Source organism: Rissa tridactyla, unplaced genomic scaffold (genome assembly GCF_028500815.1).
Source record: "Rissa tridactyla isolate bRisTri1 unplaced genomic scaffold, bRisTri1.patW.cur.20221130 scaffold_29, whole genome shotgun sequence".
NCBI classification, from domain to species: domain Eukaryota; kingdom Metazoa; phylum Chordata; class Aves; order Charadriiformes; family Laridae; genus Rissa; species Rissa tridactyla.
The window spans coordinates 992,034-1,062,341 of NW_026529507.1; the positions used below are offsets into that span (position 1 = coordinate 992,034).

General features: G+C 52.9%; 3 protein-coding genes across 3 annotated transcripts; 2 read left to right on the forward strand and 1 right to left on the reverse strand.

Annotated features, from left to right (window-relative positions):
- Positions 1 to 3,344: 3,344 nt before the first annotated feature.
- Positions 3,345 to 7,881, forward strand: LOC128903240 (olfactory receptor 14J1-like; the record flags this gene model as incomplete). The annotated part of the gene is made up of 2 exons (XM_054187252.1): positions 3,345 to 3,806; positions 7,855 to 7,881. Coding segments are annotated over 2 exons (489 nt in total), but the record flags the coding sequence as incomplete, so codon positions are not given.
- Positions 7,882 to 25,936: 18,055 nt separating this feature from the next.
- LOC128903383 (olfactory receptor 14J1-like) lies at positions 25,937 to 26,422 on the forward strand (the record flags this gene model as incomplete). The annotated part of the gene is made up of 1 exon (XM_054187400.1): positions 25,937 to 26,422. A coding segment is annotated over one exon (486 nt), but the record flags the coding sequence as incomplete, so codon positions are not given.
- An 11,013-nt stretch (positions 26,423 to 37,435) lies between these two features.
- Positions 37,436 to 51,340, reverse strand: LOC128903241 (olfactory receptor 14J1-like; the record flags this gene model as incomplete). The annotated part of the gene is made up of 2 exons (XM_054187254.1): positions 37,436 to 37,444; positions 50,846 to 51,340. Coding segments are annotated over 2 exons (504 nt in total), but the record flags the coding sequence as incomplete, so codon positions are not given.
- Positions 51,341 to 70,308: the final 18,968 nt, after the last annotated feature.

The following is a 70,308-nucleotide window of genomic DNA, read 5'->3' on the forward strand; positions in this document are numbered from 1 at the left end:
TACACGGCCGATGGAGAAGATGGATGATGTCAATGGCAATGAGTACATCTGGTCCCCTGACTACCTCAGAAGGCTGCCCTGGACTGAAAGAGTAGGGAAAAGTTCAGTTGTCCGAAATGTGGGCACGTGCTGGTGGCCAAAGGAATTCCTCATGAATCTCAAAGATGACGGCACCAGATACTGCCCTGTCTCCATGAACTGCTCCGTTAGATCTTGCAGTTACCGGCACGTATCTTGGACCACGTCTGAGACCTGAAATGTCAGTAGGTGTTTGAGTCTGAAGAGCTCACTGCTGGCCTCCATCTCCAGGAATGACGCTGGGAGCTGAGACCAGCAGCTCCCATGCAGCAGGTGCCTATTTTGTGCCCACCTGAAGAGAGGCAAGAGGAATCCCCCCTCCTGTGGGATTGTGGCAGCCCTAAGTGAGAGCTGAGTCCACTTCACACCCAGGACTACAAACCAAGGAGGAGATGCCTCAGTTGACGAAGCCGACTGCCTTCACTCAGCCAGGGCAAAGGAGATCTGGCACTGTCCAGGTTTCCTGTCTCATACCAGAAGGAACAAGACCTTTCTCGTGCGCAGCTCTCTCTGACAGGAGAAATTACCCGGCTGGAAAGAAGCGTCTCTCCAGAGGTGCAAGAGAGACCACACAGTATTACTTCAGTCTCTTTCCCAGCAGGTTCCCCTGGAGGCACAGGGACACCTCCAGGGAGCCCCGAGGAGGCAGAGAAAGTGACGTCTCGGGCTGGTCCTCTGCGTCTGGGCTGGGCTGGGCTCCTGGGATGGAGGGAGCTCGTGGCAAGCGGGCAGCGCTGCAGAGAGACAGCTCTGCCCAGGAGCAGCTCCTCTGCAAAGGGCAGCAGGGCTGAGGGCACTGCCTGCAGGTAACGAGGGGAGACGTGTGAGGCCAGCGGATCTTAAAGGCAGCCTGGGGTGGGAGAGTGCTGAGAGCTCACTGGGAGAAATCCTCACAGCCTTTGCACAGTCTCTGGCTGCAGGGCATTGAATCTGCAGCTGCTGGAGGGATCTCCAGAAGCTGGAACAACCCCCAGCCTACGGGATCTGCAAGTACAACTCTCACAGTTTCTCTAGTTTCGAGGAGAAGGACAACGTGTGGAGCAGGGCTTCCCTGCTGCACCGTCAGAGGGACAGGGCATGCTGTGTCTCTGCTGCAGTATAATGCAGAGAGGCTCCCTGGAGCAGTCTCCTAAAGCTGGCATAGCCCATGGCTAATGTGATCTGTCAGGAAGGCTCTCAAGGCTCCGTCGGTGTTGAGAAGGATGTGCTCGAGAGCAGGGCACCCCTACCACATCACCAAAGGCACAGGGCATGTCGGCTGCCTTATCCCAGGGACGGCTGCCGGGCTGTGAAGGTGGGTGTGCGTGCAGGGGTGCTCAGGGCTGTCCTTCAGAGCAGGGTCCCCGTGTCCCAGGGAACTGTGTGCTGGGCCAGGGACTCTGCTGCCTGCCAGGGTCAGCTCTCAGCCTGCCCGGGGAGCTCCCCATGGCGCTGCGGGGAGAAGCTGTGGGTGGAAGGAGTGACCCCAGTCGTGTCATGGCAGGGTCCTTCTGCAGTCGTGAGGGTGCTGCATGGGTCGTGTTTCCTCCCAGCTCCAGATCACCCCCAGGACATTTGCAGAGGATCCTTTTGGAGAAGGACTTCAAGGCAGCATTTACCTGAAAGAAATGGAGCCCATGTTTTGAATTTTCCACCTTTAGTGGGATGCATGGGGAGTGGGAGAAAGGAATTTCCTTTTCCATTTAGGATGGCACCTCCCCACCACCACACATACATTCCCTGGAGACACTCCCTCGTCTCCTCTCCCACATCCTGGAGGAGAAATGTTCAAGTGTCTCCCTGTCCTGACTCTTTTTGAAGAAGAATTTTCACCTGTTCCCCTCTCACCCCTGCTGTCCTTGTTCCTTCCCTTCTTCCACTGTGATGGGGGCTGAGGATTCAGGTGCAGCTCAGACACTGACGCTGCACGTCCTGTCATGCCTGTGTATCCAGGGAGGAAAAGCATCCAAATGCCTTTAATATTTTGGGCTCTGGGGACTGCAGTGTGTGGGGCCGAGAGTAAGCCACCCCATCTTTAGGCTAGTTGGCTCTTTCCCAGGAGTGCCCTGCTTGGCTGCACGCTGCCCTCCAGAGGGGCTCAGCTCTCCCGTGGCATCCCTGTGTCGTCTAGCAGCCCCACGGAGTAGACATGTCAGTGCCAAGGCCACGTAAATCCAGCTGGAGGGCTGAATGTAGGCAGCTGCAGTGAGCCCCCTGTGTCCCTGGGTGGGAGGGGAGAGCTGAGATCCTCCTCGGGTCCAGTGAGCTCAGGTGAGGGGCTGGGAGAACTGCGCTTGTAAATGGGACTCCTCTGCTCTCAGCAGTGTCCAGGTTCTTCTCAGGGGAATGTCTGCTTGGGATCATCCTCCAGCTCAAAGAGGCAGCAGCACAGGGCAGCTGAGAGCAATTCCGATGGACAAACTCGCTGTCCTCGCTCTGCACTGAGGGACAGTCCCCTTGGCTCGCAGGACCCACAAGGTTTCACTTGCAGCACAGCAGAAATGCCAGGGATTTCTGCCTTAAAAACACTCCTCAGGTGTGGTGGGGAAACTACAACAGAACAACACCAACAACAAGGTGCCCTGAGCTCTGCCCTGCAGTCGGGTGACAATGCTGAAAAGCCCTTTGATGCCAGGAGTGGATTTAATCTGAGATCACCCCGTGTTCCTTTTTACCCATGGCTGTAGGGCAGGACTGAATCCTGCAGAGATCTCAGCTCTCTGGTGGACTATCAGCCAGCACCAACCAGAGTGTACAAAAAGGACCTGCAAAAGGTCTTCCTGAAAGGCGAGAGCCAGTTTGGTGGGTTTCTAAGACCAATTGAATACTTTAGTTTGAGAGAAATCTTCCCTAACTTCTCACTGCTTTTCTTTCCATTCACAGGTCTCCAAGCCCAGGGGAAGAAAATGTCGAATGGCAGCTCCATCACCCAGTTCCTCCTCCTGGCATTCGCAGACACACGGGAGCTGCAGCTCTTCCACTTCTGGACCTTCCTGGGCATCTACCTGGCTGCCCTCCTGGCCAACGGCCTCATCATCACCACCATCGCCTGTGACCACCGCCTCCACACCCCCATGTACTTCTTCCTCCTCAACCTCTCTGTTCTTGACGTGGGCTCCATCTCCACCACTCTTCCCAAAGCCATGGCCAATTCCCTCTGGGACACCAGGGACATCTCCTATGCAGGATGTGCTGCACAACTCTTGTTCTTCGTCTTCTTTCTTGCAGCAGAGTATTGTCTTCTCACCATTATGGCCTATGACCGCTACGTTGCCATCTGCAAACCCCTGCACTACGGGACCCTCCTGGGCAGCAGAGCTTGTGTCCACATGGCAGCAGCTGCCTGGGGCAGTGGGTTTCTCAATGCTCTCCTGCACACGGCCAATACATTTTCCCTACCCCTCTGCCAGGGCAATGCCCTGGGCCAGTTCTTCTGTGAAATCCCCCAGATCCTCAAGCTCTCCTGCTCACACTCCTACCTCAGGGAAGTTGGGCTTCTTGTGGTCAGTGCCTGTTTAGGCTTTGGTTGTTTTGTGTTCATCGTGCTGTCCTACGTGCAGATCTTCAGGGCCGTTCTGAGGATCCCCTCTGAGCAGGGACGGCACAAAGCCTTTTCCACCTGCCTCCCTCACCTGGCCGTCGTCTCCCTGCTTGTCAGCACTGCCATGTTTGCCTACCTGAAGCCCCCCTCCATCTCCTCCCCAGTTCTCGACCTGGTGGTGGCTGTGCTGTACTCAGTGTTGCCTCCAGCACTGAACCCCCTCATCTACAGCATGAGGAACCAGGAGCTCAAGGAGGCCATTAGGTATCTGATTTCATGGATTTTTTTCAAGAGGGAGAAATGTTCCACCTCTCTCCACAAATGACTCCCGCACTATTTGATTCCATCTGCTTTTTTGTGTGTTTTGTTATTGGCTTTGTGTTTTTAATGATTACATTTCTCATCATTGCTGTTGATATTGTCATTTATGGTTTTTATGCTCCTACACAAAGGTTTCACTTGTGTCACTACACCTGAGACATTTACGTCTTAGTTTCACCTGGTTCCCTTCTAAAAATATATTTCACAGTGGCTCAGAGCTGGCCTCTTTCACAGAGTCTCCGTTAACAAAGCAAGATCTCCCTGGTGCAGTGCTTTAATGCTGGGGTCTTTCTCCAAACATGCCTGAGGAAATTCACCCCTGAAGTTCTTCTTCCTCCTCCATGTGTCCAGGAATAAAAAGCTGACTGTCCGTTTGTAACATTTTAGAGATATTGGACTGGATTTAGGAGTCACCAGTCGGTGTCTGGTGAGAGGTAAGATCGTGGGTTTAACTGAGGGACGTACCCCAGCCCTTCACACAGATGACATAAAGGCCACCCATCCTGTGGGAGGGGAATCTGGAGCTGTCTGGAGAGGCTGGTGTTTCTGCAGGGACAGCATGTTCCTGGGGTTGTGCTGGGATGGCAGAGGTCAGAAGGATGGGGTCTGGGGCCTCAAGCAGAGGCCATGTGCAGACCTCCTCTGGGCACTCTCCCGTTCCTCCCCACCTGTCTACAGCAGGAATTCCCACAGAGGGACAGACACGTCCAGGTGTGGCCACACCACGGCTCACTGAAAGGGCATGAAAAGTCAAGCTGTCTGGGTAGCCCTCTCCTCCTAATCCATCCCTGTGTGCAGCTGGCCTCGTTCATGGTCAGCATGCGCCACTGGCTCATGTGGTGTCCCTCATAATGCGTGGGCCCTTCTCCTCAGGGTCACTGCTCATCCTGTCACATCCCACCTGGCACTGTAATACGGTGTTTTTCTTCCCCCTGATGCAGGACTGGCCACTTCTCTTTGTAAAACTTAAGCAGTTTCTTCTGGCTGAGTCCCAGAATTTCCCAAGGTCCCCCTGGACTGAAGATCCATTTTGTTCATTCTTCATGTTTGCGTGCAGGCAGCTCACCATGGTTGTGGTGATGCATCAGCACAAGATAACAGCACGAGGAGTTGCAGGGCACTACAGGGAATTAAAGGCATTCCTAATTTTGTACTGTCCAGCAGAGGAATTGTCACAACAGCTATGTTAGAAACATCTTTGTGCCCCGTAGAGAGGGCACAAAGCAAGCAAATGTAGGGCCTGTGGGGAAAGAGAAGCTGGGCTGTTTGTAGAGGAATCTACGACAATGGTTAAAGAAAAGAACTTGGGAAGGGGAAAGAGGAAAAAGGAAAACCGAAAGTTCAACTCCAGCACAGAACCACAGAACCCTGGAGGCTGGAAGGCAGCCAGCTTCCACCTTCTCTGTGCTTCCTCTTCAGGCTTGATGTTACTCAGAGCTCTTTTCTCATGCATGCCAGCCTCCTGCCACCTTGGCATGACTTCCTGCATGTTGGCATGGACCATTCTGGATGACGAAGAGGTGATCCTTGACCACCAAAAAGCTCTCTGCAGGACCCACCTGGCCACAGACATCCTCTGATCCAAGGGTATCAAAATTTACCTCCCTAACTCTTATGCCCATCAGTCTTTATCGTATGAAAATGAATTGACTTTCTTAAGATATATATCTAGCTAGCTCCCATTGTGTACTGATTTATCATGCTTGGGTAAGTGAGTTAAAGGAGGTCAGCTCATCACAAGGAGCAGAAGAACAGCCCTGCCCTCAAAATAAGGACTTCTCAGAATCATTCAGCTGTCCATGAAGGATAAAAGATACCCCTGGAGAACCGAGATAATGCCAGTATCCTCGTCCCTCTTACACACCTTTGAAACTCTCCCAGTGTCCAGCATCACAGACAAGTAATTAGCAATAGACCAACTCCGGGGACGTCTGGATCAATAGAAAAGCTGCCAGAAGGCTGATGGCTGATGGAGCTGCAGAGATATAGCTACTTTGTGCAGTTTTACTGTGATTAGGAATTGGTACTCCGTGTCTGTGTTAGTTAGTCATTAGTCAAATAATAAGGTACCTGAATGCTTGAATGGCATAAGAACCCTGTGTTTAACCGCATTTGAGGTACCCCAATTGAGCTCGGACACCTCATGCGCATGACTAAATATTTATGCGTGCACCTCTGTACTTTGTGTCCTAGCCTCTCTGCTCGGTCAGCACGGGCCACTTGCAAATTTTCATAACACAAGTGACTGATTGCCACTGCAGTGGGGCAAGGTCTCTCCCTTCTCCATGCAGTAGATGTGAGGCAGTTTAGAACACAAGACACATCACACCAGGGTCTCCACTCATGTGTTGCACTCTCAAAGTGCTGTTTTTTCTCTTGCCCAACATTTACTCGCCCTCTTCATAATACAGTCAAGGAACAGGCCAAAAAATCTCGTGGGGGACCTGTCAGCAGCACCTTGTCATTCATGGAGATCACCTTCACCTTTGTCAAAGGCCCTTGAGGGCTGCAGAGACACCACTGACAAAAACCCTCTTTCTTGCCAGGGCCGCCCTTCCCAGCCCTGTTTCTCTCTGTTCTTGCAGACAGCAGGCTTTGCTCACCATCAACATCCAATTTCAGCTTTAAGCTTCCAGGTGCCGTCCACTTGACCGTGTCTCTGCCGTGAAGCAAAGCCTTTGCACACAGAAGGTCTTCAATGCTTGGTACCAGGTTTCCTTTAAGAGACGTCCGAGCTTGGCCTGGAGCTACACCTGAGGTGCCACAGCCCAGATGTGCACCAAAACTCTCAGCCAGGGGAAGAGACAAGTTGAGAGAGAGCCTGTGCTTTTTGACTTTGACAGAGGAACTGCCAAGGCGTGGTGGGACAAGGCACACAGCTTGGGGTGCTGCAATGGATGGCTACAGGCTTTTCAGGAGAGACAGGCTGGAAGGATCAGGAGTGGGGTTTCCTGAAAGTGAAGCCGTTAACTGGATGTATGGCGCAACTCCTTGGGGCAGGTGAAGAGTTTGGTGAGCCTTTGTGGGGGAGGGTGAGAGGAGAGGCCAGTAGAAGTGTCCTGTCATGGTGGGAGATAAGGAACCCACAGTCAGGATGAGGAAGAGGGTATAGTCTTTCTGAAGGATCCCAGGGAAGCGTCTGGCTGTACGAGCCTGGGTCTCGCTGGGGACTGCCATGATACTGGCAGCTTCTGAAAGAGGAGCACAGCAGCACGTACAGTCCAGGTGGTTTCTGGAGTGTCTTAGGACAACGTCTTAGCACAGCTGCCAGATGGGCCAACAAAAATAATGCCAACCTTGATGTGATACCTGCAATGCAGGAAGAGCTGGTCAGAGACGTGAAGATTGGCTGTCGTGACCCTGAAGTAGTGGGGTCCCAGCACTCCAGGGCAGTGAGGAAGCAGAACAGAAGACTGCAGACGCTGGACCTCAGAGGTCCTTTTGCCTTTGGCCTACGCTGAGGAGTTTTCGTGGGGATCCAATGGTCAGGAGCATTGAAGGTGGCGCAAAGCTCTGTACAGCTGGTCTTCAAGGACAGCATCCTCCAAGGAGAACATTGGCCTGTATCAAAACTCAGTTTGAAACCTGAAAGTAAATTCAGGGGAATCATGACGAGATTTCCAACTTCAGGAATTCTTACAGAAGAAAACAAAGATATTAGTTGGACACTGCTGTATTGAGTTAGAGTAGGGAGAGAGAGTTCTGAGATACTCTATGTCTTTTTTGCCTCAGACTTCCCCAGCAAGGTCTCTCAGGGCTTTGTGCCTCAAGGCAAGACTCTGGACAAGAACAGCCAATGGCGGATAGGAATGAAATCAGGATCTACTGGAGCAAACTCAACCACTACCAGTACATGGGAATGGACGGGGTACATCCAGAGGTGCTGGAAAGTAAGAGAATGTCACAGTGAGGCCACTCTCCCTCATCTTGGAAAGGTACTGGAGACTGGCGGGACTCCCTGACATCTGGCAAAAAGTAAATGCTGCATGCATCTTTCAAAAGGGTCCAGAGAAGGAGGTGGGGAGCTAAAGGCTGCTTAGCTTCCCTTTAGATGAGGAACATGTCCCAAAGCATGTTCTCTCGCACTGCATTTCTGGGTGCCTGAAGGAGACGGTGCCTGGATGAACTCAGGGAACATGTACACCGGTTACGGTTTGGCACTTGGAGGGCCATGGTGTTATGCCATTGTACGCCCCATAAAGATTTGGCCATCTCAAAAAAGGGACGATAGGAGGGAAGTGCTAGCAGGTGGGACCATTGCTTGACTGCAAAGAGATAAAGGCAGGATCTATCCAACGTATCCAACCTTCATTGATCCCAGCCTCTTTTAGATAGGAGATATAGATGTGAAATATATTAAAATAAACTTGTCCTCGGAACACAGTCTGGGATCTGTGCTTGACAGGAAAATGTGTTTTCTATTGGTCTAAGGCCATCCAGAATGGAAAGTGAACTTCAGGGCAGGGAATGGGGACTTGACATACAGCTGAGGAATGTCTTCTCTGTATTGAACTCTGCCTGCCTTTGATTTCCTTTGTTGGCCATTAGGAAACACCATTCTGTGTCAGCTCGTTTTCAAGGTAAAGCAGGTGGGAACCGGTGCCAAGGAGTGGAAACACGCAGCTACGGACTGGAGTGGAGAAAGCTCAGGTTTGAACAGGCTGCTGTCAGTCCTGGTTGCCAGGTGAGAGACATGGTGAGATTGAGACAAAGCCTGTCCATGGAGTGTTAGCAATAAAGGGTCTTGCCTTAAAGGGTCTTGAGGCTCCATTAGCAGAAATTCAGGACCAATATGAACTGGAGATTGCTGGCATCATTTCATGTGTAAGAAGAAAAAATAAAGAACAAAATAAGAAGGAAGCAATCCTTTCTTATGGTTGTTTAGTATTGAAATGTATTCATCTGAGAACTCTCTAATTAAGCACAGAAGAACTGAGGAATCCAGGAAGACTATGCACAGAGACTTGGCTGGTTATGGCATTTTGTATGGAAATGAGTCCTCTCCGGCCAAGATCCTGTAGACCCTCAAACACTGGGCAAGCCTCTAGAGAAGTAAAACTCAGCAGCAAACCCCAAGATGGTGAGGGTGTTACCAGGCCCCACTGATGCCCATCACTGGAGACACCATGGAGGGAACGACCGGACAAGATTCCTGTCCCTGGGCACCGGTGAAGCAGAAAGTCAGAAGCACTGGTTATAGGTGGAAAATCAAATGTGGAGGTGGCTCTGAAAACCTTTGATGCATTTCATCAATGGAGATAGCTACGCCCTGTCCCCTGTCCCTTGGGGATTTGCCAGAGCCTGTGAGATTCCAACAGTTCACCCACCTTCTTCCAAAGCCCTGATAATGTTCCCCTCGCACAGAAGATGCCTTAGCCCCCCGACTTGCTTGAACCTTCTGGTGGAAGTTCCAATATGAACTGGTGCCAAAGGCAGCCAAGTGGTGTGCTACATCTGACATTGCCAATGCATTCTTCTTTTTCAATCCCTTTGGCAGCAGGGTGCAGGCCACAGTTTGCTTTCACGTGGTGTCCAATGCACCTGGAATGCCCCCAAGTGACAGGACAAGAGGTACTTGAACATAAGAAGTTCCATCCAAACATGAGGAGGAACTTCTTGACTTTGAGGGTGGCAGAGCACTGGAACAGGCTGTCTGTGGTGGGGATCTCCTGGACTTGAGACCAGGGATCACGAAGTTTCACTAACCTCCTTTTCCTCCTGCTGTGTTCAGCCTCCAGCCCAGGGGCTCATGGGGAAACAGAGACCCCTCTCTGCCCCCCAGCAGCTGCTGAGCCCTGTAGAGGGGCTGTGGGGTGAGCTCCCCAAGTGTTGCTTCACCCTGTGGTGGGCTCTGCCATGGGGACAGCCCAGAATGGGCTGCTCTGCTGGTCTGGGTTCAGCTGGGTGAGGGCGAGGGAGGTGAGGAGAGCTGGCCTGGACTGCAAAGTGACCAGGAGAGAAAAAAACCAAAGAGCATTAGCTGGGCGGTGTGACTATGCAGGGTGAGGACACGCTCCCGTGGGTGTGCAGTGCAGAGCCAGGTGTCCATGAAGGGAGCGGAGACACATAGGTGCAGGAGAAAGGAGGCTGCTGTGTGCCCTTGGTGGCATGAACAGACCAGGAAGGTGTCCAGGACATTCATCACCCCAGCATGTCCCATAGGCCATTGCCAGCACCTGCCACTCGCCCCAGGTAATGGGTGAGGTTTGCTGGTCTCAGCGCCTTTGTCGGGGGAACACCCCACCGTGCCCAGTCTCTCTACTTGCCCAGACCTTGGTTGACCCCACAGCAGGACTGTCTGCGACCCTCCGTGTGGGACTAGATGATCTGAAAGGTCCCTTCCAAGCTAGGCAATTCTATGATTCTATGATTCTCCCTCAAGTGTGCCCCGGGGCCCGGCTCAATGCTGCTGGATGAGCCAGAAGGGCACATTGCCCCAGCACCTGGACACACAGACGCCTGCTGCAGGCAGGGCCCCGGCCGCGCATTGGCACGGTGCCAGAAACCAACCCAGAAAACTGGCAAGTCCTCCTTTTTGTCTCTGTGCCAGGGAGCCAGGAGCTCCCCTCTCCTCCCCTGCGCTGCCACGTTGAAGGGCTGCAGCGCCCACTGTAGAGCAGCTGGCCACAAGGGGGAAGGACAGGGGGACTCTGTCAAAGAGGAGAGCTTTTCTACCCCTTTCCACTTCCTTTACCTTTTCCCCCAGCTTTGTCCTGCAGAAGACAGGCTTGGAGCCAGACAGCACGGGGACCTTGACCCCGAGCGGGAGGTCCAGCAACGCTGTAGGTCCTTCTGCCAGTGGCTGTCTCCTGCTCCCGAGCTAGAAAGAGACACACACTCAGGGGCGCTCAGGCACTATCTCCATAAGCCTCCTGCACGGCACTTGCTAGAAAGGCTCTCGCAAGACTCCCACCAGGGGCAGCGCCAAGAGCAAGCCCCGTCAAAAGCTGCTCTCTGCTTCCTCGCCCCCGGCCCCACAACTCCCATCCTCTCCTCAACCCACATCCGCCTCCTGTCGCAGCAACCCCTGCCACCTGCTTAGCCGTGAGCCATGCTGGGCAGAGAGGCACGACTCCCCGCAACTCTGCCCAGCACCACCACCTTTCCATCCCTCCCAGCTCCCCACACACGCCCCGAGGCCCCAGAGCAGCCCCACGTGTCCCCGGCTCCCGGGCTGAGCCCTCTCCATCGGCCCGTTGCTCACCTCTCCCCTCCTCCCCACTGTGCTCAGCAGTGTGTCCACCTTTGGGACGCCAGCAGTGAGACGGTGCTCCATGGCTCCTTGCAAGAGCTCTCCTGGAGCTGTGACCCTGCGCTGCCACCTCTCGCTCCAGAGGCACCCAGCTGCGGCCACCACAGCCAGTCTCCCAGCAAGCGGCTCTAGAGAGCAGACGCACATTGTTGCATCGTCACGTTGTCACGACACCGCACTGCACATCGTCATGTTGCCACGCCGCTGCCCGGCTGCTGCCCAGCCACCCCGGGGCCCACCTGGAGGCCCATCTGGACACGCGTGTGGGCCACTCGCTCTCGCTTTGGACAGTCAAGATGTGGCTGTGAATCTAAAAACGACTGCCTGGATGCTAAAAATGCTGTTTGAGAGCTTGACAATGAGTCTTTGAATCTTAAAAAGGGCTTTGGAACTTGTAAATGAGGGTTTGTACCCTAAAAATAAAGCTTTGGGATCAAACCCATGATAATTTGGTGCCTAAAAGAGGGGTTTAGACCATAAAAATTAGGGTTTTGACATTCAAGATGCACCTTGGACCCTAAAACTGACTGGCTTAATCTTAAAAATGCCTCTTTGGAGCCTGAAAAAGGGCTTAGGAAACTAAAAGTGCGTTTTTGTACTCTTGAAAGGAGACATTACACACCACAACTGAGCCTTGGGGTCCTCCCCAGCCCCCAGTGGGGTCGACAGTGTCCCCTGGTCTCACTGTGACACGGAGGTGGACAAAACTGATGCTGCCATGGAACCAGCCCAGCAGGCGGCCGCTGTCCCCACAGCCCTGGGCATAGGGCACCTGTGGGGACAGGGAGGGGGACAAGAGACCTGGAGGGACAGAGACAGGGCTGGGGACAGTGGTGTGGCCAGGACACCTGTGGGGACAGCGATGTGGACATGGCACCTACAGGGATGACACTGGGGTCAGGGATAGGGTCAGCTGCAGGTTGTACACCTGCCCCTCCTCTGCGCTCCCACACGGGGAAGTCAGGGGGCTGAATCTGGCACGTGTGTCCCCCTCCCCGCAGTGTCCCCACACCCCAAGGTGCTCTCCCCATCTCCTCAGTGTCCTCCCCAAACCTGTGAGCAGCAGAAGGGTCCACGTCACCTCCGTGCTGGTGACGACCGCCTGTCTGACGCGGATGGAGGAGGGGAAGCTAATGCAGAAGATGTGCTGGACGTCGGCTGGGTCGAACACCTCCAGGGTGTCGCTCTGCTTCTGCTCCGTCAGCATGCAGGCGTGGGGGGGCTCCCCACGGGGATCCACTGTCACTGTGGGGAGGAGGGGACGGTCACCCAGCATGGCGGTGGCAGGGGGGGAAGGGGGAGTGAGGGGTCGGCATACATCCCTGACACCGTGGGAGAGGGCCTGGCAGGAGCAGGCGTGACGGCCAGAGTCACGGAGCAAGAGGTGGGTCCTGCTGTAACCCAGGAGGAAGAGGTGCTGCTGGGCAAGCGCCAGCTTGTGGTAGCCATGAGAAGGGGGAGACAGGATGGAGGCCATCAGTGCTCGCTGCCAGCCGCGGCCCAGGCTCTGCAGGTACGGCCCCTTGGTGTCTGGAGGGGGGGGACGCCGGCACGTTGTTACTGGCTGTGGGACAAAGGGCCACCACCCCCACGCCCCCGTGGCAACGGCCGACTCCCAGTTGAGGATGGCGGCCCTCTTGCAGGGCCAGGCACTGGCTGGGGAGAGGGGTGCGGAGGGGAGGCAGCGGCACGTCGGGTCCAGGCTCAGCAGGTCGGGCAGCGTCAGGAAGGAGATGATGTGCAGTAGCTGTGGGGAGAGGGGGGCGGAGAGCATCAACCCTGGGCACCCCCGGCTTTGAGGGGGAGGCCCCAGCACCGCCATCTCCCCCTGCTCAACGCACCGTCTCGGGGACGTGTCCCCCCCTCCTCACAAGCCTTCAGGCTACTGAGGTGTCGCTTAGGCTGGCGGGAGGGGAGTGGGTGAGGTGATGGCGGGCGGCCCCACAGCCAGCATCCCCCTCCCCCATCCCGGCCCAGCCCACCGCCCTCCTCCTGGGTGCTCAGGCTGCACAGCAGCAGCACCCGCCCTTCCCCTGAGGTGATGCTGCCTCCGATTGGTCCCCTCGGCTGTCACTCTGCCCTGGGTTGGGGCCTGCCCTGCCTGGAGGCGGCTCCTGATTGGCTCCCAGGTGGTCAGGCTGCCCAGGCGCAGGTCACCTGAGGTGGTGCACTCTCTGATTGGCTGTCTGGGCTGTCACTCTGCCCAGGATCTTTTCTTTCATTGGCTCTACTTCTGCCTTGCTCCTCCCATCAACTGATGGGTCAGACGCTTATCAATCATCTGTGTGCTGCTCGAACTCCAGCTGTGATTGGTGGAGCCCACATGCCCCGCCCCCACATGGTGCCAAGGGTTGTTTTTGACTCCTGCCACCTTCCCTGCACGCCTTGAAGATTGATTGTTTGGTTACACATCAATCTTGTGCCTTGCTCCCGCCTCCTCAAAGGCGATTGGCTCTTTGGGGCAGATAGGCGGGACACAGAGGGGAGGGCGGACGTAGCCAGGCGACAAGCTCTGCCTTCTGGTTTTGGACCCTCAGGTTGGAACTGTGGGCCCTGAAGAAATGTTCTGTGTCGGAAAAGATGGTTTTGAGTCCCAAAACTGAGGATTTCAGCCTTAAACATGGGGCGTTGGAAATGAAATGGAAGCTTTGAACCCTGAAATCAGGTTTTGTGCCCTCAAATGACGTTTTTCTACAAAACCTGAGGCTTTACACCCTAAAAATGGGGCTTGGGAGGCTCAAAATGAGGTTTTCGGCCTTCCAAATTGTGGACTGAATCTGAAAAAGGGAGCTTTCCTCCCTGAAAATGAGGTATTGGAAGCTAAAAATGAGGATTTGGTCCTGGAAATGAAATTTGGATTCTGAAAATGAGGCTTTGGCCCTCCAAAATCAGACTTTGAGCCTTAAAAATGGTGCTCTGGGCCCTTCATATGAGTCATTGGACCTAAAAGTGGGGCTTGGAAAGTATAAATGAGGTCTTGGACCCTAAAAGGGAGGGTTTGGACCCAAAAAAGGAACCTTTCAGGCCTAGAAGGAAGGTGTTGGACTCTAAAAATGAGGCTTTTGAGCCTAAAAAGTGTGGCTTTGATCTTTAAGGGAGGGTTGTGGCCCATAAAGATGAGGGTTTAGACACTTACAGTGCAACTTGGACCCTAAAAACGACTGGCTGGATCGTCAAGACCATGCTTTGGAGCCTGAAAATGAGGCTTTGGACACTTAAGATGCAGCTTTGGACTCTGAAAAGGAGCTTTTGCAAACTGAAACGGAGCCTTTGGACCATGAAAATGGTGCTTTAGAGCCTACCATGAGGCTTTGGAATCCCAAACGAAGACTTTGGAAAACAAAAATGAGGCTTTGGACACTGTAAGTGTAGCTTTGGAGCCTAAACCCTCTCCCCTGCTCCTTTTGCTCTGGCAGGGCTCCAGCCAGGCTGGAGGGGACGAGAGGATAAAAGGAGTTCCCCGGGCATAGAGAAAGGCAGCGGGAGGGCTCTGGGTGGCACCCAAGGGCTCACGGCCATGGTGGGTACCCAGAGGCACGCCAAGGGCTCGGGGTGGGCATCGAGAGGCAGCCAGAGGGCTCTGGGCTGCAGCAAAGGGCACATCTAGAGCCCAGGGCCGCACCAAGGGGCAAGCAGAGGGCCTTAGGAAGCACGCAAAGAGAAATGGAGGTCCTTGGGAGGCAGCCAAAGGCCATTTGGTGGCCCCTCAGCTGCCCCGAAAGGCCCACACACTGGTCCCGGGGGGACAGGGGAAGGAAACAGGCCTTGAGAAGACAAGAGGAGGGGTCCCGTGGCAAAGACAACAAGCTGAAGCCCATCCATTGGCAGGACACCAAAAGGCCCAGCGAGGGCCCTGGGTGGGAACCCAAAGGCCCATCAGGGCTCTTGAGGGGACCAGAGGATAAAGGCACAGAAGAAGGCGCAGCCTTCAGCAGCACCTGCAGATGGGACTCGCCTACGGCATGAGTAGAGCTTTGCAGGGCTGGACCAGCCCCTCAGAGAGCCCAGCCGCAAAGCTTCCTACACAAGGCTAAAACCTTGGCTGCTTTTCTCTTCCCTACTTCACATTCCCTGTAAAACTGGGTCTTAGCCTGACCAGGGCTGTAGGAGGGAGGAAGACGAGGGAAAACGTTGCAGGGAAAATGCCCAGACACGGTGTGGCCTGGCGTGACTCCTGTAGGTACAAGCAAGCCCTTGGGAGCGTCCTGGTTTGAGGTAAAGCAGAACCAATTTTGTGTTCAGTAATTTTACTCTGCAGCTAAGCCTCTTCTAACCAACTGAACTCTCTGACATTAACAGCGTATTGTCCAGACGCTGTTCGCTCCCAGAGTGATAAGACCTGGTTGTTTCTAATTTATGCCAAGGAACGGTGTGCAGAGAGGCTCCTGCTCATCCTTATTGCTGTCACAGCCAAGCTCAGCTCACTGTGTTATTTGCCCCGTTGGAGGGGGGGAAGCGGAGAAGCGTAGAGGGGCGGCACCTGCGGGGAGGAGGGGACAGGACGGGGGATCCCAAACTGACCCACGGGGTATTCCATCCCACCTGCCCCACGCTCAGTATAAAAGCTGAGGGATCACATGGGGCAGTCTCTTCTTTCGACGGCCGACGTCCCAGGAGGACTCTGTCAGTTCACCTGACTTTAATCCTGAACCGTGCATTCCCAAACCCAGATCGGGAATCCAGCTCCCGTCCATCACTGAGTCCAGTCTGGGACTTTCCCAGTGCCTGCCGGTGACGTGATCGTCATCCTGGGAGTCTGATACAGTTTTGTGCATATCGTAGAGATTTCAATAGTTTCTTTTTATTTTATTATTCATATTTTATTAAAGTAGTTAGTTGCTTCTGTGACTCCAGAGGTGTAATGCCGGGACTGCTGAAGGCCTTCTGTTGGCCAGCGAGCATCTCGCTCAGCGCCTCAGGGGAGGGCTGGGAGGAGAGTCTGTGAGATCTGCTCTTTGATTTCTCCTGCTTCCTCTGCAGGTGGGACTGTTGGAGGGAGGCTGAGAGGTGGCAAGACCTTCCTTGGTTGAAGCTTCTCTCATTTCTGCTCTGACATCCTTTCTTCCTCTGACTTCTTCTTCAAGGTTTCCACAACTTCAGGGTCAATGGTTTTGGCATACCCGACCGATTCTGCACGCAGCTGCTGAATTCTGGAGATGGCTTTTTGCATGCTCTCCTTGGCAGTCTCACGACTCACTCAGGAGATATCAACAGCCTTTTGCAGTGGCTGCAAGATGAGCAGCTTTGCCCAAGAAGAAGAAGTGTCCAAAGGATCTGCCCCTCTGGCACTGGCAACCGACCTTCCGCTGACCTCATCGGGAGCCCTCCTTAAGACGTGGACGGACTGGTCCAGCGCCTTCACCTGCTCCAGCACTTCCTTGACCATGGTCTCGGCCTTCTCTTTAACCTCCTGGTCTTCGTCCAGCGTAGCCTGCAGCAGCGTAGGCTGGATGCTTTTAGGCACTTCTTCTTCGGCCTTCTTCTTCGGCACACTTTGGAGACTAGAATGTTGCAGGTTGTTGCAGGGGACGGAAGGCCGGCAGCATTTAATGGGCCCCCTGCTAATGAGAACTGGGCTAATCAAAGACTGCCTTGAAGAGAAAACCAACCCACGAATGGCCAAGCACCGGCACTGTCAGGTTCAGGGACGCTGCATCTTTGGATGCAGAAGTCTTTGGATGAAAACCAGAGGTTTTCAACCAGACGCGAAACCAGCACCATGAACCATGTGGCCATTTAGTGCAGCTCACAGGTTCGTGCTAAATGTGCGAGTCCACGCACAGAAGTGGCCACTGAGAGTGCCCAGGCACACTTTTGTGTCAGAAGGGGCTAGTGCCTCCTGTCCGAGATACACGGGAAGGAAAGCGCCCACTTCTTGGTCTCTGACAGCCACCTTCAAACGACAACAGGACACACACCAGCCAGGCACCACTTCCTCAGCAACCAAGCACGGCTCACAAGCCCCGAGGAGCTGCATCTGTGTGTGTGGCAGCACCCTCTCCCAAGGCCCGGGTACCAAGGCACTAGCGCACAGCGGAGGCGGCCCCCAGACCGACCCCCACCTCTGTACACCCTCCTTTCAGGGAGTTGCAGAGAGCGAGAAGGTCTCCCCTCAGCCTCCTTGTCTCCAGGCTAAACAGCCCCAGCTCCCTCAGCTGCTCCTCATCAGACTTGTTCTCCAGACTCCTCACCAGCTTCATTGCTCTTCTCTGGACCTGCTCCAGCCCCTCAGTGTCTTTTTTGTGGTGAGGGGCGCAAAACTGGACACAGCACTCGAGGTGGGGCCTCACCAGTGCCCAGTACAGGGGGACGGTCACTTCTCTAGTCCTGCTGGCCACACTGTTCCTGATACAGGTCAGAACGCTGTTAGTCCAACCTGGCCTTGCGTCCCGGGATTCTGGGTTTGTTGGGTTGGAGTTTGGGGTGGATTTTGGGTTTTTTGATTTGGCTTTTGGATTGGATGTTGAGTTTCCTGGACTGGATTCTTTTTGTTGGATCTTTCCTGTTGGATTTTTGGGGTTGTTTTTTTCATTTATTTAAGTTGTTTTTTGGGGTTCACGTTTTGGGGTTGGATTTTGGGTTTAATTATGGGTTGGTTGGTTGGAATTTTGGGGTTTGATTTTTACCCCTGTGCAGGCGTGTCAGGCAGCCATTGTGACATGACAGTGACAGGGACAGCGCTGAGTGTCTGGCGGTGGTGGCATGGCAACCGCTGATGTGCTGCCCGCAGTGGTGGGGCTGCCATCGGCAGGGACATGTTCAAGCAGGTCAGGTTCCTCCAATGCCATCCAAGCTGGCCTTGAGCCCTGGGATTTTGGGTGGGTTGGGTTGGATGTTGGGGTGGATTTTGTTTTGTTGGGTTGGATTTTGGATTGGATTTTGGATTTTTTTGGGTTGGATGTTTGGGGTTGGATTTTTTGGGTTGGATTTTGGGTTTTTGGGTTGGACTTTTGGGGTTGGACTTTTTGGATTGGATTTTTGCTGTTAGTTGGGTTGAATTTTGGTTTGGGTTTTTTGGGGATTGGGTTGTTTGGAGTTGGGTTTTGGACTTTTTTGGGTTTGATTTTTTGGGTTGGATTTTGGGGTTGGGTTTTTTGGGTTTGATTTTCACCCCTGCACGGGCGTGTCAGGCAGCCATTGTGACATGAGGGCGGCAGGGCCAGCGCTGAGTGTCTGGCGGTGGTGGCATGGCAACCGCTGATGTGCTGCCCGCAGTGGTGGGGCTGCCATCGGCAGGGACATGTTCAAGCAGGTCAGGTTCCTCCAACGCCATCCAAGCTGGCCTTGAGCCCTGGGATTTTGGGTCGGTTGGGTTTGAACTTGGAGTGGGTTTTTTTTTAATGGTTGGATTTTGGCTTGGATTTTGGAATTTTTGGGCTTTACCGTTTTTGGCTTGGATTTTTTGGGCTTGGATTTTTTGGGGTGGATTTTATGTTTTTTGAGTGATATTTTGGGTTGCATTTTGGGTTTTTCAGGTTGGATTTTTGGGGTTTGGTTTTTCAGGTTGGATTTTTCGGGTTGGATTTTTCGGGTTGTTTGGGTTGAATTTTGGGTTGGGTTTTTTTTTTGTTTGGGTTTTTTGGGGTTGGGTTTTTGGGGGTTCGGTTTATGTTTTTTTGATTAGATTTTGGGTTTTGGGGACTCGATTTTTGGGGTTGGGCTTTTTGAACCCTGGGATTTTTAGTTGTTTGGAGTGGATTTTGGGGTGGTTTTGGTTGGGTTTTTTTGGGTTGGGGGTGTTTGGGTTGGGTTTTTCTTTTTGGGCTAGATTTGTTGGGGTTGGATTTTTGGACTGGGCTGTCCCCAGGGCCCTCCATCCCCCATGCGTTTAAACTTGGCTGTCTGATACCAACCAAATCCCTTTGATTTGGCTGAAAATAAAAGTATTCCAGTGCTTGACAAACCTTTCAGTGAAGAAATGTTTTTCCTACTATCCAATCTAAATCTTCCCTGGCACAACTCCTGGCCATTTCCTCTTGTCATGTAACTCATTACTTGGGAGAAGACACCAACAGCCACCTCGCCACTTCCAAGCCTGTAGTGCTGCATTGGGTTTTCGTGACCCAAGTGTAGGACCCGGCACTTGGCTGTGTTGAACCTCAGGCCACTGGCCTCTGCCCATCGATCCAGCCTGTCCAGATCCCTCTGCAAAGCCTTTCTACCCTCAAGCAGGTCGACACTGCCAACCAACTTGGTGTCGTCTGCAACCTTATTGAGGGTGCACTCGATCCCCTCATCCAGATCATTGATAAAGACATTAAAAGGAACTGGCCCCAGTTGTAGGCCCTGGGGAAAACCACTTGTGACCAGCTGCCACCTGCATTAAACTTTGTTCACCACCACTTTGGCCACTCTTTGGCTCAGCCATCCAGCCAGGTTTTCACCTGGCATAGAGTACTCCCGTCCAAGCCACGGGCAGCCAGTTTCTCAGGGAGAATGCTTTGGGAAATGCTGTCAAAGGCGTTTCTAAAGTCCAGGTAAAGAACATCCACAGCCTTTCCCTCATCCACTAAGTGGGTCACCTTCTCATAGAAGGAGATCAGGTTTGTCAAGCAGGACCTGACTTTCATGAACCCATGCTGACTGGGCCTGATCACCTGGTTGTCCTCATGTGCCACATGATGGCACTCAGGATGATCTGTTCCATGATCTTCCCCACACCGAGGTCAGACTGACAGGGCGGTAGTTCCCAGGATCCTCCTTCTGGCCGTTTATGTTGATGGGTGTCACCTTTACTAACCTCCACCTAACTGGCACCTCCCCGCTTTGCCAGGACTGCTGAAAAATGATGGAAAGCGGCTTGGTGAGCATCTCCGACAGCTCCCTCAGTACCTGTGGGTGGAACCCATCTGGCCCCATAGATTTGTGTATGTCTAAGTGCTGTAGCAGGTCCCTCACTATTCCCTTTGGATTATGGGGGCTTCATGCTGCTCCCCATCCCTGTCTTCCCGCTCAGGGGCTGAGTACCCAGAGAACTGCTGGTCTTACTACTAAAGACGGAGGCAAAGAAGGTATTAAGTACCTCAGCCTTTTCCTCATCCATTTTCACTATGTTTTCCGCCATATCCAATAAAGGATGGGGATTCTCCTTAGCTCTCTTTGTGTTTCTAATGTAATCATAGAAACATGTTTTAGTGTCTGTTATGACATTAGCCAGACAAAGACCTAGTTGGGCATTGGCCTTTCTAATTTTTTCCCTGCATAACCTCACAACATCCTTGTAGTTCTCCTGAGTTGCCTCCCCCTTCTTCAAAATGTCATAATCTCCTTTTTTCCCCTGAGTTTGAGACAAAGCTCTCTGTTTGACCAGGCCAGTCTTCTTCCCCAGCTTGGTTTTAGGCACATGGGGATGGCCTGATCCTGCGCCTTTAAAAGTTCCTTCTTGAAAAACGTCCTGCCTTCCTGGACTTCTTTTGCCCTTCAGGACTGCCTCCCAGGGGACTCTGTCAACCAGGCCTCTCAAAAGGGCAAACTAAGATAACCAGGTCCGAAGCCCAGAGAGTTATTGCCATTAGGCACCTCCTGATGGTGGAGGGAGGGGAAGCCCAAAAGAAGGAACTCCGTGACACTGGTATGGTTCAATAGTTTGCATCCAAGCTGCAGTGTTCAAGGGCAGATGGTCAGTGGAGGAAACAATGCTTCAGGAGGTTAAAAGAAGATGAGACAGAGCGAAAGAGTGTAGAAGGACGAGAAAAGAGGTTCATGGGGACATTCGGGCACAGGCTGGAAGGAAAACAGAATGGAGAGGAGAATCATCTGAGAGCAAGAAGACATCCTTTGATGTACAAAGAACAAAGTTATTAAGGGAGTTAGAGTAGGACTTCACTAGAAACAGTAGGTAAGTTATTGCACATGCGCTCTTTACCCAAGAGTCTCTTTACAGTAAATGGAGACCACAATTGGTGTTTCTCAAGCTAGTCTTTTTCCTCTAGTTCTTCCTCTAGTCTTATTTAAATACATCATTTAGGATACGCTAAAAGGAATTCTATTGGAAGAGAAAACACCTCAGAAAGTGGAGAAAGTGGCATGGAGAGAGTGACAAATGAGGAGACGTGGGAAGTAAAGGTAAGCAAGACAGGGAGGAGGGAAAGGTCGTCAGTCACTGACCACTTTCTCGCTGAAAACCAGTTTTGGTAAATCATTCTGGCTGTGAGGGGGAAAAACGAAAGAAGATTTAAAAAGCAACACAAAAGAGGGGAAGGACCAAAAGGGAAAAGCTATGGGCTTGCTTCTTTCAGGAGCCTCACCTTTACCTTCCCGTCCCTGACGGTTACAGCCCTGACCAGCTCTTCCCTGTTTGTAAGGAGGAAGTCCCACAGGGCACTTCACCTCATGGCATCACAGTCACCCTTGTAAGGAAGACATCCCCAATGAGCTCCAAACCCCTCCTGGGTGGTTTGCACCTCACTCTCTTGCCCCTTCAGCAAATGCTGGGATAGTTTAGGTCGGCCATGAGGACCAGGGCCTGCAAACATGAGGTTTCTTCCAGGTGTCTGAAGAAGGCCTCATCTGCTTCCTCTTCCTGGTCAGGGGATCCATAGCAGACATCCACCCACCACAGCGGTGCCCATGTCCTGCCCTCTCGTGCTGGCCCTTCAGCTCTCAGTTGACTCATCACCTCCCCCCAGGCAGAGCCCCACGTGTTCCTGCTGCTCTCTCCCAGAAAGGGCAACTTCCCCTCTGGGTCCAGACCTATGGCTTGACCAGTACCAGACCCAGAGTTTCTCTAGGAAGGAGTATTTGTAGTGCCCTGCAACACCTCATGCTGTTCTCTTGTGAGAGACACCCCAGTCAAGATGAGCCAGCTGCGTGCAAACATTAAAAGCTGAGTAAATGGTGCTTCAGTCCACCGGGACCTTGAGAAACTCTGGGATTCGGACAGTGGAAGTCACTTGAAGTTTTACAGGGAGAAGTGGTCAGTCCTGCCTTGGTGGGTGCTGGGGGGGAAGGGGGAGAATAAGCCCATACATCAGCACAGGCTGGGACCTGACGGGCTGAGCAGAGACTCTGAGGAGAAGGGCCTGGGCACTACGAGGGATGCCCTACGAGCCCGTAGAGTAGGGACACTAAGAACAAGGCCAGCTGCATATGGGGCTGCATTAGGAGGAGCGTGGGCCACCCAGAGAACCTGAGTTCTCATCCCCCTCAACTCAGCACCGGTGTGGCCCCACACATGTGGCTGTGTCCCAGTGTGTCGCTCCCCATTTCTGAGAAGTAGTGATGAACTGGAGAGTGCTGAGTGGAGGTCTGCCAAGGTGGGGTTCGGGACCTCGTGCACGTGACCTGTGTGGGGTCTTAGTTCAAAGGCCCATTTAATGCACACATCCTGGAGTTCCCACCATCTAAAAAGACATAGGATTGCCCCTGGGATACTCTCCGTACAGTGCTAGACCACATGAACAGCGTTTCAAAACATACATTATGAAGTCGGAGTGCCTTTCTTACTGGGATCATAACAGACCAACACTTCCTAGTGAAAAATCACTCTCTCAGCACCCCTGGATGCAAACCTCTGGACCCGTGGACTGGTAAGGGTGTAGTTTGCTCCAGTAACCCTTGACTTGATCCCCACCCACTGCTGGTTGCTCTCCTCCAGAGTCCTGCCTCAAAGCACCAAGGCCTGGGAGACCTCGCTGCTGGTAACTGAGGCAAAGAGGACATTGAATATCTCAGGTCTAGTCCTACTCCTACTGAATTCGACAGCGGTCCTACATTATTCCCTTTTCTTCGTTTAACTGTTCCTGAATTACCTAAAGCTCATCTCGGTGCCCTGGAATTCCTATTTGAGTTTCAGTTGAGTTTTGATATGCACCACTGCTGGATCTGGAGGATGCTGCCATTTCACTTGGCCAAAGGGCTTTCCCACCAGGCTCATTCAGGATCCCTGAGACGATGCCCTGTCTCTATGAACGGCTCCAGCAGAGCTTGCGGTTATCTAATAATAAGACCAAAACAGGTGATATTTCGATGTAACTTTGAGAGGAGAATTAAAAGTTCTGGAAAGAAGTGTCTCTGCCCAGCTGAGGGAGGGAACATCAGTGGTGACTTCATCCTGTTTCCCAGCAGGTTCCCCTGGAGCCCCAGGGACACCTGGAGGGAGCCCCGAGGGGGCAGAGAAAGGGCTGCCTTGGGCTGGTCCTCTGCTGCTGAGCTGGGCTGGGCTCCTGGCATGGAGGGAGCTGATGGCAAGCGGGCAGCGCTGCAGAGAGACAGCTCTGCCCAGGAGCAGCTCCTCTGCCAAGCGCAGCAGGGCTGAGGGCACTGCCTGCAGGCAGCGAGGGCAGAGGAGGGAGGCAGAGAGTGTAAAGGCAGTCTGGGGTGGGAGGAGAGAGGAGAGCTCGCTTGGAGAAAGATCTTCACAGCCCTGAACAGGGTAAGTCTCTGGCTGCAGGGCAATGCAGCTGCGGTTCCTGGAATGATCTCCCAAAGCTGGCACATCCCACAGCCTCTGGGATCTATCAGGAGGTCTCTCACAGTTTCTCCAGCGTAGAGGAAAAGGACTTGCTTTGGAGCAGGGCTTCCCTGTGGCTCTGTCAAAGGGACAGGGCACATCAGCTGCCTTCACCCGGGGATGGCTGCAGTGTGAAGGTGGGTGTGCAGCCAGGGGTGCCCAGGGCTGTCCTTCAGAGCAGGGTCCCTTCACCCAAGGGTGCTTTGTGCCGTGGCAGGGACTTATCTCCTGTCAGGATCAGCTCTCCGTTTACCTGAGGAGCTCCCAACAGCAGTGCGGGGAGAAGCTGTGGGGGGAAGAGGCAACTCCTGGCAGGAGAGTGTCCTGCTGTCAAGGGGGTGCTGCGTGGGGCAGGGCTGCTCTCAGCTGCAGTTCACCCCCAGGACATTTCCCAGGGGATTGTTTGAGGGAAAGCTCAAGGCAGGAATTACGTTACAGATAAGGAGCTTTCCTGCGTTTGTGTTTTTATTTTCCTAGTGAGAGGGTGGGGAGGTAGAACAAGGGATACATGTATAGGGAGCTCTCAAGTGGGAAGAAGTCAGTGAGACTCCTGAGCTGTAGCTTTGAGTGGTCAGTAGGTCTGCCAGGAACCTCCTGGAGTGCCTTCAGCCACTCCTCTGCCCATGGGCAGCACCAGCATCAGCTCTGCTGGACCCATCGGGGTTGTTCTGACCTGCCCTTTTCCACCTGCAAACAGGAACGTGAACCCGGCCAGTGCCCGGCAAACAGGCAGGTTTCTGTGGGGCCAAGGGGAGCGCACAGGGGTTGGGATGGGGTCTGTGAGAGCTGACAGGGAAAAGACATGGGACAGGGAAACACCTCCCAGGAGGAAAATCTCCCGGCAGCAGAGCTATGATCAGGGAATGAGAGGAAAGAGAAACCAGAAATGCTGTGGGAGGAAGGATTCAGAAAACTCTGTATGATCCCCTCCAATGCAGACCCCTTCCCCTGAGCAAGTGTCTCCATGGGAATGAAGTGTCCAAGCTCTCCTCTAACCCGTGGGGCTGTGGGCAAAGTAGTCTATGTGGCTGGGGAATGAGCTGACTCTCCCCTTCTGAGATACCATCACTAGGACACTTGGGTGTCTCCTTGGGGTGTCCTTCCAAGCACTGCGCTGCCCTCCAGGATGCCAGTCTGTCCTGGAGCATCCTGGTGTTACCTGAATGCCCAGTGGAGAAGCGCAGAGACGCTACGACCAAGGAAAGGCTGCTGGGTTTGTGAAACGAGCCATGTGTGTCCTTGGCGAGAAGTGGGGTGCTGAGACCTTGAGAAAAGGTGAGACGCTGAGCTCTCGGCAGTGGGTTTCTCTGCTCTCAGCAGCGCCTGGTGTCTTTTCAGGTCTACGTGTGAGTGTGATTCCCCTCTGTCTCAGAAAGGCACAAGCAGAGGGCAGCTGGGAACAAGACAGAGGGACAGGCCAGCTCCCCTCGCTCTGCACTAACCCTCAGACAATCCCCTGGCCTGGCAGGACTCCCTTTGCTGTCCCTGAATGCAGCAGAAATGGTGAGGGTTTCTGAAATCCAAGAGAATCTCCTGCTGAGACAGGAGAGAGCTGTATAAGAACCTCTCTCCAACACTCTTGCAACTGTGGTTTCATGGCAATGGGAGTGCAGAGACTGACAAGCCCTTTTTTCACGAGGAGAGGTTTATCTGAGAAATTGGGACACCAGGACTGCCCACCCCATTCCCACGAATCTGCTGCTGCAGAGCAGGGCTGACTCCTGGGCATCCGGCGGGCAGAGGTCCCGCTCCTCCTGGCACACCTGGACAGAACCAACCAGAGCTCCAGCCACAGAGCTGAATGAAGATCTGACAGAAATGGAAAAGCAGAGCAGAGTGTGAGGTATGAGAACTGGTGTTGATTTTTCTCAGAAAAGTCTCCCCTAACTTGTCACTGTGCTTTCCTCCTTGTTCAGTGCTCCACACCAAAAGGCACCAAATGTCCAACAGCAGCTCCATCACCCAGTTCCTCCTCCTGGCGTTCGCAGACACACGGGAGCTGCAGCTCTTGCACTTCGGGCTCTTCCTGGGCATCTACCTGGCTGCCCTCCTGGCCAACGGCCTCATCATCACGGCCATCGCCTGTGACAGCCGCCTCCACACCCCCATGTACTTCTTCCTCCTCAACCTCGCCCTCCTTGACCTGGGCTCCATCACCAACATTGTCCCCAAATCCGTGGCCAATTCCCTGTGGGACACCAGGGCCATTTCCTACAAAGGATGTGTTACACAGGTCTTTTTTTTCTTTTTCTGTGCTGTAGCAGAGTTTTATCTTCTCACCATTATGGCCTATGACCGCTATGTTGCCATCTGCAAACCCCTGCACTACGGGACCCTCCTGGGCAGCAGAGCTTGTGTCCACATGGCAGCAGCTGCCTGGGGCAGTGGGTTTCTCCATGCTCTCCTGCACACGGCCAATACATTTTCCCTACCCCTCTGCCAGGGCAATGCCCTGGACCAGTTCTTCTGTGAAATCCCCCAGATCCTCAAGCTCTCCTGCTCACACTCCTACCTCAGGGAAGTTGGGCTTCTTGCATTAGGGTGTTTTTTAGCTTTTGTGTGTTTTGTGTTCATCGTGCTGTCCTATGTGCAGATCTTCAGGGCCGTGCTGAGGATCCCCTCTGAGCAGGGACGGCACAAAGCCTTTTCCACGTGCCTCCCTCACCTGGCCGTGGTCTCCCTGCTTGTCAGCACTGCCGTGTTTGCCTACCTGAAGCCCCCCTCCATCTCCTCCCCAGTTCTCGACCTGGTGGTGGCTGTGCTGTACTCCGTGGTGCCTCCAGCCGTGAACCCCCTCATCTACAGCATGAGGAACCAGGAGCTCAAGGATGCCCTCTGGAAATTAATGACCAGGTTATTTTCTGCAGCAATAAACTGTCTCCTGCAAATCACTCATAATGTAATTCATTATACGCCAAGCCCGTCTTCTATAGGTTTGTTTAGGGGTTAGGTAACTGTGTGTTAGGTTTGGTTGAGGGTTTTGGCTTTTTCTTGCCTTTTTTTTTTTTTAAATTATATAGTTTTGTCCACAAATAAATGTCATTATTTGAGATTTTTTTTTTACTACCTATCTATCCAAATTTCTGAGACTCACAGACTCATGCCCAAAATCCTTCTTCTCAGGCCTTTTCTGCACGGGTAGAGCTGCAGGGGTAGAGCCTGAGCGCCGAGGAGGAGGGGAAAGAATCCCAGTACTTGCAGAGCACCAGCACTTGTTCTTTCCGGGGCTGCTCTATTTTCACTTCCACACTCTCCTTCTGAGCCCCTGTGTTGATCTAAGGCCTGAGTGCTCTGGCAGCTTGGTCATGGTGCTGCTGTGTAGCAGCTCTGTGATCACAGGCACGGAGAAGCAATGGGCACCTCTGAGAAAAAGCTCGTCTGCATAACAGAGTTTCCACCATGAAAGGGGATCTGCTCAGGGCAGTGCAGGAAGGATTAGGTCTTCTTCCACAGTTGCTGTCAAGAGCGTTCCTTCAAACGTGCCCTGGTGAGGGATGCCCAGTAAAGAGGTAAAGAGTGTGCGTGTGCAGGGTGAGGGCACACACAACAGTGTCCTTGCACAGCCACACCTCCAGGGACAGGACTGAAGGACCAGCAGAGCGGGGTCTGGTCTGTGCCTTTGTTTGCTGGACACCCCGGGGAAGCTGTCCCAGGGCAATCGTCACAGAACAGACACCTGAAACCACCATTTGCAGAACTGGACGCCTACGCAAACCCAGAGAGGATGTTTGTCTGCCTGTGGAGAGACACCGAATAACGAGGTCAGAAGTCCCTGTTTGCATGGTTCAGAGGAGATTTCGGCATGCACACCGTGTGCATGTGGGGACATGAACCCGAGAGAGCACAAACACCAGCAGCTGTTCTTAGAAATGCCCGAAAGTGCTGTGGGACAGGCCGTGTCCCTTCATTGGAGAGTAACGTCCCCTGGGAAACCCCCTGAATGCAGCACTGGGATGGGCTTCCTTGACCCCAGGTCCCTGTGTCCATTCCTCACGCCGTGGGGCATCTCAGAGAGGTGCCGAGCAGGGAGACACAGCGCGGGGCTGAGGTGCTGCCGGCCTCTGGGAGTGGCAACAGGAGGCCATGGAGTCTGCTGCAGGGCCTCTGCCCGTGCCAGGGAAGGACTCGTGTCTCTGAGCAGCCCTGCCAGAGCCCTGACAGTGCCGTGTGTGTCTCCAGGAACACCTGTGTGCTACCTCACCCTCCCCTCTCTTCATGGCCTGTCCCTTTGATTACACGGTGTGACAGAAGCACCTCTGTGGAGCATCTCCCCTGTGCAGTCCGAAAGGGTTCTGCAGGCGTGAGCGGCATTGCCCTCTAGAAGATGGCATTTCTCACCTCTCACAGAGCACAGAGCACGTCTAGGGAGTAGGAATGCAGTGAGAGGCACACACCCTCCATGTTTCACCTCTCTGAACGTCCTTCACAATTTTTTTAAGCACCTAACAGAGAAGCAAATGTCTTCAGAAATAGGTGGGCTGGGCTGTTTGCACCAATGCTGAAACTCTCCTGATGTGAAACCATTACATTCATCATGGACTTTGTTTTCATAACCTCTTTTTAGACCCAATCTTCCCCTTCCTGTTCATGCTGGAATCCTGTGTGTGCAGCAGAGCTGCACTTGGGGGCAGCTCTCCTGCCCAGCATGGGCAGGCAGAAGGCCTTCTCCACCGGCTCCTCTGCCCTCCCTGGAGCCACTCCTTTCTGCGGCACCCCCACCACTGTCAGTGGGATGCCCAGAACAGCCCTCCTGAGAGAGTTTAACAAAGCCCTGTTTCAACACGCACCTCACCCCTGCTCGATCCTCTCATCTACAGCCTGAGGAGAAGGAAGGATGGGGGTTGGGAGGAACTGACAGAAACAGCTTAGGAAAGCTGTCGGCTGCCGAGAGATCCCGTTGGAGTCGTGGGCTTGTAGGAAGAAATCACTTCTGGTTTTCTTCTGAAGCGGCCCCCAAGGATCTGGACAGCGAGTATTGTGTCCTGGGCACTCCTCTGGCAGCGTGTCATAGTGAGAAGACTTTTGGTGTCATGGAGATGGAGAAGGCTGGCCAGTGCCATTGTGAGACCTCTCTCCAACACCTTGGAAAGGCCAGAGCCATCTGAGAGCCTTGGAAAAAGCAGAAATGAAACCAGTTTTCAAAAAAGCAGGAAGGAGGATTGGGACAAGGACAGACTGGTCAGCCTCACCAGGGAAGGGATATGACAAGTCCTCCTGCAGCCATCTGCAGGCGTTTGAAGGACAAGAAAGGGATGGCAGAAGACATGTGGGAGGGAATAGAAGGGGTTGTTGTGTACCCGGACTTTAGCAAGGCCTTTAACATGGTCTTCTGTAGTCTCCTTATAGCCAGGTTATTGACAGCCGGGCTGAAGAAGTGGACGATGTGGTTGGTGGAAAGCTGTCTGAATAATGACAGAGGGACATCATCTGTGGTACAAAGTCCTTCTGGAACCCACTTACTAGTGGCATCCATCAAAGACCAGCCCTTGACACCTACTATGGAACATTATTATCTCTCCGTATGATGGCAGACAATGCACTTTCACCTCCTTTGTAGATGATGCCAAGCTGGGGGAGCCCTTGAGGAATCCCACCCTGTTAGCACTGTTGGTAGCAGGAGAGTTGGGAAGGATGACTGTGGTGGGTTAAACATGGCAGGGCACGGAGGGTCGGAAGGGAGAAGCGTAGAGGGATGGCACCTTTGGGAATGAGCGCACAGGAGAGGTGACCCAAAGCTGACTAACAGAGTACTCCATCCCACCTGCACCTTGCTCAGTATAAAAGCTGAGGGATCACAGGGCTCAGGCTCTTTTTTCAATGTCAGATGCCAGCTGGAGGAGCGGTGCCAGAGGAGGCTGGGAAGCAAAAGCGTGGTTGTGATGTGACAATTCAGGGCAGCACTTGGCCAGGGGCTGGTCCCAGGGAAATGGCACTGGAGCCCCGGTGGTCCTGCTGTGGCCGGGACATTAATGGCCCCTGCGAGCGGGGCGGGGGCAGGGGCAGAAGGAGATGCCCTGAGCCGGAGAGGGAAAAAACTAAATGGCCCAAGTGGGGCAGGAGCAAAGCGAGTCACCCTGATTTCAGCAGAGGCACAAAGAGCCACCTTGAGCAGGGCAGGAGTAAATCCAGGCACCTGGTGTAGTGCAGGGGCAAAAGGAGACTCCCCAGGCAAGAGAGGGGAAAACCAGCTGTCCTGAGGGGGACACGATGAAAAGAAGCCACCCAAGCAAGGCTGAGGCCACACTGGATGCCCCAAGGGAAGGATATAAAGAAGAAAGCCTCCCCAAGTGGAGCAGGAGGAAAACTCCCTGCCCTGAGCTGAGCAGGAGGAACTCACTGCCCCGAGCAAGAGTGGGGAAAACTGGAGGACGCAGGCGGTGCAGGGGCCCAACTGGTGAGCTCAAGGAGGGCAGGGATAGCAACCAGCTGCCTTCTTGGGGCAGAGGCAACACTCATTGCCCTCCAGGCAGGTCGTGGGGTTAAACCAGATGCTAAAAAGCCACCCACAAATGTTTTTTGGATCTGGAGGGTGGGAGAGCAGCTGGGTGGGGGCCTGGCAGCCACCCAAGGTGCACCCAGCGCAGTTGCTCAAGGGGGTTCTTTGGTAGCACTAGTTCAGAGTCAGCCTGTGGCTGTATCTTGGGGGTAGGTTAAATTCATTGGAAATGACCTTTTTAGACATGAGGTGCTTTGCTGCAGGAGTCTCGTGGATGCAGTCCTGCACCTGGGAAGAGTGGAAAAGAAGTCCTCAGCCCCCCGACTGTGCCAGCCAAAGCTGTGAAGGGGCTCGCTGACAGCCCTGGGCAGGTTTTTATTCCTGGGGCTGGTGCGGCTCCAGGCAGAGGCGGGAGCTCTGTGGGCAGATGAGCAGCCCTTGGCCAGCAGTGCCTGGGGCAGCCCAACAGCTGCCGGCTGGTGGCTGCAGGAGGTGCCCCGGCTGTGGTGGCTGAGGGGCCACAGTGTGTCCCCGTGCATGTGGGGGTGGCCCCTGTCACAAAGGGGCAGTGATGTGGCACCTGGCCACTGCTTGTGAGCTCACCTGGCCAGGGCTTGGCATCCTCAAGAGCGGGCCAGCCAAAGCTCCTTGGGCTGAGCTGGCCTTGGGACAACTCGGCTCCTTCCTTTGCCACTTGCTTGGCTGCTTTTTCCCAACCATTCATCGTTTACTGCCCACTTCTCCTCACCTTCCATCCTCTTCTGAAGGTAACGATGATTTGACCTTCAGGACAGATCATACAGGAGGTAGATATGGGATCAAAGTGATGGCTGGTCTATGCCTTCGGAGCTTTAGGATGAGCTGTTACAGCTTTATAGGCTGGCCAGATACGCACTGTGGGTAGAGTTCCTATTTGCTAATTGTTATTTCTTCAACACATCCTAGGGTGGGTAAGTAGGGGGTGGCAGTGTACTCTGAGGCTTTGGGCTCCGTCTGGAATGAGAAGAAGCCCATCCTGACGGATGCGGTAGGAAGAGAGACAGAAAAGGAGCACAGCAAAGGCAGCTGTTAAGGCAGCGGCTGAAAGCCGGTCCCTCCTGTGTCCAAGGGGACAAAGTGTGGGGTGGAGAACCAGAGGGCTCTGCTGCTAATGGCAGCCAGAGGGAAGCAGCAGGTCCTCTTCCGAGAAGGTGACACCCAGTGCAGTCTTCCCAAAGGGCCTTGGTAACTGCTGTCAGTTGGAGTCCTGCGACAGGGACAGCAGGGCCGTCAGCTGCAGCTCTGCAGCGGCTGGAACTACCACTGAAACGGTGCTGGTGGCGGATGCTGTTCTCTGGGTTTAGTTTGGGATTTTTTGTAATTTATTTTGTTGAGGTGCAACTATTTCTTTGCACTCAGGTGTCAGGATTAGCACTGATCTTCTCTTTCTGGAGTATGACCTGGCATCCTTCATCATCCAGAGATTTCCCTGCTGTTCCTGAAGAGGAGTGATGGCCTCAATGGGGCCACCCATCACTCCTGTGAGTGCCGACTTCACCATCAGGCTTGGACTTTGTGAATCCCCAAAGGCAAGGGACGTGGCTGGTGCTCCGTCCCTGAATGGTGATGTACCGGCAATCGAGAGGGAATTCTGGGGTGAGTCAGTCATGACTTATGAGCCAGTTTTGACATCTCATGTCATGACTTCTCATCATGATGAGACGTGAGGGATGCCCCCATCCATCCCCCACGTCCATTCAGCACCCAAGCACATCATCAAGGCCTTTCAGCCTTCAGTTCCCTGAGTGTGTTCTGCACTCCAGTTTGGGAAGAAAAGGCCTATTTTCACCCATGGCACTGAGGAAACTCCCTTTTATTGCAGAGATACCACAAAGGAGGCCAGCATTACCATGGTTCCATCCCATCTCTTGAGTGTTCCATCCCATCTCCCATGCTCAGTATAAAAGATGAGGAATCAAAAGGTCGGCTCTTTTCTTCAATGGCTCTCTTTGTTCAGTGACTGATCCCTGAGGAGGACCCTGTTTCTCTGACTTTGATCCTGACCTGTGTGTTCCTGAATCTATATCCGATATCCAGTTCCTATCTGGTGCTGAGTCCAGTCCTTGACTTCCCCAGTGCCTGCCATTGACATCTCCCTCGGAGCCTGAAACGGTTTTGTGTGCATTGTATCTATTTCATTATTTCCTTTATATTTTATTATTAATATTTCATTAATGTAACTACTTCAATGAACTATTACTTTTTTATTACAGTAACCATTTTTTTCTAAACTCATAAATCTTTTATCTCTTTTCTGTGTCTCCTTGGAGTGAGAGGTGGGGGAGAGCATCTGTCATCTCACCATTGGCCAATCTGCCCCAAACCACGACAGCCCTCCTGTCCAGCTGGTTTTTACCCATCTATTTATCCATCCATGCAGACCATAGTGTGCTGACATTGAACATTGTGGGGGATGATGCTGAAAGCCTTGCTGACTTCCAGGTAGAAGACAATCATTGCTCTTCCTTGCCCAGAAATCCTCTCCTTTCTTCAGAAAACGTAAAAAGGATGGCCAGGAAGAAGCTACCTTGGGTAAATCCAGGGTAAATCACCTTCTCTTTCAGACACCCAGAAAGGGGTGTCACAGGGGGGCACAGCCTTCTGTTACCCTGCTCATCCTTTGGGCCTTTTTGCAAGGTGCATGCAATGTTTGGGTTCTTACAGTAATCAGGGAGTTCCCTCAGACTCCGTGACCTTTCAAAGATGATGGAGAAGGGCCTCACGGTGACACCGTCCTGCTCGCTCAGGTCCTTGGGAGCCTGCCTCTCCAGCCCCATAGGCTGGTAAGGACTATGTTTGCCCAAGTGACACCTGAATTGATCCGCATTCACTGCTGGTTATTTTCTTCCAGACTCCTGCCTTGAGGAGCAAAGGGCTGAGAGACCTTGCTGGGGAAGACTAAGGCAAGGGGGATACAGTATCTCATATTTCTCTACACCTGTTCTTACTAAATTCTGCAGTGGCCACAGATAATCTTTGGGTTTTTTCTTGCATTGGTCTGGAAGTACTAAGAGATCCTCTTGATGTCCTCGAAGCTCTTGCAAGGGTCAACACTAGGGAAGCTTTGGCTCCTCTAAAGCCATCCCTATTTCTAAATTCCTGCATCAGTCCTTGCATCCACGTTCCTTCCTTAGCCAAGCTGCTCTCCTGAAATGTCTGGTTGTTTTCCGGCTTATGAATGTCGACAGTTCTTATGCTTGGAAGATGCTTCTCTGAAAGACCAACTGTACTGAGCTCTGCTGCCTTTGAATACTGCTGCCCATGGGCCTACCACTGAAAGTCCCCTGAAGAGGCTAAAATCTTCTCCCAGTATTTCATGGTCCCTACAGCCAAAGCTGACACTGGTTTTCGCATCCCTGATCAGCACTTCCTCTTTTGCAAGGACTGGATTGGAGTGAGCATCACCTTTGTTGGTCTGCGCCTGTGCAAAGAAGTTGTCCAAAGAGACCCCAACACCAGCTGGACAGTATGCATCCTGCCATGCTCACCTGCCAGTGAGTGTCATTAAAGTCTCCAATAGCACTTGGGGTCATGGATCTGAGGACTTCCATGGCTTGCTTAAGCAAACCTTTCTCCACTTCCTTACCCTGATTGCAGGTGCTTTGTCTCCCACGAGGGTGTGACACTAACAGGCCTCTCCTTTGACCCTCACTCACAAGGGCTCACGCAACCTGCTGCACATCCCATAGAGGAGCTCCACACATAGAACAAGCTCCTGCACATGGAGGGCATCTCCCTCCTCATCTTCCTGGCCCGTCTCTCCTGAAAAGCCCCTATGCACCATGGCAGCACCACTGTGAGCTGTCCCACCACCCCTTGCCACTTATTCCACCAACGTACAAACTCTAGGATGGCACATGGGACTCCAGCTCCTCCGGTCTGTGCCCCAGGCTGAGGGCACTGGTGCACATTTGGTCTGCAGCACCTGAGCTGGAGCACTGGGGCCAAGCTTGGACTTGTCCCAGGCAAACCCAGTACCAAGTGCCCAAGACCCCACACCTGCTAATGCTGTGCTCGAGACCAGAGACATACTGGATGCGACGGCAGGCGGCAATGTGAAGGCACTAAACGAGGAAACGCTGCTCCCTACAACACCAGAAAAGCCAGGCTGGGCTCTGTAGCCCTGGAAGAAGCAGGCTTTGTTGTCTGTAGTGTTGCTGAAGACCTGTGGCGGAGGTGAAGCTGATCTCCAGGATGACAAGGTGCTGCTCAAAATGTCCTTGCGTGTGGATAAGCTGTGATCCAGGAACACTGTGAAAATCATTCACCTGTGTCGACTGTCTCATCAAGGGCCTCAGGAAAGGATTGTTGAAAGAAGAACTGGGAGAGTTTGGGAGCAGCCAAATCATTAAATACCTCACTAAACTGAGGTATGCACAAACAAGGCCTCTGCAATGCCCAGAAAGTCAGTGTGGATCCGGTAGGCGTGGGAAAGGGAGGCTGGAGAGGTGTGGGAGCTGCCAGAGGACCCTCAGGGCCAAGGAATGTCGTGCTGTCCTGGGGAGCGGGGCTGATGTGAGCAGAGGAGGGGGCAAATTCACTCAGGGTTGGGGGTCACCTCAAAAGGCTATCAGGAGAGGCAGAGAGTGACTAGCCTGTTTTCCTCATTGCCTTGAGGCCAGCACTAGCCTGGGGCTGATGGGGAGGCTGAGCTCCTTGTCTGCCCCCCAGGGGCTGTGTGCCCTTCAGAGGAGCTGGGGCTGTGGAGTGAGTGCCGAGAGCTCTGCAGCAACTGTGGTGGGCACTGCTGTGGGACCAGCCCAGACTGGGCAGCTGTGCTTGGCTGGGCAGAGGAGAGGGCAAGGGCTCTGGAGAGAGATGAGGAACAGCTGGGATGGGCTGGTAAAAGCCTGGGAGAGGAAAATGTCAGTGTAGAGCTAAGTTGTGTGAGTGTGCAGGGTGTGGGCACTCCAGGTGTGGCCTCACCAGTGCCAAGGAGAGGGGAAGGTCACCTCCCTCCATCTGCCAGCAATGCTTTTCCTGATGCAGCCCAGGAGGCTGTTGGCCTTTGTCATGGTGGTGCATTGCTGGCTCATGCTCAGCTGTTTGTCCTCCAGGACCCCAAGGTCCTTCTCTGCAGAGCCACTATCTAGCCAGTCAGCCCCCAGCATGATGCCCACAGTGTGCCTAGATCACAAGCTGTCCTCCCCCAGGGACTTTCTCAGCAGCAGCTTGTCCTTCTTGCAGATCAGCTCCACCTCTGCCATAGGTCCCACAGTGCTTCAGAGTAACCTGGGACAGCAAACCCCTCTCCTGCCAGGGCTGCGCAGCCAAGGCCTGTTTCTCTCTGGCCTTGGGGACTGCAGCTTTTACTCTCGTTGTGGGAATCTCATCCATCGTTTTGTGTCCACCTGCCATCCACTCCAGCATGCCTCTGCAGGGTTTCTGGCAGGAAGTGTGGCCTGTGGGGGACCCACACCGGAGCAGGCTGCGAGTGCACATTGCTGGCTCACGTTGAGCTTCTCATCCACCAGCACACCCAAGTCCCTCTCCTCAGGGCTGCTCTCAAGCCATTCTCCACCCAGCCTGTATTTGTGCCTGGGATTGCCCCGACCCACGTGCAGGACCTTGCACCTGGCCTGGTTGAACTTCATGAGGTCCACACAGGCCCATCTCTCAAGCCTGTCCAGGTCCTTCTGGATCGCATCCCATCCCTCCAGCTTGTCAACTGCTTCACACAGCTTAGTGTTGAAACAAAGAACTCTACACAACAGCACTTGGATACTGTGAAGTCCGTGTTCTTTATTCGGCTTTCTTGTTGCCCTTGATGCCTCTGGCCAGATTTGACTCTCTCTGGGCTTTAGCTCTCCTGACATGATCCATGGCTGCTTGGACAATTTCTCTGTATTCCTCCCAGGCTACCTGTCCTTGCTTCCACCTTCTGTAGGCTTCCTTTTTCTTTGATTTACCCATGGTAAGTCCATGCTGATGGTTCTTAGCACAGCTGCCAAATGGGCCACACTGATGCACAAGTGGAGCTGGTACTGCCAAGAGGCAGAGCTGGTCAGAGATGTGAAGACCAGTCTCAGCCTTGGCTGTAGTGACCATCAAATGGTGGTCTCCCAGATCTCCAGGGGAACAGGGAAGGAGAGGAGCAGAGCACAGACCCTGGACAGTACGGAAGGAGGCCTACTGAGGGCACTGGCAGGTGGGCTCCCATGGAAACCATGTCAGGGCCCTGAAAACATCCACAGGCCTTCATGGCCCTGAGCAGCTTCACCTGGGGCCTCCTCCCACCCCTCTGTCCCTCAGCTCAGGATCCCCTTTAAGCCCAGGCCTGAGGTTCAGCCCCAGCTTGATCTACGCTGTAGGTGTAAAGGTTCTCCAGACACAGCCTTGCCTGTCCATGGACCTTGTTGGTTTGCTCTTGCAGGCTGACTTCCCAGCTTGATTCTTTATCGGGTGGACCACGAAAGAACTGCCATTCACTGAGCGGCCCTCCAAGTGCCAGACCCCAGCTGATTCACAGGGGCCTAGGGCCTTTCTGCTTTCTTTCTTCATGTCACTTGGTCAGGTTTGGGGAGGAGAGGAAGAAAAGCATGTGAGGTTTCTGGGTGCCAATGCTGAAAGTGGGAAGGAGAAGCATCCCGTGTGAAGTGATGTAAAGGCTAGGCTAGTTCAACACTCTTGTTTTCAACTCCTTTCTTGGAGGCCTTCAACCTTCCACAGGAATCTGGAAGCTCTGAGATCCCTCCATCTCACTCTCTTTTAGCAATTAAGTTGATAGTAACCAAGCCAGAGGCTTTGTTTCCATTCTCTTTACAGCCTAAATCACCACTTGGTCTGGAGATGTGGAGAAGTTTGTAGAAGAACAAGAAAGACAAGAAAGTGGCTGTTCCCAGGAATCTCAGGAGGCATGGCATACTGATAGCTTTGTTCAGGAAGCTGGTCAAATGCCTCAAGGCATGACCAATGCTGGTCAAATGTTGCTCAAGGCTTTATCCCGTAGGAGATGGAAAACATCCAAGGACAGAGATGGCACAATGTCACTGGGAAACCTCCTGCAATGCTTGGATGCCCTCACAGAGAAAAAGATTTTCATTTTCTTTGTCCTGAACCTTCCTTATTTCAACATCTGACCATTGTCTATTAACCTCCTGCCAAGCACCACTGTCACAAGCCTGGCTCCATGGCCCTGAAAATGTCCCCATAGGGACACACAGGCTGCTATGAGCTTCCCAAGACCTTCCCTTCTCCAGGCTAAAGAAGGCCCTTCCCCTTCAGCCCCTAAGCATCTTGGTGGCCAACCGCTGAACTCGCTCCCAGCTATCACAATCTTCCTTGCTGTGATGTGTTGACCATGGCCAATAGCCAATAGCCCAGCAGCCACACAGTCGCTCACACTTTCTTCCCCATTCACAAGGGGGACAAGGAAGAAATAAAGTGTGAAAAGTTTGGGGTCAACATAACAATTTAACCGGTGAAGAGAAGAGATTAAAAAAACCTCAACAAGTGAAACGGAGACCATCACTCAACACCTCCCACAAGCAGACTAATGCCCAGCCAGTCTCCAAGCAGCAGATTCCTTAAACAATTAAAAACCCCACCATCTTCCTCCTGTGCCTCAAGCTTTTATTTCTGAGCATGAGGTCATATGGTATGGAATATGCCTCTGGTCAGTTTGGATCAGCGGTCCTGGCTGGGTCCCCTCTCAACTTCTTTCTCACCTCCCACCTACTCACTGGAGGGAGCAGAACAAAGAAACAGAGAAGGCCTTGACACCATGCAAACTCTGTTCAGCAATACCCAAAACACTGGAGTCTTCTGAGTTTTCTCAAGTCCCACGGGCATAGGAAACAGCCATCCTCCGGGACTTCTTGTGGTCTGGTCCAGAAGAGAAGCCGTGCTGGGCTGGCCTTTTTCCTTTAGGAGAGTTAGACCAGCAGCCCATGGAGGACCCCGGTGGAGCAGGCTCCTGGCAGGACCTGCTGCCCAAGGAGAGGAGCCCATGCTGGAGCAGGTTTTGCAGCAGGACCTGTGGCCTGTGGGGGACCCACACTGCAGCAGTCCACGCCTGAAGGACTGTACCCTGTGGAAAGGATCCACGCTGGAGCAGTTTGTGGAGAACTGCAGTCAGTGGGAAGGACCCACATTTGGGCAAGGTCAGAAACGAAGTGTTATGAACTGACGGCAACTCCCATTCCACAACCCCCCTGTGCCACTCGCGGCAAAGGTAGAAGAGTTAGGAATGAAGTTGAGCCTGGGAAGAAGGGAGGGAGGGAGGGGGGAAGGTGATTTGAATTGTGTTTTATTTCTCACTGTCCTATTCTGTTACAATCAATTGGAAATACATTTAATGAATTTTCCCAAGTTGGGTCTGTTTTGCCCATGGCAGTAATTGGTAAATTAATTGGTAAACAAATGATCCTCCGAGTTTATTGCTATTGACAAACATGGCGAGAGTTGCCCTCATGCACAAATGCAGTTACTTCATGGTGAAGGCAGTCAGGTTGGCGAGGCATGATTGACCCTTGGTAAGTCCATGCTGATGGGTTTTGGACACGTTCTGCTGTTGGTGCCCACAAATGTCACCCAAGAGGACTCCAACTGATGGCCCGCTCCTCACCGATGTGAGCCTGTGCAGCCTCTGGTTCCCTGGGGTGCAGTGTTGGATTCTTCCAAAGATGGGTGCACCACTTGCTTGTCCTCTCTCACAAGAGACCTCTGCCAATCCCATGACCTCTCAGAAAGGATATTCCAAAGAAATATTGATCTTCCCTGTGACGCCATTACAACTATTCTCCCTGTTACACAGTGCAGTTAGCTTCTCTAATTTTTTGTCTACTTGTCCTGATACAGTGACCATTTCTAAAGTCACCTTTTCAGATCCAGACTGTCTAGGCAAAGGCCCTTTCCATAATTCTTCAGTTTTCTTCTCCATTTACTCTTTGTTCATGCAGGTACCTCTCGCCCACGCTGCTGCTTTCACCTTCAGGGACTGAACAGCCTGACTGTCTCTCAACAGGCTAATTGCCTCCTTAGCCAGCTCTTTAATTATGTTTATATCTATCATTTTTTGTCTAACTACCTAAGTTTATCCCTTGTAGAAATCAACTTCATTAGTGGTAGCTTGTACTTAGCATATGATTACAGAATATCATTTATTGTTTATGAAAACTGATTGTGCTTTACTTTTCTTTTCTGAAGAATGGGGAAAATTCTCCTGTGCCTGGGTGCAGCCAGGTCTCTAAGGGGCTCAGGTGGGAGATGGAGCAATGGAGCTGTAACCTGCAGCTGCAGAGACCAGTGGAGAAGTCTGATGCAAGGAGCAGTGATGCAAGTCCCAGGTGGGCAATGTCAGAAATGGTGAGGTTGGGGAGGTGAGGAGCAAGGCTGTCCATCCAGCGATGGACATCAAGGGACTGCTTTACCTAGGTGTCCAGACTTCCTGAGGAAACACTCTGCACCAATATCAATCAGAGAATGCTTCTATCACCTCTTCTGTAAAGTGAAAAGTAATAAAATATATCCTTTAACAGAAAAGATCATTTTTATCAGATGCATTTTGAAATCTTCCTACTTCATTACACTATGAAACCTCTCCAATTAGCTGTACAAGTCTTGAAGAAAATTACAAAAAGAGAAGCTTGTTAAGGCTTTCTGTCTTTTAATGAGCCCCATGGGGTATTTGCTGCTGAGTCCACAGACCTCAGATACTGAGAGAAGGTTGAACAGAGTGCTCAAGAAATCAGAAGTCAAACTCCAAGTACCTGGAAGCATTAATGAGCCCCACTGAGGGCCATTCCTGACAAAGCCTCCCCAGGGACTCGTTAGAGCAGATAATTGGAGGCTGTGATTGCAGGTGGGCAAAGGCAGAGTGCAGGTGGCTGTAATGCTGAAGAAACCCTTGGTTGGTTTGATGCAGCAGAAAGGCTAAGCCCTCAGCCCCAGGCCCTGGCAAGGCAGATCCTGTCCCTCACTTGTGGCCCAGGGCTCTTCCTGGGGCAGAGGGATGTGAGGGGGAGCAATGCCAAGTGCAGGAAAATTCTGTGACACCTCCTGGCCTCCCAGAGAAGGGGCGAGGAGGAAACAGAGTCCTGAGGCTCAAAACAATCACAGACTCATGGAATCATCTATGTTGGAAAGGATCTTTAACATCATTGTGTCCAACTGTAAACCCAGCCCTGCCAGGTCCACCACTAAACCACATCCCTGTGTGCCGCATCTTGTGGCGCTGCGCTCTCCCGCTTCTGCCCCTCCCCAGCTCCTGCTCAAGCCATAACCATCAGTGGGAGGTGTGATGAGTGTCACCTGGACTTTGGGGGATGGCTGGCAACACAGCCAACACACTGTCTGGAGTGGGGGCCTAGATATTTTGTTCCCATGCGAATATGACTGTAGGTCAATTCTCTTACTCTATAAATAGTGGACAGCCCAAGAGTGCTTGGAGCTCTCCTGCACGGCAGTGGGCTGCACGCCAGGATCTCCCCTTGAGCAGGGATGCTCGCTTAAGGTTCTCCTCCTAGACGTCGAGAGATTCCTTGCCACAACAGATTCTCGGTAGGTGATTAATAGAACGTTAAACTGTGAAATCTTAGCTAAGTGATAGAAAGGATTGATTGCGCATATATAATCCTTTAGACATAAACCGTTAACCAAGGCTGGGACTAGCATTGGATCCAGCCTCAGGCAGACTCCTCTCCGAGAAGGAGTTTAGAAAGCAAGTTGAGCCTCATGACTCAACGGGAGGGTCTCCCTGACAGCTTGTCCGACCCTGTCCTCTATGCAATAAAGAATCAAGTGTACCTTGTCATCACATCCCATAAAACACTGTCGCGTTCACTACTAATTTTGTTAAATCACTGTTTGTATATTAATAAATATTTCACTCTTCACGCCCAGGCATCTTAGCTTTGTTGGACGCCCTACCAGTGAGCCCAGAAACCTCAACCCATGGAAGAGAAATCCCAAGAGATTTCACTGCTCAGAAAGTAAAAGCTGGAAGAAGCCTTGGGACCATTAGTGTGGATGTCCCACCACCTATGTTAGAGTCCAGAAAGTTTCCAAGATGAAGAGACCACACAGGCTCCAAACACAGCCACAAGCCTCATTTTGGCCTACAAAGGTATTCAGAAGGAAATGACTTCACAAACACAGACCCCAGTCATGAGCCTGCTGCTGGATAATCATGTGCCCAAGCAGCAGTGATCCCACAAGCGACCTCTAGCTGCTGGTGTGTTCCATACATGCTGGCGTGTCCCATACTGTGTGTTGCATTCATACGCATGCTGCTGGCATGTCCCATACTTGGGGCCTCACAAGAACCAAGCCTGGTCTTCAACCTGCTGGCCTAAGGGGTGCTCTGGAACACAGGGCTTCAAACACCCACGAGCTTGCTCATGGTCTCTCAGGTCCTCAGGCAGCAGCAGCCTCACAACTGGCATTCAGGCCATTTGCCTGCTGCGGGGCTATCAAGGACTCAGGCAGAAGTGACCTCCAAATCAATATCTGCCTGCTTCTGGCCTATCAGAGATTGTGGCAGCACTGACCTCATAACCAACATCCACACCACGTGCCTGCTGCTGGCCTGTCAGGTACTCATGGAGAAATGACCTCGTAGGCACTGAACCCAGCCTTGAGCCGGGGGTTGGCCTGCCGCCAGGTTCCTGCCGTTATAGCAGCGGTGACCTCACAATCAACACGCCAGGCCTTGCCTGCTGCTGGCCTGTTGGGTTCTCAGGCAGAAGGGACCTCACAAGCATCTACCCTAGATGTTGCTGGACTGCCATGTCCTCACAGAATCATGTAGATTGAAAGGGATCTTTGGAGATCGTCTAGTTCATTCCTGCTGCCCTAGAGGGAGTCAGCCAGAGCAGGTCACTTAAGAAGATGTCCAGGTTGGTTTTTAGTATCTCCACAACAGGACACTCCACAGCCTCTCAGGGCAGCCTGGGCCAGGGTTCTTGATGCCAAAACCTGTTTTCTTGAGTTCAGTTGGAATTTCTTAGTTTTGAGGATTGGGGCTTAGCGCATAAGCCCTGTGTGGGGACGATGAGGGACATGGGCTTCTTCAACCTGGTGAACCTCCTCCAGCGAGGGTCACCAACCAAAAGGAATAACCTCACTCCAAGTATGGGCGAGAGATGGATGGGATATGACAGATATAAACACATGGAAGGATTTGGCTGAAGAGATTATCAGCCTGCTGAAAGACCAGGGCATTCTTCCAACTGCCTGAAGCTCAAAGCAGCACCTGGGTACTTTAGAGGGATGTGACTGAGTGAGGAGTAAGGGGATGGGAAACCGGAGAGCAATGGGAAGGCGGGCCCTGCTGCCCCATTAACGGTCCAATGGCCCCACTGTGCTGGAACCGCATGGGACAGGTGTGCTCAAGGGTGGGGAGACATCTCCCTGGCAAAGTACCCCAGCAGCCCTCAGGGCTCTGTCCCCCTCAGCCCTCCTGTTTTGGTGGCCTCCCCCAGTGCCTGGGCCACAGATGGTCTGTGTCCCCTCAGTGCCAGCCCCTCTCCCCAGGCCAGCACAAGAGTCCTGCTCCAGGCACAGAGCAGCCTGCCCAGAGTGGGGGCCTGCAGAAAGAGGTTTGTCCTTCCCATGGATTCCTCCCTGCAGGCACAGAAATGCTCCCTTGCTCTTCTCCCTGGTCACCCTTTCTCCCCAGAAAGCCTTTCCCCAGGTGAGTGTGTCCAGGCTGGCCTGGCTGGACATTCCTGGTTCCCACCCCATGCTTCCTGCAGGGACCTGAGCTGGCGGTGCTGCTCTGCAGAGGGAGGGGGCTGTGGTGCCCTGGGGCCATGGGGTGACCCTGCACTCGCCATGCTGGTCAAGGTGGGGAGCAGCCCCAGCCAGAAAGGGATCACTGCTGCTGAGTCCCCTTCCATCTTCCCTGATTGCTCAGTAGACAAGGACAGGGCTTGGCAGGACAATGGGGTGTCTTTAGTGTCACAAAGGGCAGGGAAGGGCTGCCCTAGATCGGTCCCACAGGGTCTCCAGGACAGTGGGCTGAACCATTGTCTAGTCTTTTGTCCCTTTGGCCTGCTGGCTCCTGGCATTGCAGGGGCCTTGTTAGCCCATGGGCTCTTTAGGTTCACCTTTCCTTCAAGGACACTCCACCTTGGATGGTCACTCATTTGATGAGGTGCCACTCACTGCTCACCCAGACTCACATACTTTTCCGGGAGATCCCATGAGCTCTCCTGGCAACTCCAAGTTCCTCTCCAGGATAGCAGTGGCCATCACCCATACCACAAGCGGGACAGTACCAGGAAGAACAATCGAAGACCATGTGCACTCTGCTTGGACATGTGCCACCAAGAAGGGAGCTCTCTTCGTCCAGCCCTTGGTCCCTAACAGATCCCCCTGCAACTCTGACCCTGTCCCCCTGAGTCTGTGGAGAACCCCAGAACACCATGAGGACTTTTCATGGAACAGTTCCTTGGGTGTGCTCCTGATAGCAGCTTTGGGAGAGGCATCCAGCCTTCTGGCCCTGCCTTTCACACCTTTCATCAGTAGATGACAACTCATTGTATGAGGGTGCCACCTGGGCAGGAGCCACCTCCTCATGAGATGCTCCAAAATCTATGCCCTCTGGAAAGTCCGTAATCTCTTCAAGGGTTCCTGGAGGTTTGGTTTCCCTGGTCGAGCTCACTGTGTGATCAGCACTACCCGCTTAGTCCATGTAGTGTCAGTCGCGTGATGTGTGGAGGGGATATCCAGTGTAGCACAGGCAACTGCTGTGCCAGGAGGAGCCGTGCTTGCCCATCAACAACTTCTGAAGTGGCTCAAACCCCCTCATACGCTGTCAGGATCTCTTTTTCGGTTGGGGTGCTGAGGGCTTCCGATCCTCAATACCCTCATCTCCAAAGCCTAGAGGTTGACCTCAGGTTTCTCCCGATGATTTCTGCCAGAGGCTCCAGGTGAGACCACGTGCCCCAGCTGCACTGTAGAGACCATTACGCACGGCTGGTCCTGTCTGGACAGACCCAAAAGCTATCACACAAGCTATCTCCTGTTTGATCTGCTCAAAGGGTTGCTGTTGCTCAAGGCCGCACTCAGAATAGATCTTCTTTCAGGTTACTCCATAGAGAGGGCTCACAAGCTGATTACAACCTGGAATATGCATTCTCCAGCATCCCACAAGGCCTAAGAAAGCTTGTGCTTCCTTCTTCTTAGCTGGTGGAGACATAGTTGCAATCTTGTTGACCGCATCCATAGGGACATGATAGCATCCATCCTGCCATTTTATTCCCAAGAAATGAATCTTCTCTGCAAGTCCCTTGACCTTGCTTCTTGTATGGCAAAACCAGCTTTCAGAAGAATCTGAATTGCTCTTTTCCCCTTTTCAAACACTTCTGCTTTGTTGCCCCACATGATGAGATCATGGATGTATTGTACATGTTCAGGGCTATCAGGCTCTTCCACTGCAGTTTGGATTAGTCCATGGCAAACTGTAGGATAGTCGATTACAGAATCACAGAATGGTAGGGGTTGGAAGGGACCTCTGGAGATCACGTAGTTCAACCCCCCTGCCGGAGCAGGTTCATCTAGAGCACGTTGCACAGGAATGCGTCCAGGCAGGTTTTGAAAGTCTCCAGAGAAGGAGAGTCCACCACGTCTCTGGGCAGCCTGTTCCAGTGCTCTGCCACCCTCAAAGTCAAGAAGTTCCTCCTCATGTTTGGATGGAACTTCTTATGTTCAAGTACCTCTTGTCCTGTCACTGGGGGCATTCCAGGTGCATTGGACACCACGTGAAAGCAAACTGTGGCCTGCACCCTGCTGCCAAAGGGATTGAAAAAGAAGAATGCATTGGCAATGTCAGATGTAGCACACCACTTGGCTGCCTTTGGCACCAGTTCATATTGGAACTTCCACCAGAAGGTTCAAGCAAGTCGGGGGGCTAAGGCATCTTCTGTGCGAGGGGAACATTATCAGGGCTTTGGAAGAAGGTGGGTGAACTGTTGGAATCTCACAGGCTCTGGCAAATCCCCAAGGGACAGGGGACAGGGCGTAGCTATCTCCATTGATGAAATGCATCAAGGGTTTTCAGAGCCACCTCCACATTTGATTTTCCACCTATAACCAGTGCTTCTGACTTTCTGCTTCACCGGTCCCCAGGGACAGGAATCTTGTCCGGTCGTTCCCTCCATGGTGTCTCCAGTGATGGGCATCAATGGGGCCTGGTAACACCCTCACCATCTTGGGGTTTGCTGCTGAGTTTTACTTCTCTAGAGGCTTGCCCAGCGTTTGAGGGTCTACAGGATCTTGGCCGGAGAGGACTCATTTCCATACAAAATGCCATAACCAGCCAAGTCTCTGTGCATAGACTTCCTGGATTCCTCAGTTCTTCTGTGCTTAATTAGAGAGTTCTCAGATGAATACATTTCAATACTAAACAACCATAAGAAAGGATTGCTTCCTTCTTATTTTGTTCTTTATTTTTTCTTCTTACGCAATAAATGATGCCAGCAATCTCCAGTTCATATTGGTCCTGAATTTCTGCTAATGGAGCCTCAAGACCCTTTAAGGCAAGACCCTTTATTGCAAACACTCCGTGGACAGGCTTTGTCTCAATCTCACCATGTCTCTCACCTGGCAACCAGGACTGACAGCAGCCTGTTCAAACCTGAGCTTTCTCCACTCCAGTCCGTAGCTGCGTGTTTCCACTCCTTGGCACCGGTTCCCACCTGCTTTACCTTGAAAACGAGCTGACACAGAATGGTGTTTCCTAATGGCCAACAAAGGAAATCAAAGGCAGGCAGAGTTCAATACAGAGAAGACATTCCTCAGCTGTATGTCACGTCCCCATTCCCTGCCCTGAAGTTCACTTTCCATTCTGGATGGCCTTAGACCAATAGAAAACACATTTTCCTGTCAAGCACAGATCCCAGACTGTGTTCCGAGGACATGTTTATTTTAATATATTTCACATCTATATCTCCTATCTAAAAGAGGCTGGGATCAATGAAGGTTGGATACGTTGGATAGATCCTGCCTTTATCTCTTTGCAGTCAAGCAATGGTCCCACCTGCTAGCACTTCCCTCCTATCGTCCCTTTTTTTGAGATGGCCAAATCTTTATGGGGCGTACAATGGCATAACACCATGGCCCTCCAAGTGCCAAACCGTAACCGGTGTACGTGTTCCCTGAGTTCATCCAGGCACCGTCTCCTTCAGGCACCCAGAAATGCAGTGCGAGAGAACATGCTTTGGGACATGTTCCTCATCTAAAGGGAAGCTAAGCAGCCTTTAGCTCCCCACCTCCTTCTCTGGACCCTTTTGAAAGATGCATGCAGCATTTACTTTTTGCCAGATGTCAGGGAGTCCCGCCAGCCTCCAGGACCTTTCCAAGATGATGGAGAGTGGTCTCACTGTGACATTCTCTTACTTTCCAGCACCTCTGGATGTACCCCGTCCATTCCCATGTACTGGTAGTGGTTGAGTTTGCTCCAGTAGATCCTGATTTCATTCCTATCCGCCATTGGCTGTTCTTGTCCAGAGTCTTGCCTAGAGGCACAAAGCCCTGAGAGACCTTGCTGGGGAAGCCTGAGGCAAAAAAGGCATAGAGTATCTCGGAACTCTCTCTCCCTACTCTAACTCAATACAGCAGTGTCCAACTAATATCTTTGTTTTCTTCTGTAAGAATTCCTGAAGTTGGAAATCTCGTTATGATTCCCCTGAATTTACTTTCAGGTTTCAAACTGAGTTTTGATACAGGCCAATGTTCTCCTTGGAGGATGCTGTCCTTGAAGACCAGCTGTACAGAGCTTTGCGCCACCTTCAGTGCTCCTGACCATTGGATCCCCACGAAAACTCCTCAGCGTAGGCCAAAGGCAAAAGGACCTCTGAGGTCCAGCGTCTGCAGTCTTCTGTTCTGCTTCCTCACTGCCCTGGAGTGCTGGGACCCCACTACTTCAGGGTCACGACAGCCAATCTTCACGTCTCTGACCAGCTCTTCCTGCATTGCAGGTATCACATCAAGGTTGGTATTATTTTTGTTGGCCCATCTGGCAGCTGTGCTAAGACGTTGTCCTAAGACACTCCAGAAACCACCTGGACTGTACGTGCTGCTGTGCTCCTCTTTCAGAAGCTGCCAGTATCATGGCAGTCCCCAGCGAGACCCAGGCTCGTACAGCCAGACGCTTCCCTGGGATCCTTCAGAAAGACTATACCCTCTTCCTCATCCTGACTGTGGGTTCCTTATCTCCCACCATGACAGGACACTTCTACTGGCCTCTCCTCTCACCCTCCCCCACAAAGGCTCACCAAACTCTTCACCTGCCCCAAGGAGTTGCGCCATACATCCAGTTAACGGCTTCACTTTCAGGAAACCCCACTCCTGATCCTTCCAGCCTGTCTCTCCTGAAAAGCCTGTAGCCATCCATTGCAGCACCCCAAGCTGTGTGCCTTGTCCCACCACGCCTTGGCAGTTCCTCTGTCAAAGTCAAAAAGCACAGGCTCTCTCTCAACTTGTCTCTTCCCCTGGCTGAGAGTTTTGGTGCACATCTGGGCTGTGGCACCTCAGGTGTAGCTCCAGGCCAAGCTCGGACGTCTCTTAAAGGAAACCTGGTACCAAGCATTGAAGACCTTCTGTGTGCAAAGGCTTTGCTTCACGGCAGAGACACGGTCAAGTGGACGGCACCTGGAAGCTTAAAGCTGAAATTGGATGTTGATGGTGAGCAAAGCCTGCTGTCTGCAAGAACAGAGAGAAACAGGGCTGGGAAGGGCGGCCCTGGCAAGAAAGAGGGTTTTTGTCAGTGGTGTCTCTGCAGCCCTCAAGGGCCTTTGACAAAGGTGAAGGTGATCTCCATGAATGACAAGGTGCTGCTGACAGGTCCCCCACGAGATTTTTTTGCCTGTTCCTTGACTGTATTATGAAGAGGGCGAGTAAATGTTGGGCAAGAGAAAAAACAGCACTTTGAGAGTGCAACACATGAGTGGAGACCCTGGTGTGATGTGTCTTGTGTTCTAAACTGCCTCACATCTACTGCATGGAGAAGGGAGAGACCTTGCCCCACTGCAGTGGCAATCAGTCAGTTGTGTTATGAAAATTTGCAAGTGGCCCGTGCTGACCGAGCAGAGAGGCTAGGACACAAAGTACAGAGGTGCAAGTGTAAATATTTAGTCATGTGCATGAGGCGTCCGAGCTCAATTGGGGTACCTCAAATGCGGTTAAACACAGGGTTCTTATGCCATTCAAGCGTTCAGGTACCTTATTATTTGACTAATGACTAACTAACACACACACGGAGTACCAATTCCTAATCACAGTAAAACTGCACAAAGTAGCTATATCTCTGCAGCTCCATCAGCCATCAGCCTTCTCGTGGCTTGTCTATTGATCCAGACGTCCCCGGAGTTGGTCTATTGCTAATTACTTGTCTGTGATGCTGGACACTGGGAGAGTTTCAAAGGTGTGTAAGAGGGACGAGGATACTGGCATTATCTCGGTTCTCCAGGGGTATCTTTTATCCTTCATGGACAGCTGAATGATTCTGAGAAGTCCTTATTTTGAGGGCAGGGCTGTTCTTCTGCTCCTTGTGATGAGCTGACCTCCTTTAACTCACTTACCCAAGCATGATAAATCAGTACACAATGGGAGCTAGCTAGCTATATATCTTAAGAAAGTTAACTCATTTTCATACGATAAAGACTGATGGGCATAAGAGTTAGGGAGGTAGATTTTGATACCCTTGGATCAGAGGATGTCTGTGGCCAGGTGGGTCCTGCAGGGAGCTTTTTGGTGGTCAAGGATCACCTCTTTGTCATCCAGAATGGTCCATGCCAACATGCAGGAAGTCATGCCAAGGTGGCAGGAGGCTGGCATGCATGAGAAAAGAGCTCTGAGTAACATCAAGCCTGAAGAGGAAGCACAGAGAAGGTGGAAGCTGGCTGCCTTCCAGCCTCCAGGGTTCCGTGGTTCTGTGCTGGAGAGGGCCATTTGTTTGTGTGTGTGTGTGCTTGTCTGTGCATGGGGGAACTGGAGGGATGAGGGAATCCCGAGGCCAGCTTCTAGAGAGATGGAGGGTCTGAGACCAGCTCCTGGAGGGATCCGTGCTGTCTGTGTATCTATAGAGGTACACATCAAACACTAACGCTAACTAGCATGCAAACAGCCCCATCCTCATTGCCCTTTCTCCACAGACTGTGGATTGTCTTGGTCTGGAGTCTTCCCAAGGTCCCTTCCAGGATGAGAGACTGTGCATTTCTTTCCACCACGGGTCTTACCTTCATGATGAGGGGGAGAGCGCTCACGTTGCCCATGACCACAGAAGTAAGCAGACATAACTTTGGTCCACTCCGCTGTGGGTTTTTTGTCCCACTCAAGGCATTGACTCAATGCTGCTCATCGGGTATCTCCAAACCGCTTTCATCATATCCTGAGTTGAACTTTTGGTTTTCCTTTTTCCTCTTTCCCCTTCCCAAGTTCTTTTCTTTAACCATTGTCGTAGATTCCTCTACAAACAGCCCAGCTTCTCTTTCCCCACAGGCCCTACATTTGCTTGCTTTGTGCCCTCTCTACGGGGCACAAAGATGTTTCTAACATAGCTGTTGTGACAATTCCTCTGCTGGACAGTACAAAATTAGGAATGTCTTTAATTCCCTGTAGTGCCCTGCAACTCCTCGTGCTGTTATCTTGTGCTGATGCATCACCACAACCATGGTGAGCTGCCTGCACGCAAACATGAAGAACGAACAAAATGGATCTTCAGTCCAGGGGGACCTTGGGAAATTCTGGGAGTCAGCCAGAAGAAACTGCTGAAGTTTTACAAAGAGAAGTGGCCAGTCCTGCATCAGGGGGAAGAAAAACACCGTATTACAGTGCCAGGTGGGACGTGACAGGATGAGCAGTGACCTTGAGGAGAAGGGCCCACGCATTATGAGGGACACCACGTGAGCCAGTGGCGCATGCTGACCATGAACGAGGCCAGCTGCACACAGGGATGGATTAGGAGGAGAGGGCTACCCAGACAGCTTGACTTTTCATGCCCTTTCAGTGAGCCGTGGTGTGGCCACACCTGGACGTGTCTGTCCCTCTGTGGGAATTCCTGCTGTAGACAGGTGGGGAGGAACGGGAGAGTGCCCAGAGGAGGTCTGCACATGGCCTCTGCTTGAGGCCCCAGACCCCATCCTTCTGACCTCTGCCATCCCAGCACAACCCCAGGAACATGCTGTCCCTGCAGAAACACCAGCCTCTCCAGACAGCTCCAGATTCCCCTCCCACAGGATGGGTGGCCTTTATGTCATCTGTGTGAAGGGCTGGGGTACGTCCCTCAGTTAAACCCACGATCTTACCTCTCACCAGACACCGACTGGTGACTCCTAAATCCAGTCCAATATCTCTAAAATGTTACAAACGGACAGTCAGCTTTTTATTCCTGGACACATGGAGGAGGAAGAAGACCTTCAGGGGTGAATTTCCTCAGGCATGTTTGGAGAAAGACCCCAGCATTAAAGCACTGCACCAGGGAGATCTTGCTTTGTTAACAGAGACTCTGTGAAAGAGGCCAGCTCTGAGCCACTGTGAAATACATTTTTAGAAGGGAACCAGGTGAAACTAAGACGTAAATGTCTCAGGTGTAGTGACACAAGTGAAACCTTTGTGTAGGAGCATAAAAACCATAAATGACAATATCAACAGCAATGATGAGAAATGTAATCATTAAAAACACAAAGCCAATAACAAAACACACAAAAAAGCAGATGGAATCAAATAGTGCGGGAGTCATTTGTGGAGAGAGGTGGAACATTTCTCCCTCTTGAAAAAAATCCATGAAATCAGATACCTAATGGCCTCCTTGAGCTCCTGGTTCCTCATGCTGTAGATGAGGGGGTTCAGTGCTGGAGGCAACACTGAGTACAGCACAGCCACCACCAGGTCGAGAACTGGGGAGGAGATGGAGGGGGGCTTCAGGTAGGCAAACACGGCAGTGCTGACAAGCAGGGAGACCACGGCCAGGTGAGGGAGGCACGTGGAAAAGGCTTTGTGCCGTCCCTGCTCAGAGGGGATCCTCAGCATGGCCCTGAAGATCTGCACGTAGGACAGCACGATGAACACAAAACAACCGAAGCCTAAACAGGCACTGACCACAATAAGCCCAACTTCCCTGAGGTAGGAGTGTGAGCAGGAGAGCTTGAGGATCTGGGGGATTTCACAGAAGAACTGGCCCAGGGCATTGCCCTGGCAGAGGGGCAGGGAAAATGTATTGGCCGTGTGCAGGAGAGCATAGAGAAACCCACTGCCCCAGGCAGCTGCTGCCATGTGGACACAAGCTCTGCTGCCCAGGAGGGTCCCGTAGTGCAGGGGTTTGCAGATGGCAACGTAGCGGTCATAGGCCATAATGGTGAGAAGACAATACTCTGCTGTGAGAAAGAAGACGAAGAACAAGAGCTGTGCAGCACATCCTGCATAGGAGATGTCCCTGGTGTCCCAGAGGGAATTGGCCATGGCTTTGGGGAGAGTGGTGGAGATGGAGCCCAGGTCAAGGAGGGAGAGGTTGAGGAGGAAGAAGTACATGGGGGTGTGGAGACGGTGGTCACAGGCGATGGTGGTGATGATGAGGCTGTTGCTGAGGAGGGCAGCCAGGTAGATGCCCAGGAAGGTCCAGAAGTGGAAGAGCTGCAGCTCCCGCGTGTCTGCAAATGCCAGGAGGAGGAACTGGGTGATGGAGCTGCCATTCGACATTTTCTTCCCCTGGGCTTGGAGACCTGTTAATGGAAAGAAAAGCAGTGAGAAGGTGGGGAAGATTTCTCTCAAACTAAAGTATTCAATTGGTCTTAGAAACCCACCAAACTGGCTCTCGCCTTTCAGGAAGACCTTTTGCAGGTCCTTTTTGTACACTCTGGTTGGTGCTGGCTGATAGTCCACCAGAGAGCTGAGATCTCTGCAGGATTCAGTCCTGCCCTACAGCCATGGGTAAAAAGGAACACGGGGTGATCTCAGATTAAATCCACTCCTGGCATCAAAGGGCTTTTCAGCATTGTCACCCGACTGCAGGGCAGAGCTCAGGGCACCTTGTTGTTGGTGTTGTTCTGTTGTAGTTTCCCCACCACACCTGAGGAGTGTTTTTAAGGCAGAAATCCCTGGCATTTCTGCTGTGCTGCAAGTGAAACCTTGTGGGTCCTGCGAGCCAAGGGGACTGTCCCTCAGTGCAGAGCGAGGACAGCGAGTTTGTCCATCAGAATTGCTCTCAGCTGCCCTGTGCTGCTGCCTCTTTGAGCTGGAGGATGATCCCAAGCAGACATTCCCCTGAGAAGAACCTGGACACTGCTGAGAGCAGAGGAGTCCCATTTACAAGCGCAGTTCTCCCAGCCCCTCACCTGAGCTCACTGGACCCGAGGAGGATCTCAGCTCTCCCCTCCCAGCCAGGGACACAGGGGGCTCACTGCAGCTGCCTACATTCAGCCCTCCAGCTGGATTTACGTGGCCTTGGCACTGACATGTCTACTCCGTGGGGCTGCTAGACGACACAGGGATGCCACGGGAGAGCTGAGCCCTTCTGGAGGGCAGCGTGCAGCCAAGCAGGACACTCCTGGGAAAGAGCCAACTAGCCTAAAGATGGGGTGGCTTACTCTCGGCCCCACACACTGCAGTCCCCAGAGCCCAAAATATTAAAGGCATTTGGATGCTTTTCCTCCCTGGATACACAGGCATGACAGGACGTGCAGCGTCAGTGTCTGAGCTGCACCTGAATCCTCAGCCCCCACCACAGTGGAAGAAGGGAAGGAACAAGGACAGCAGGGGCGAGAGGGGAACAGGTGAAAATTCTTCTTCAAAAAGAGTCAGGACAGGGAGACACTTGAACATTTCTCCTCCAGGATGTGGGAGAGGAGACGAGGGAGTATTTCCAGGGAATGTATGTGTGGTGGTGGGGAGGTGCCATCCTAAATGGAAAAGGAAATTCCTTTCTCCCACTCCCCATGCATCCCACTAAAGGTGGAAAATTCAAAACATGGGCTCCATTTCTTTCAGGTAAATGCTGCCTTGAAGTCCTTCTCCAAAAGGATCCTCTGCAAATGTCCTGGGGGTGATCTGGAGCTGGGAGGAAACACGACCCATGCAGCACCCTCACGACTGCAGAAGGACCCTGCCATGACACGACTGGGGTCACTCCTTCCACCCACAGCTTCTCCCCGCAGCGCCAGGGGGAGCTCCCCGGGCAGGCTGAGAGCTGACCCTGGCAGGCAGCAGAGTCCCTGGCCCAGCACACAGTTCCCTGGGACACGGGGACCCTGCTCTGAAGGACAGCCCTGAGCACCCCTGCACGCACACCCACCTTCACAGCCCGGCAGCCGTCCCTGGGAGAAGGCAGCCGACATGCCCTGTGCCTTTGGTGATGTGGTAGGGGTGCCCTGCTCTCGAGCACATCCTTCTCAACACCGACGGAGCCTTGAGAGCCTTCCTGACAGATCACATTAGCCATGGGCTATGCCAGCTTTAGGAGACTGCTCCAGGGAGCCTCTCTGCATTATACTGCAGCAGAGACACAGCATGCCCTGTCCCTCTGACGGTGCAGCAGGGAAGCCCTGCTCCACACGTTGTCCTTCTCCTCGAAACTAGAGAAACTGTGAGAGTTGTACTTGCAGATCCCGTAGGCTGGGGGTTGGTCCAGCTTCTGGAGATGCCTCCAGCAGCTGCAGATTCAATGCCCTGCAGCCAGAGACTGTGCAAAGGCTGTGAGGACTTCTCCCAGTGAGCTCTCAGCACTCTCCCACCCCAGGCTGCCTTTAAGATCCGCTGGCCTCACACGTCTCCCCTCGTTACCTGCAGGCAGTGCCCTCAGCCCTGCTGCCCTTTGCAGAGGAGCTGCTCCTGGGCAGAGCCATCTCTCTGCAGCGCTGCCCGCTTGCCACGAGCTCCCTCCATCCCAGGAGCCCAGCCCAGCTCAGACGCAGAGGACCAGCCCGAGACGTCACTTTCTCTGCCTCCTCGGGGCTCCCTGGAGGTGTCCCTGTGCCTCCAGGGGAACCTGCTGGGAAAGAGACTGAAGTAATACTGTGTGGTCTCTCTTGCACCTCTGGAGAGACGCTTCTTTCCAGCCGGGTAATTTCTGGTATCAGAGAGAGCTGCGCACGAGAAAGGTCTTGTTCCTTCTGGTATGAGACAGGAAACCTGGACAGTGCCAGATCTCCTTTGCCCCCGCTGAGCGAAGGCAGTCGGCTTCGTCAATTGAGGCATCTCCTCCTTGGTTTGTAGTCCTGGGTGTGAAGTGGACTCAGCTCTCACTTAGGGCTGCCACAATCCCACAGGAGGGGGGATTCCTCTTGCCTCTCTTCAGGTGGGCACAAAATAGGCACCTGCTGCATGGGAGCTGCTGGTCTCAGCTCCCAGCGTCATTCCTGGAGATGGAGGCCAGCAGTGAGCTCTTCAGACTCAAACACCTACTGACATTTCAGGTCTCAGACGTGGTCCAAGATACGTGCCGGTAACTGCAAGATCTAACGGAGCAGTTCATGGAGACAGGGCAGTATCTGGTGCCGTCATCTTTGAGATTCATGAGGAATTCCTTTGGCCACCAGCACATGCCCACATTTTGGACAACTGAACTTTTCCCTACTCTTTCAACCCAGGGCAGCCTTCTGAGGTAGACAGGGGACCAGATGTACTCATTGCCATTGACATCATCCATCTTCTCCATCAGCCGTGTATACTAGATCCCCACTGACTGTAACGGCAGATGTCTCATGGACATCCCCACATCACCTAACCTAATTCAGGGCAGCTACTCGATGGCCATGGACAGGCCTGTTGTGCTACAGGAGGTGCCAGGGCTCTCCAGCACAGCTGCAGGTGGCCGGCAGGGACTGCACAGGACCTACGGGAAAGGCATCGCCTTCAGAGTGGGTGCAAGACACACACTCCAGATGCCATGACTGATAGGATCAGTTTCTGTTGGCCGGCAACTGAATCCCACGAGGGCAATGAGGCAGGGTCTGACCCACCTCCATCCAGTCGATGCAGAGCAGTTCAGGAACAGGAAGCACATCACACTGGGATCTCCACTCATTTGCCTATTTAAGCAACACAAGGAAGTCTCCAGAATAATGACCCCAGGTCTTATTGGAGACATTAATGACCCTGACATCACTGGAAGGGGAACACAGCAGCATGCATACTGTCCAGCAGGTTTCTGGGTCTCTTGGGACAACATCTTTGCACAGGCGCAAGGTAGGCCAACAAAGGTGTTGCTGAGTCCAGTCAATTCAGAGGGAATTCTGATCAGGGGTGTGAAAATGTCAGCCTGGGCTGTAGCGACCATGAAATAGCGGGGTCTCAGCTCCCAAGGGGAGCGAGAAAAGACGGAAGCCAGACTACAGATGCTGGGTCTCTAGAGGAGAAATGGGGATGGCTTCAGGTAAGCTAGAGCTTCCCAAGTGTAGACCCTTGCAAGGCAAGGGTTCGAGGGCACCAAGAGGAGAGGCCGCTGCTTCAGGAACAGTTAAAGAAGAAACAAAGAGACTGAGTGGCCACTGCTGGAATTTAGTAACAGCAGGTGTAGATGAATCTGAGATTCCCTGTGTCCTTCTTGCCTTGGTCTCCTCCAGCAAGCTCTCCCAGGCCTTTGTGCCTTGAGGCAGGACTCTGGAGGGAAAAAAAACCGTGGTGAATTTGGAGAGAGTCAGGAGTTACTTGAGCAAACACAATCCTTACCAGTCTATGGGACTGGAGGGGTGGCATCCGAGGGAGCTGAGAGGGCAGGACGATGCCACAGTAAAGCCACTCTCCATCATCATTGAAAGGATCTGGAGTTTGCGGGAACTCCCTAACAACTGGCAGCACCCAAATGCTGCAGGCACTTTCTGCTGTGACCCTGCTTTGCGTAGAATGTTGGTCTATAGAAATCTTGCAAGGTCACTTCCAGCCTGAACGGAAAGTTCCCAGAACAGGCCAATGTCTGCCACCCTGAGACCTGGAATCTGCACTCTGCTCTTCGTCCTCACTCCCTCGGGAGCTGAGACTCCACTCTTTCTTTGCTACTAGAGCCAAGGCTGACAAGGATGACACAGGTTTTCTGATCCAGGTGAGCATCGCCTTGCTTGGCCCATCTGGCAGCTGTGCTAAAAAGCTGAGGCAAAGAGCCTCCAGACACCTAAAGGAGCATTTGCACCGTGCTCTCCTGGGAATGTCAGGGGGTGCTGGGCTGACTTTTGGCTGCCAGGTGCCCACCCAGCTTCACTCCCGCTCCCCCTCCTTCTCCACTCGCCTTGCTGTCTGCAGGGCTGTTTCTCTCCATGTGTCTCACTCCTCTCTCTTACAGTGACTGCAAGATGCTGTTTAGCCTTGCTTCAATATGCTATCACAGAGGTGCCACAAGAATTGCTTACTGGCTCAGTTTGGGCAGTGGCATGTCCCCTTTGGAGCCAGCTGAAAGTGGCTGTCTCTCACATGGAGTCACCTCTTGATCCCTTTTCTCCTAAGCCACCTCTGCAGCCCCCTCACCCCTACCAAAAGCTAGCCATGCCAACGCAATACACAGGGTCATTGATGTCCCCGGTAAGACGTTAAGTCGTTGGTGAGCCCAAGACTTCCTCAGGTTGGTTAAATAAGAGTTGGTCCCCTTCCTCTCCTTCATTATAGGTTCTTTGTGTCAGAGCAGAGATGGACCTCAGTCGTGGCACCAGGGCCAAGCTCAGGCGTGCAACAAAGCCAGCTGTTACCAAGTGCCCAAGTACCGTGCAGGCAAAAGGTTTGCGTCAGAGCATGCTGGGGGGGATGGCAGATGGCAATGTAAAGGGGAAAGGAGGAGGTCAATCCCTGCTTTCCTCAGGACGAGAGAGAAGCAGGGCTGGACTCCGCAGCCCCGGCACGAGAGGGCTTTGCTGTCTGCGGGGTCTCTGCAGCCCCAGAGGGCCTGTGCTGCAGGTGAAGCTGATCTCCAGGAAGGACAAGGGGCTTTTGCAAGTGTCCTTGGCTATGGGTATCCTGAGATCCAGGAACACTGTGAAAATCATTGCTCTGTTCCTTGACTGCATCATCAAAGGGATGACTGAGGGATGTGGGAGAAGCACTCCCTGCATCTACTGGATTGAGATGGGACAGCACTTGCCTCACTGCAGTTGCTTGAATGAAAGCACTGAACGCCTCAGAAGGTCTCTTGGGGTCTCTTACACGGCTGCTCTGAATGGGGATGGTGTTCGCGCAAGTCCTGTGCTGTCCCTGCCGGCTGCACGCAGTTGTGCTGGAGAGCCCTGGCACCTCAGGCAGCTCCACAGAATGGAGTCAACCTTGAAATTGGGCAGCTGCCCTGAATTAGGTTGGGCATTGTAGGGGTGCCAGTGAGAACCCAGCCCTAACTGCCAATGGAGATCTGGTAACGACGGCTGGTGGAGAAGAGAGAGAGACGTAGCTCTTCAGATGGCAATGACTCCATTTGCTCACAGGAATAGCTCTATAGGCTGCCCTGTACATAGTGAGCAGGAACAGGTTTCATTGTCCTAAAGGTGGCCATCTGCTGTCACTTCAGCTGCCCAAAGCAATGCCCCAAGAGCCTCCAAAATGATGGCCCCAGACGCTGCCCTGTCCCTCTGAACTGCTCCATCAAAGTTTAGAGATACCTGCACATGTCTCGGGCCACCTCTGGCACTTCAAATGTGCACTGTGGTTTGCAGGGGTACAGGAGATTCCTCCCTTTCATTGTCTGGGTGTCCTGTCTCATAGGTGGAAAAGAAGAGGTCGTTCTGGGACCTAACTCTGCCTCTGATAGGGGAAATGATACTGCCAGAAAGGAATGTCCCCCCCCAACAGCTGAGGGAGGAAACATCAGTCATGACTTCAGCTTGTTTCACAGCAGGTTCCCCTGGAGCCTCAGGGACATCTATGATGGAGCCACAGCGAGCCGAGAAAGTGCCACCTGATTAGGTCAGAAGTCCTTGTTTGCATTGCATGGAGGAGACTCAAGCATGCACATCATGTGCATGTGGGGAGAGGAACCCGAGTTGAGCACAACTGCCACCAGCTATTCCCAGAGCGTCCACGAAGGCCTGTGGGACACACTCTGTCTTCGGGTAACTTGACTTTGAGAGGAACGCCCTCTGAGAAACCACCTGGATGCCGCACTGGGATGTGCTTCCGTGAACCAGGGTCCCTATGTCCATACCTCATGCCATGAGGCATCTCAGATGGGCACCACACCACAGGGCTGAGGTGCCTCCCAGCATCTGGGAGTGGCAGCAGGAGGCCAGAGAGTCCCTACGCCTCTGCACGTGGAAGGGAAGGGCTCGCGGCTTTGAACAGCCCTGTCAGAGCCCTGACAATTCTGCGTGTGACTTCAGGAACAACCCCACCGGCCCAATGAGATTTCTCTCACCTGCCTTTTCCGGTTCATCGCAAGTGCCTCTGTGTGCTGCCTCACCCTCCCCTGTCCTTATGGCCCATCCCTTGTTTCACACAGTCTGAAAGCAGCGTGTCCACAGAGCATTTCGCCCGCGCAGTCCGAAAGCGTTCTGCAAGCAGGAGTGTCACTGCCCTCCAGAAGATGGCTTTTCTCACCCTTCACACAGAACAGAGCACGTCTAGGGACTATGATGCACTCAGAAGCACAGACACCTCCGTGTTTCACCTCTCTGAACTTCCTTCCCAATGTCCTTAGGCACCTAACAGAGAAACAAATGTGGTCACTCGAAGGCGTACCCACAAGGAGAGAGGAGACAGGAAGACCTAAAATTTTCCATGGCAAAAGGGGATTAGGACAATTTGTCATCATCAGTGGAGTTTCCCCTAATGGGAATGGGCAACGTCCCCAACCTTCAGAAAAATCTCTTCCTCCTCCCTCCCATGACCTGCCCCATAATTGCAGTTGGGAACAGCCTCAGCATGGGGCTGCTGCTGGAAAACATGGAAACCTGCTACAGCTCCGCCACCCTGACTGTCCTCCCACTGGGCACAGCACCATCTCTGCTCACAGCGCTCTTAGGGCTATTTCCTGCACCTTTGGCATGTACAGAGTGGCTCCTGCTGGTGGCCACATGCTATGAACAGTACTTGGCTCTGTGCCACCCCCTGCTCTCTGCAAGACTCCTGAACTGGAAGGGTTGTCGCTAGAAGACAGCTGCACCTTGGCTGGGGGGATTTCTGTCATCTGCAGTAATCATTTCCTTCTTGTCCCAGACACATTTGCTGGCCCTGATGTACTAGACCACTTTTGTGATTTTGCCCCAAGGCTGGAGCTCTCCTGCAGTGAAACCATGACGCTCATGCTCTCAGCTTTGGAAACGTGCTGTTTAGATCCAGTCTTCCCCTTCCTGGTCACACCGGCATCTTGTGTGTGCATCAGAGCTTCCATGGCCACCGAATTAATTCGCATCAGGTGCAGGGATGCTTTACATGTGCCCTTATACAGCCCTGACCATATCAAGAATCCTTCAATACTCCTTCAGGAGTTTGTTTGATTTCCCAAGGAGTATCAGTACCTATTAAAAAAAATATAAACATACATATGTCCAATGCAGCAGTCTGCATCTCTGTCAGAAGCCTTGAAGCAGTGTCCGGGGGAGCAGGGCTTGAGGTGTGAGCATCCCGTGAGTTGACGGATCCCCTTTCCCAGCAGATGGGGTCAGGGCTTGGCTGTCCTGCTTGGTGACACACATCAAGGGCTTTCACAACCACGTTCCACGTTTGATTTTCCACCTCGAAGCAGCACCTCTGACTTCCTGCTTCACCAGCCTCCAAGGACTCTGGGAAGCTCTTGGAGGTTTGCTGCTGACTTTTACTTGTCTTGAGGCTTGTTCAGTCTTTCAGGATCTGCAGTTCAGGCACTTGGCACCAGAGGGCTCATTAACATGCAAAACGCCCTAACAAGTCAAGTCTCTCTGGGCATATTTTTCCTTAAAGTCTTCAATTCTCATGTGCTTAATTAGAGAAGTTGCAGGAATGTAATCAAAGTGAAATAATATGATTACTAAACAACAAGAAGAAAGGGTTTCTTTTTTCTTTTTCCTACTTTATTTTTCTGCTTATACATGAATGGAAATCAGCAGTCTCTACATGATACTGATCCTGAGCGTCTGCTAATGCAGTCTGAACAGATATGAAAATCAAGACCCTTTGTGTTCCACAACCTATGGCCAGTCTTCATCCTGCCCCCAACCCAGCATTTCTCTCATCAGCCCCCCGGGACTTACAGCAGCCCTGTTCCAATCTGAGCTTCCTCCACTGAAGCTGCGCGGTTCAGCCCATTGGCACCGGTTCCCACCTGGGTTACTTGGAGAACGAGCAGCACACGGACACAGAAGGGTGTTTGTCACTTGCCAACAAATGGAAACAAAGGAATGCATAGTTCAGTAAAAAAATGAGACATTCCTCAGCTATGTGTAAAGTCCACATTACCCCCACCGAAATCTGCTTCCTACAGCGGCTAACCTTAGACCAACAGAAAACATAATTTTTGTTAAATCACAGATCCCAAGACTTCCCAAAAGATTCCCTGTCCTGGACTTTCTTTCTTTGTCCATAATTGTTCTTTGCACGCAGTGAGGCTTACACTCACGTCACGAGCTCCCTCGATTCGCAGAGAGAAGCAAAGAGACAAAGTAAATCAAATGGTCTTTTGAATACACAAATCTGCCTAAAGGGGGCCCTGAGCAGCAACAAGCTTTTGGACAAATCATGGAATAACAGAATGATGGAACGTGTGGGGTTGGAAGGGACCTTTAAAGGTCATCTAGTCCAACCCCCCTGCAGTAAGCAGGGACACCGACAACTAGATCAGGTTGCTCAGAGGCTCATCAAACCTGGCCTTGAATGTCTCCAGGGATGGGGCCTCCACCCCGTCTCTGGGCAACCTGAGCCACTGTCTCACCACCCTCAGTGGAAAGAACTTCTTCCTAAACTCTAATCTAAACCTGCCCTGCTCTAGTTTAAAACCATTGTCCCTCGTCCTAAGGCTACATGCCCTTGCAAACAGCCTTGCAACAGCTTTCTGACAGGGCCCCTTCAGGTACTGGAAGGCTGCTATAAGGTCTCCCCGGAGCCTTCTCTTCTCCAGGCTGAACAACCCCAACCTCTCTCAGCCTGTCTTCACAGCAGAGGTGCTCCAGCCCTCTGATCATCTTCGTGGCCCTCCTCTGCACCCGCTCCAGCAGGTCCATGTCCTTCTTGTGCTGAGGGCTCCAGAGCTGGACACAGTACTCCAGGTGGGGTCTCACGAGAGCAGAGTAGAGGGGGAGAATCCCCTCTCTGGATCTGCTGGCCATGCTTCTTTTGATGCAGCCCCGGACACGATTGGCCTGAGGGGCTGCAAGCACACATTGTTAGCTCATGTCCAGCTTTTCATCCACCAGGACCCCCAAGTCCTTTTCCACAGGGCTGCTCTCTATCAAGTCATCCCCCAGCCTGTATTGGTAACGAGGGTTGTCCTGACCCAAGTGTAGGACCTTGCACTTGGCCCACCTTGATTGCCGTGTCCAGTTTTGCACCCCCCACCACAAAAAAGACACTGAGGGGCTGGAGCAGGTCCAGAGAAGAGCAATGAAGCTGGTGAGGAGTCTGGAGAACAAGTCTGATGAGGGGCAGCTGAGGGAGCTGGGGCTGTTTAGCCTGGAGAAAAGGAGGCTGAGGGGAGACCTTCTCGCTCTCTACAACTCCCTGAAAGGAGGGTGTAGAGAGGTGGGGGTCGGTCTCTTCTCCCAAGAAACAAGCAACAGGAGAAGAGGAAATGGCCGCCAGTTGCCCCAGCAGAGGTTTAGACTGGCTATTAGGAACAATCTTTCCCCTGAAAGGTTTTTCAAGCATTGGAACAGGCTGCACAGGGAAGTGGCTGAGGCACCATCCCTGGAGGTAATTAAAAGACGGGTAGACAGAGCGATGGCACCTCTCGCTCCAGAGGCACCCAGCTGCGGCCACCACAGCCAGTCTCCCAGCAAGCGGCTCTAGAGAGCAGACGCACATTGTTGCATCGTCACGTTGCCGCGACACCACATTGCACATCGTCATGTTGCCACGCCGCTGCCCGGCTGCTGCCCAGACACCCCGGGGCCCACCTGGAGGCCCATCTGGACACGCGTGTGGGCCACTCGCTCTCGCTTTGGACAGTCAAGATGTGGCTTGGACTCTAAAAATGACTGGCTGGATCCTAAAAATGCTTGTTTAGAGCTTGACAATGGGTCTTTGAATCTTAAAATGGGCTTTGGAACTTGTAAATGAGGGTTTGTACCTAAAAATGAAGCTTTGGGTTCAAAAGCATGATGATTTGGTCCCTAAAAGAGGGGTTTGGACCATAAAAATTAAGGTTTTGACATCCAAGATGCATCTTGGACCCTAAAACTGACTGGCTTAATCTTAAAAATGCCTTTTTGGAGCCTGAAATAGAAGCTTTGGAAACAAAAAATGCGTTTTTGTGCTCTTGAAAGGAGACTTTACAAAACACAGCTGAGCCTAGGGGCCCCTCTCCAGCCCCCAGTGGGGTCGACAGTGTCCCCTGGTCTCACTGTGACACGGAGGTGGACAAAACTGATGCTGCCATGGAACCAGCCCAGCAGGCGGCCGCTGTCCCCACAGCCCTGGGCATAGGGCACCTGTGGGGACAGGGAGGGGGACAAGAGACCTGGAGGGACAGAGACAGGGCTGGGGACAGTGGTGTGGCCAGGACACCTGTGGGGACAGCAATGGGGACATGGCACCTACAGGGATGACACTGGGGTCAGGGATAGGGTCAGCTGCAGGTTGTACACCTGCCTCTCCTCTGCGCTCCCACACGGGGAAGTCAGGGGGCTGAATCTGGCACGTGTGTCCCCCTCCCCGCAGTGTCCCCACACCTCAAGGTGCTCTCCCCATCTCCTCAGTGTCCTCCCCAAACCTGTGAGCAGCAGAAGGCTCCATGTCACCTCCGTGCTGGTGATGACCGCCTGTCTGACGCGGATGGAGGAGGGGAAGCTGATGCAGAAGATGTGCTGGACGTCGGCTGGGTCGAACACCTCCAGGGTGTCGCTCTGCTTCTGCTCCGTCAGCACGCAGGCGTGGGGGGGCTCCCCACGGGGATCCACTGTCACTGTGGGGAGGAGGGGACGGTCACCCAGCATGGCGGTGGCAGGGGGGGAAGGGGGAGTGAGGGGTCGGCATACATCCCTGACGCCGTGGGAGAGGGCCTGGCAGGAGCAGGCGTGACGGCCAGAGTCACGGAGCAAGAGGTGGGTCCTGCTGTAACCCAGGAGGAAGAGGTGCTGCTGGGCAAGCGCCAGCTTGTGGTAGCCATGAGAGGGGGGAGACAGGATGGAGGCCATCAGTGCTTGCTGCCAGCCGCGGCCCAGGCTCTGCAGGTACGGCCCCTTGGTGTCTGGAGGGGGGGGACGCCGGCACGTTGTTACTGGCCGTGGGACAAAGGGCCACCACCCCCACGCCCCCGTGGCAACGGCCGACTCCCAGTTGAGGATGGCGGCCCTCTTGCAGGGCCAGGCACTGGCTGGGGAGAGGGGTGCGGAGGGGAGGCAGCGGCACGTCGGGTCCAGGCTCAGCAGGTCGGGCAGCGTCAGGAAGGAGATGATGAGCAGCAGCTGTGGGGAGAGGGGGGCGGAGAGCATCAACCCTGGGCACCCCCGGCTTTGAGGGGGAGGCCCCAGCACCGCCATCTCCCCCTGCTCAACGCACCGTCTCGGGGACGTGTCCCCCCCTCCTCACAAGCCTTCAGGCTACTGAGGCGTCACTTGGGCTGGAGGGAGGGGAGTGGGTGAGGTGATGGCGGGCGGCCCCACAGCCAACATCCCCCTCCCCCATCCCGGCCCAGCCCACCGCCCTCCTCCTGGGTGCTCAGGCTGCACAGCAGCAGCACCCGCCCTTCCCCTGAGGTGATGCTGCCTCCGATTGGTCCCCTCGGCTGTCACTCTGCCCTGGGTTGGGGCCTGCCCTGCCTGGAGGCGGCTCCTGATTGGCTCCCAGGTGGTCAGGCTGCCCAGGCGCAGGTCACCTGAGGTTATGCACTCTCTGATTGGCTGCCTGGGCTGTCACTCTGCCCAGGATCTTTTCTTTCATTGGCTCTACTTCTGCCTTGCTCCTCCCATCAACTGATGGGTCAGACGCTTATCAATCATCTGTGTGCTGCTCGAACTCCAGCTGTGATTGGTGGAGCCCACATGCCCCGCCCCCACATGGTGCCAAGGGTTGTTTTTGACTCCTGCCACCTTCCCTGCAGGCCTTGAAGATTGATTGGTTGTTTACACATCAATCGTGTGCCTTGCTCCCGCCTCCTCAAAGGCGATTGGCTCTTTGGGGCAGATAGGCGGGACAGAGAGGGGAGGGCGGACGTTGCCAGGCGACAAGCTGCGCCTTTGGGTTCAGACCCTCAGGTTGGAACTGTGGGCCCTGAAGAAATGTTCTGGGTCAGAAAAGATGGTTTTGAGTCCCAAAACTGAGGATTTCAGCCTTAAACATGGGGCGTTGGAAATGAAATGGAAGCTTTGAACCCCGAAATCAGGTTTTGTGCCCTCAAATGACGTTTTTCTACCAAAACCTGAGGCTTTACACCCTAAAAATGGGGCTTGGGAGGCTCAAAATGAGGTTTTCGGCCTTCCAAATTGTGGACTGAATCCTAAAAAGGGAGATTTCCTCCCTGAAAATGAGGTATTGGAAGCTAAAAATGAGGATTTGGTCCTGGAAATGAAATTTGGATTCTGAAAATGAGGCTTTGGCCCTCCAAAATCAGACTTTGAGCCTTAAAAATGGTGCTCTGGGCCCTTCATATGAGTCATTGGACCTAAAAGTGGGGCTTGGAACGTATAAATGAGGTCTTGGACCCTAAAAGGGAGGGTTTGGACCCAAAAAAGGAGCCTTTCAGGCCTAGAATGAAGGTGTTGGACTCTAAAAATGAGGCTTTTGAGCCTAAAAAATGTGGCTTTGATCTTTAAAGGAGGGTTTTGGCCCATAAAGATGAGGGTTTAGACACTTACAGTGCAACCTGGACCCTAAAAACGACTGGCTGGATCGTCAAGACCATGCTTTGGAGCCTGAAAATGAGGCTTTGGACACTTAAGATGCAGCTTTGGACTCTGAAAAGGAGCTTTTGCAAACTGAAACGGAGCCTTTGGACCATGAAAATGGTGCTTTAGAGCCTACAATGAGGCTTTGGAATCCCAAACTAAGACTTTGGAAAACAAAAATGAGGCTTTGGACACTGTAAGTGTAGCTTTGGAGCCTAAACCCTCTCCCCTGCTCCTTTTGCTCTGGCAGGGCTCCAGCCAGGCTGGAGGGGACAAGAGGATAAAAGGAGTTCCCCGGGCATAGAGAAAGGCAGCGGGAGGGCTCTGGGTGGCACCCAAGGGCACACGGAGGGCCGTGGTGGGTACCCAGAGGCACGCCAAGGGCTCGGGGTGGGCATCGAGAGGCAGCCAGAGGGCTCTGGGCTGCAGCAAAGGGCACATCTAGAGCCCAGGGCCGCACCAAGGGGCAAGCAGAGGGCCTTAGGAAGCACGCAAAGAGAAATGGAGGTCCTTGGGAGGCAGCCAAAGGCCATTTGGTGGCCCCTCAGCTGCCCCGAAAGGCCCACACACTGGTCCCGGGGGGACAGGGGAAGGAAACAGGCCTTGAGAAGACAAGAGGAGGGGTCCCGTGGCAAAGACAACAAGCTGAAGCCCATCCATTGGCAGGACACCAAAAGGCCCAGCGAGGGCCCTGGGTGGGAACCCAAAGGCCCATCAGGGCTCTTGAGGGGACCAGAGGATAAAGGCACAGAAGAAGGCGCAGCCTTCAGCAGCACCTGCAGATGGGACTCGCCTACGGCATGAGTAGAGCTTTGCAGGGCTGGACCAGCCCCTCAGAGAGCCCAGCCACAAAGCTTCCTACACAAGGCTAAAACCTTGGCTGCTTTTCTCTTCCCTACTTCACATTCCCTGTAAAACTGGGTCTTAGCCTGACCAGGGCTGTAGGAGGGAGGAAGACGAGGGAAAACGTTGCAGGGAAAATGCCCAGACACGGTGTGGCCTGGCGTGACTCCTGTAGGTACAGGCAAGCCCTTGGGAGCGTCCTGGTTTGAGGTAAAGCAGAACCAATTTTGTGTTCAGTAATTTTACTCTGCAGCTAAGCCTCTTCTAACCAACTGAACTCTCTGACATTAACAGCGTATTGTCCAGACGCTGTTCGCTCCCAGAGTGATAAGACCTGGTTGTTTCTAATTTATGCCAAGGAACGGTGTGCAGAGAGGCTCCTGCTCATCCTTATTGCTGTCACAGCCAAGCTCAGCTCACTGTGTTATTTGCCCCGTTGGAGGGGGGGAAGCGGAGAAGCGTAGAGGGGCGGCACCTGCGGGGAGGAGGGGACAGGACGGGGGATCCCAAACTGACCCACGGGGTATTCCATCCCACCTGCCCCACGCTCAGTATAAAAGCTGAGGGATCACATGGGGCAGTCTCTTCTTTCGACGGCCGACGTCCCAGGAGGACTCTGTCAGTTCACCTGACTTTAATCCTGAACCGTGCATTCCCAAACCCAGATCGGGAATCCAGCTCCCGTCCATCACTGAGTCCAGTCTGGGACTTTCCCAGTGCCTGCCGGTGACGTGATCGTCATCCTGGGAGTCTGATACAGTTTTGTGCATATCGTATAGATTTCAATAGTTTCTTTTTATTTTATTATTCATATTTTATTAAAGTAGTTAGTTGCTTCTGTGACTCCAGAGGTGTAATGCCGGGACTGCTGAAGGCCTTCTGTTGGCCAGCGAGCATCTCGCTCAGCGCCTCAGGGGAGGGGTGGGAGGAGAGTCTGTGAGATCTGCTCTTTGATTTCTCCTGCTTCCTCTGCAGGTGGGACTGTTGGAGGGAGGCTGAGAGGTGGCAAGACCTTCCTTGGTTGAAGCTTCTCTGAATTCTGCTCTGACATCCTTTCTTCCTCTGACTTCTTCTTCAAGGTTTCCAGAACTTCAGGGTCAATGGTTTTGGCATACCCGACCGATTCTGCACCCAGCTGCTGAATTCTGGAGATGGCTTTTTGCGTGCTCTCCTTGGCAGTCTCACGACTCACTCGGGAGATATCAACAGCCTTTTGCAGTGGCTGCAAGATGAGCAGCTTTGCCCAAGAAGAAGAAGTGTCCAAAGGATCTGCCCCTCTGGCACTGGCAACCGAGCTTCCGCTGACCTCATCGGGAGCCCTCCTTAAGACGTGGACGGACTGGTCCAGCGCCTTCACCTGCTCCAGCACTTCCTCGACCATGGTCTCGGCCTTCTCTTTAACCTCCTGGTCTTCGTCCAGCGTAGCCTGCAGCAGCGTAGGCTGGATGCTTTTAGGCACCTCTTCTTCGGCCTTCTTCTTCGGCACACTTTGGAGACTAGAATGTTGCAGGTTGTTGCAGGGGATGGAAGGCCGGCAGCATTTAATGGGCCCCCTGCTAATGAGAACTGGGCTAATCAAAGACCGCCTTGAAGAGAAAACCAACCCACGAATGGCCAAGCACCGGCACTGTCAGGTTCAGGGACGCTGCATCTTTGGATGCAGAAGTCTTTGGATGAAAACCAGAGGTTTTCAACCAGACGCGAAACCAGCACCATGAACCATGCGGCCATTTAGTGCAGCTCACAGGTTCGTGCTAAATGTGCGAGTCCACGCGCAGAAGTGGCCACTGAGAGTGCCCAGGCACACTTTTGTGTCAGAAGGGGCTAGTGCCTCCTGTCCGAGATACACGGGAAGGAAAGCGCCCACTTCTTGGTCTCTGACAGCCACCTTCAAACGACAACAGGACACACACCAGCCAGGCACCACTTCCTCAGCAACCAAGCACGGCTCACAAGCCCCGAGGAGCTGCATCTGTGTGTGTGGCAGCACCCTCTCCCAAGGCCCGGGTACCAAGGCACTAGCGCACAGCGGAGGCGGCCCCCAGACCGACCCCCACCTCTGTACACCCTCCTTTCAGGGAGTTGCAGAGAGCGAGAAGGTCTCCCCTCAGCCTCCTTTTCTCCAGGCTAAACAGCCCCAGCTCCCTCAGCTGCTCCTCATCAGACTTGTTCTCCAGACTCCTCACCAGCTTCATTGCTCTTCTCTGGACCTGCTCCAGCCCCTCAGTGTCTTTTTTGTGGTGAGGGGCGCAAAACTGGACACAGCACTCGAGGTGGGGCCTCACCAGTGCCCAGTACAGGGGGACGGTCACTTCTCTAGTCCTGCTGGCCACACTGTTCCTGATACAGGTCAGAACGCTGTTAGTCCAACCTGGCCTTGCGTCCCGGGATTCTGGGTTTGTTGGGTTGGAGTTTGGGGTGGATTTTGGGTTTTTTGATTTGGCTTTTGGATTGGATGTTGAGTTTCCTGGACTGGATTCTTTTTGTTGGACATTTCCTGTTGGATTTTTGGGGTTGTTTTTTTTATTTATTTAAGTTGTTTTTTGGGGTTCACATTTTGGGGTTGGATTTTGGGTTTAATTATGGGTTGGTCGGTTGGAATTTTTGGGGTTTGATTTTTACCCCTGTGCGGGCGTGTCAGGCAGCCATTGTGACATGAGGGCGGCAGGGCCAGCACTGAGTGTCTGGCGGTGGTGGCATGGCAACCGCTGATGTGCTGCCCGCAGTGGTGGGGCTGCCATCGGCAGGGACATGTTCAAGCAGGTCAGGTTCCTCCAATGCTGTCCAAACTGGCCTTGAGCCCTGGGATTTTGGGTGGGTTGGGTTGGATGTTGGGGTGGATTTTGTTTTGTTGGGTTGGATTTTGGATTGGATTTTGGATTTTTTTGGGTTGGATGTTTGGGGTGGTTTTTTGGGTTGGATTTTGGGTTTTTGGGTTGGACTTTTGGGGTTGGACTTTTTGGATTGGATTTTTGCAGTTGGTTGGGTTGAATTTTGGGTTGGGTTTTTTGGGGATTGTGTTGTTTGGAGTTGGGTTTTGGACTTTTTTGGGTTTGATTTTTTGGGTTGGATTTTGGGGTTGGGTTTTTTGGGTTTGATTTTTACCCCTGCATGGGTGTGTCAGGCAGCCATTGTGACATGAGGGCGGCAGGGCCAGCGCTGTGTCTGGCGGTGGTGGCATGGCAACCGCTGATGTGCTGCCCGCAGTGGTGGGTCTGCCATCAGAAGGGACATGTTCAAGCAGGTCAGGTTCCTCCAATGCTGTCCAAGCTGGCCTTGAGCCCTGGGATTTTGGGTCGGTTGGGTTTGAAGTTGGAGTGGGGTTTTTTTTAATGGTTGGATTTTGGCTTGGATTTTGGAATTTTTGGGCTTTACCTTTTTTGGCTTGGATTTTTTGGACTTGGATTTTTTGTGGTGGATTTTATGTTTTTTGAGTGATATTTTGGGTTGCATTTTGGGTTTTTCAGGTTGGATTTTTGGGCTTTGATTTTTGGGGTTTGATTTTTTGGGTTGGATTTTTCGGGTTGTTTGGGTTGAATTTTGGGTTGGGTTTTTTTGTTTGGGTTTTTTGGGATTGGGTTTTTGGGGGTTCGGTTTATGTTTTTTTGATTAGATTTTGGGTTTTGGGGACTCGATTTTTGGGGTTGGGCTTTTTGAACCCTGGGATTTCTAGTTGTTTGGAGTGGATTTTGGGGTGGTTTTGGTTGGGTTTTTTTGGGTTGGGGGTGTTTGGGTTGGGTTTTTCTTTTTGGGCTAGATTTGTTGGGGTTGGATTTTTGGACTGGGCTGTCCCCAGGGCCCTCCATCCCCCATGCATTTAAACTTGGCTGTCTGATACCAACCAAATCCCTTTGATTTGGCTGAAAATAAAAGTATTCCAGTGCTTGACAAACCTTTCAGTGAAGAAACGTTTTTCCTACTATCCAATCTAAATCTTCCCTGGCACAACTCCTGGCCATTTCCTCTTGTCATGTAACTCGTTACTTGGGAGAAGACACCAACAGCCACCTCGCCACTTCCAAGCCTGTGGTGCTGCATTGGGTTTTCGTGACCCAAGTGTAGGACCCGGCACTTGGCTGCGTTGAACCTCAGGCCACTGGCCTCTGCCCATCGATCCAGCCTGTCCAGATCCCTCTGCAAAGCCTTTCTACCCTCAAGCAGGTCGACACTGCCAACCAACTTGGTGTCGTCTGCAAACTTATTGAGGGTGCACTCGATCCCCTCATCCAGATCATTGATAAAGACATTAAAAGGAACTGGCCCCAGTTGTAGGCCCTGGGGAAAACCACTTGTGACCAGCTGCCACCTGCATTAAACTTTGTTCACCACCACTTTGGCCACTCTTTGGCTCAGCCATCCAGCCAGGTTTTCACCTGGCATAGAGTACTCCCGTCCAAGCCACGGGCAGCCAGTTTCTCAGGGAGAATGCTTTGGGAAATGCTGTCAAAGGCGTTTCTAAAGTCCAGGTAAAGAACATCCACAGCCTTTCCCTCATCCACTAAGTGGGTC